The sequence below is a fragment of the Rhincodon typus genome, chromosome 16 (genome assembly GCF_021869965.1).
Source record: "Rhincodon typus isolate 14 chromosome 16, sRhiTyp1.1, whole genome shotgun sequence".
Taxonomy (NCBI): Eukaryota; Metazoa; Chordata; class Chondrichthyes; order Orectolobiformes; family Rhincodontidae; genus Rhincodon; species Rhincodon typus.
Window position 1 is genome coordinate 3,263,287 of NC_063347.1, and position 66,508 is coordinate 3,329,794.

At 43.5% G+C, this 66,508-nt stretch overlaps 1 protein-coding gene across 3 annotated transcripts; it reads left to right on the forward strand.

The window, feature by feature from the left end:
• Nucleotides 1–14,167: 14,167 nt before the first annotated feature.
• LOC109919083 (GATA-binding factor 2-like) lies at nucleotides 14,168–44,527 on the forward strand. Of its 3 annotated transcripts, XM_048606351.1 has the most exons (8): nucleotides 14,168–14,186; nucleotides 19,574–19,803; nucleotides 24,409–24,479; nucleotides 24,628–25,053; nucleotides 25,659–26,279; nucleotides 29,145–29,290; nucleotides 31,525–31,650; nucleotides 41,026–44,527. In XM_048606351.1, exons 4-8 carry the CDS (start codon nucleotides 24,819–24,821, stop codon nucleotides 41,314–41,316), a joined length of 1,419 nt encoding a protein of 472 aa, XP_048462308.1. In that variant the 5' UTR covers nucleotides 14,168–14,186; nucleotides 19,574–19,803; nucleotides 24,409–24,479; nucleotides 24,628–24,818; the 3' UTR covers nucleotides 41,317–44,527. The 3 variants fall into 3 exon arrangements, with proteins under 3 accessions (XP_048462308.1, XP_020374634.2, XP_048462309.1); XM_020519045.2 differs by lacking the exons at nucleotides 14,168–14,186; nucleotides 24,409–24,479 and having other exon boundaries at nucleotides 19,368–19,803; XM_048606352.1 differs by lacking the exons at nucleotides 14,168–14,186; nucleotides 19,574–19,803 and having other exon boundaries at nucleotides 23,588–24,479; nucleotides 25,659–26,027.
• The last annotated feature ends 21,981 nt before the right edge of the window (nucleotides 44,528–66,508 follow it).

The window sequence follows — 66,508 nt, forward strand, 5'->3', positions numbered from 1 at the left end:
GGCACTTCCTCAGTACTGACCCTCTGACAGTGCGACACTCCCTCAGCACTGACCCTCTGACAGTGCGGCACTCCCTCAGTACTGACCCTCTGACAGTGCGGCACTCCCTCAGCACTGACCCTCTGAGTGTGCGGCACTCCCTCAGCACTGACCCTCCGACAGTGCGGCTCTCCCTCAGCACTGACCCTCCGACAGTGTGGCACTCCCTCAGCACTGACCCTCCGACAGTGCGGCACTCCCTCAGTACTGACCCTCCGACAGTGCGGCACTCCCGCAGCACTGATCCTCCGACAGTGCGGCTCTCCTTCAGCACTGACCCTCCGACAGTGCGGCTCTCCCTCAGCACTGACCCTCTGACAGTGAGGCACTCCCTCAGCACTGACCCTCCGACAGTGAGTCACTCCCTCAGTACTGACCCTCCGAGTGTGTGGCACTCCCTCAGCACTGACCCTCCGACAGTGCGGCATTCCCTCAGCACTGACCCTCCAACAGTGCGGCACTCCCTCAGCACTGACCCTCCAACAGTGCGGCACTCCCTCAGTACTGACCCTCCGACAGTGTGACACTCCCTCAGCACTGACCCTCCGACAGTGCGGCGGTCCCTGTGAATTATGCTTTTCCGGGATATTTATTGGAGTCTCTGGGGGGCATCTCAGTCCCAGTGCTTGGTGAGAGTGTGAACTATATTTGTGAAGCTCTGGCGCATTAAAATGTTTGACTGAAGACATGTGAACAGCCTAGGAATTGAGCAGGATCTCTTCCTGATTCCCTGTCTCTATTTATGTTACATATTTCTGTTTGGTCTCGATTGCATTTGAAGGAGATGAAAGGGATGGCGGAACACAGGGGCTTCCTGTTGTTTGGAATCCATTCATTCCTCTGGCTCTGGGTGACAGGAATATCCCAGATTCCAGGTGATTACACAGTCTCTATCTCTCCTGCCATTGTTTTTCTGTGATTCAACCATTGAATACAGAAATCTTTGATATTATCAATTTTGTACAGCTGGCTTGCTGGCTCAGTATTACCTTGACCTATTAAATGAACAAGAAACCTTGAAATGTCAGTTGGTAAACTTTCTGGTCAGAGACAGCAGAAAGAAACTGGAAACTAAATGTGTTGAACATGCTGCTGACTGGATGTTGCCAGTTTTTCCATCAATTCATTAGACCTTTATGGTCATTTGTCCACCTCCTTATTTTTCCGTACTTTTTCCCAATGCATTTCTCCTCCTGTAAGTGTCCAGCCTTGAGACCATAAGACTTGGGACAATCGATTAGATCATGGCAGATCAGATAATTTGCACCTCCACCTTCCTGCCTGTTCCCTGTGCCCCCTCTACTTAGTCCATGAATGGAGTTGGCAGAGGGTGGCAGTTCACCATGTGTGAGTGAGCTGTCAGTCGTTTGACTGTGGGGGCATCATGCTTGAGGTGCCAGAAGGTGGTGCCACTGGTGGAGCCCTCTGTCCATCTCAGCAAATGTGAAGGGAGATAATAAGAGTTAGGGTCTCTCTGTCCCTGGCCACAACCAGATGGTGTCTGACGCTGTGGGAGCTGGGGGTGGTAGGCTAATCCCACCCTAGCCAGCTGTAAACCCTATGGTCTATGCTCCTTGGTCATTTCTTTGTCTGTTTGGTGGGATCTTGCTGGGCACAGTGGACACTGCATTTCCTACAGTGCAACAACAGAGTCAAGTTCGTTGGCTGCAACCAATTCCTACAAATAGCAGCAATGACCCAGTTTCTCACCTGGTTTATTTCTGTGGGGCTGAGCGAGGGGTAAGTTTTGACCAGAACATCAGCGAGAGCTCACCTTCGTAACAACTGGAGAGGCAACTGGATCTTTTACAGCCCCGGAGAGGGCTAGCATCCTGCCTGAACATCAGTACCTCAGACAGTGCGGCACTCCCTCGGTGCTGCACTGGGACTGTCAACCTCAATGTTAGCCTCAGCTGTCTGGCATGGGGAACATGAATTCACAGCCTTCAGACTCAAAGTAACATAATCACTGTTGATTGTTGTTAAAAACCCATCTGGCTCACTCCTGTCCTTCAGGAAGGGAGACCTGCCATCTTTACCTGGTCTGGCCTACATGTGAGTCCAGACCCACAGCGATGTGGTCATCTCTTAACTGTCCCCTGGTCAACTAGGGACGGGCAATACAAGCAGCCTTAGCCAGAGGTGTCTGTATCTCATGAATGAATAAAGATCTGGAGAGAGAGTGAGACACTCACTGAGGCACAACTGAACCATGAGGAATCAGGATCCTCACAGGAACACAAAAAAAAGCTTTGAAAGGTTTTCTTCACAGGTGAAGCCCTTTTAGCCCAGATAGTGCTGTTTTCAGTCTGTGGAAAGGTCAGTGTGCAGGCTTGAAATAAAAACACTCAGCCTTCGAAGGATCAGCCAGGAAACTCGGATCTGTCCCTCTCCTGACCAAACATGCTGCAAGTTGTACACCTTCTCCTCCTTTTACTGAGTCTCATTGCTTCCTGCTTTTCCAGCCAGGCTTCCGGGGCCATTTCCTACTGTTAAACAGCATGGATCAAAAAGAAATGGGATTTATTCAGTGCCTCCTGTTTAACTCAAAATCCAGTCCCCCTCCCCCTCCAACCCCTCCCACCCCATTTAAAGTCAATTGTACATTGTAAAGTCTGGCACAGGCCAAAGATATGAGATTAACAAAATGAGCTGCACTAGTCAGGAGCTGGTTACCAAAGGACACAGTATCTTAAAACACAGAAAGTGGCTCTTTGAATAATTCTGCTCTCCATTTTTTTCGCTACTCTAAAATTGTTCCCTTTCAGATATATACATGTGTATATACAGTTCCCCTTTGAAAGTTACAATTGAATTTATTTTCAGGCAGTTCCACTTCAGATCATAACAAACTGCTGCCTAGAAACAGTTCATCCCATAAACAGATACAAATAAGGAGCAATATTAGGCCATTCAGGCCCTTAAGCCCACTCTGCTATTCAATAGATCAGAACTGATCTGATTGTAAACTCAAATCCACATTCCTGCCTACCTCTGATTAACTGATGACCAGTGTACAACAGAGTTCAATGCTTAGACCCCAGCTATTCACAAAAAATATAAATGACCTAAGTGAGGGAACTAAATGCAATATTTCCAAGTTTATTGATAACACAAAACAGGGCAGGATTGTGAGGAGATAGTAAGAACTGCCGAAGCTGGAGTCAGAGATTACACAGTGTGGAGCTGGAGGAACACAGCAGACCAGGCATTTCTGAAGAAGGGTCCCGACCTGAAACGTCAGCTTTCCTGCTGCTCTGATGCTGCCTGGCCTGCTGTGTTCCTCTAGCTTCAACCTATTTAGGATTGTGAGGAGGATGCCAGAAAACTTCAGGATGATCTAGACAAGTTGAGTGAGTGGGCAAACACATGGCAGATGCAGTACAACGTTGCTAAATATGAAGTAATACACTTCAGTGTTAAAAACAGAAAGGAAGAGTATTATTTCAATGGTGATATATTGGGAAGTGTGGATGTACAAAGGGATCTGGGTGCCCATGTACACCATAAAGTAGATAGGCTAGTGCAGCAAGCAATAAGAAGGCAAATGGTATTTTAGCCTTCATTGCAAGAGGATTGAATTCAGAAATTGGATGTCTTACTGCAGTTATATAGGACTTTGGTGAGACCATATTGGAGTAATGTGTGCAATTTTGTCTCTCTATCTAAGAAAGGATATACTCACCCAAAAGGGATTGCAGCAGAGGTTCACTGAAATGATACCAGGGATGGCAGGACTGTCCTATGAGGATGGATTGGTTCGACTGGGCCTGTATTCACTAGAGTTTAGAAGGATGAGAGGGATCTGATAGAAATGTGTACAATTCTAACAGGGCTGGACAGACTAGATGCAGAGGGGAGGTTTCCCCTGGATGGGGTAATCTAGGACCCAGGGACACAGTCTCAGGATATGGGGTCGGCCATTGAGGACTGAGATTAGGAAGAAATTATTCACTCAGAGGAGGGTGAACGTGTGGAATTCTCCACTGCAGGAGGCTGCGGACATCTGGTCATGGAATAGATTCAAAAAACATAGAATTTTTTTAGATCTGAAATGAATCAAGGGGTAGGAAGAGAAAGTGGGAATATGGGATTGAGATAAAGGACCAGGCATGATCATATTGAATGGTGTAGCAGAGTTGAAGGGTCAAATGGCACTCTACTGCTTCCAGATTCTATATTAATATCCTTTCATCTCTGCTTTCAAAATATTCAAAGACTCCACTTCAACCACGTTTTTTTTTCAGGAAGCAAGTTCCAAAGACTGAGACCCTCGGGGAAAGATATTCTCCTCATTTCTGTTTTAAATATGATGGGAGATGCCGTGTGATTTCAAATAAACCTGTTGGACCACAACGTCGTGTCATGTGACTTCTGTTTTAAATAGCCAGCCCCTGATTTTTAAACAGAGACCCCTAGTTCTATTGGACTACAAAACCTCCTCTGAACTGCCTCTAATACATATACATCCTTTCTTAAGTACAGTGATCAATACTGCACACAGCACTCCAGATGTGGTCTCACCAAGTGCCCTGTATAACTGAAGCATGACCTTCCTAGATCTATATTCAATTTCCCATGTGCCAAATGATAACATTCTATTAACTTTCCATTACTTGCTGTACCTGCATATCAACTTTTTTTGCAGTTCAGGCACAAGAGACATTCAGATTTGTCTGTATCTTGCTTCTCTGGGTGTTTTGTCAAATGCCTTAAATCTATGTCCTATCATTACTGAACTTTTTAAACTCAAAGCAATTTCTCCTTATTTGTTCTCTCAAAACCCACATAATTTAGAATCTCTCTATCAAATCTCCCCTGGAACGTCATTTTCTCCTGGCTGCAGATTCCAGAAGCACACATGCAGTCTCAGACTGAGATGAGGAGGCATTTCTTCACTCAGAGAGTGGGGAATCTTAGAAAATCTTTTTCCCTGAGGATTGTCGGTGCTCCCTCATGGACTATACTCAAGGTGATGTAGAGTTGTTTTTTGTTCATTTGGGGAATCAAGAGATACAGAGAGCAAGCAGGAACATGAAGCTGGGATAGTTGGTTAGCTATGACTGTGTTGACTGGAGATGTTTTATATTCAACACCCTGCTGTCTGCCTAAGATATCTGATTTATCCAGAGTAATGCAGAAATTGTAACAGTTCTATGACAAGTTTATACACAAGTACTTTAAGGTATCTCAGAACTCACTGGATTTCAATAGATATAATGAGAAGAATAAAGGGGCTCTAACATCATGGATGTTAGAAGGTAGCCTAGATCCTAACTTTTTCTTATTTTAAAGGTAGTTGTGAAGTGCTATGTTCCAGATGCAACGTGACTGGTCAAACTACTCGATGTTAGGAAAAACACAATTTATTTAAACACTATAGTTAAAATACAAATGAAATAAAGAGGAATTTGGAATAACTTAACTATTGGAAAACTTAACCGAATAATAGATACAGTGCCTTTTACTAATTAACTGTTCCAATGTATTAATATCCCATAAACGCAAAAAAGCAAATTCAAACACAGATTCTCACATGCAGTTCTCCAATCCAGGAGGGAAAAAAAACATCAATACAAAATTCAGAGAGTGTAGGAGCCAAAAGACATTCACTGAAGCTTCCAACTCTTTTGAAACCCCAAAGGCTTCTGCTTAAAACTAAAGCTTAGAACTAAAAAAAAACTAGAAAGCCTGGTCAGGCTACACCCAGGCTGCTTCCATGTTTACTTTCTTAAGGACAACACCTCTGCCTTATAACCTCTCTTAAAAACAAAACCAGGGCAAAATAATCTCTTAAAGTGACAGCTTTGTCACAGCCAATTTAAGACTGAGACGAGGAGGATTTTTTTCTCTCAGAGTGTTCTGAGTCTTTGGAACTCTTTGCACAGAGAGCTGTGGGGCAGAGATCTTGTGTATATTTAAGGCTGAAGTAGAGAGATTCTTGTTCAGTCAGGGAATCAAGGGTTACAGGGAAAGGGCAGGAAAGGGCAGGACATGAGGAATATCGGATCAGCCACGATCTTATTGAATGGAGGAGCTGGCTGGAGGGGCAGAATGGCCTACTTCTGTTCCTATTTCTTATGGTCTTATTGATGGAAGATGGCACTAAGTCATGATTGTAATTTGGATAGCTGGTGCAGAAATGACTGGCAAGTGATCTTCTAACAATTCTCTGCACATCTTAGCTCAGAGTTTAAAATCTTTCTGGAATCTGTTGAGTTTCAAATAAAGATCAATCAAACCATTGAACAGAGCAGTCTTGAGGGGCAATCAGATCCATTGGATCTCCTATTTATTAAGTAATTAACCTTCCCTACATGATAACAGTTCTATGTTATTCTTGGGGGGACTTTTTTGTATTGAAGTCAAAATCAGCATTCCCTCTTTTTATTTGGGGACAATAAGGACTGCAGATGCTGGAAGCCAGAGGCTGTAGGTGTGAGGTGGGAAAAGCACAGCAGGTCAGACAGCATCCGAGGAGCAGGAGAGTCAACATTTCGGGCCAAAACTTAGACTTTCTTGCTCCTGGCATACCATCTAATGGATATTAGTTGGGGGACGAATCCTGATCAGTAATCCAGTGTGGGGGGGTGGGGGCTCTGGTTTCTTAAACGGGACTCGGATCCGCAACTTGGTGCTTTAGAGAAGAGAGAACTCACGAGTCGTTCACAATATTTCGCTGTAGTACCCAGTTGCGCTGATATTTCACACCGTTAATAGACACTGTCCCGTCACAAGCTGGAGCCCAGCTCTGGTTGTGGGGCAGGAGCATGGAACGCGCCCTCTGGTGGCGTCTTAAAAAGAAACATTTACCCCCCTAATTTCTCCAGAGCGAGAATTTACTGCTGAAAATCCCCGTTCCCTCAGCCCCAAATCCCCCTCGTAAGCAGCAGAAATACAGACGGCGATTGCAGGGACAAATAAATGCAATCAAATCCGTGGATGACAATAATTGCGGTAGAGATTCAGACTTTTCCTTTAGATATAAATGAATTTGTCATGATCCATAAATGTTGCTGTCGCTTTGCGAAACATTTTGCAGTTTTACATAACGATTTACTTCGATGTGAGTCGTACATTGAATACTCAAGGGCGTTTATTGGTTAAACTGTAAACTCTAAATCTCAGCCGTTAGTTACAAAAATCCAACTTAGTGTGTTTTAAACCGATGTTTTTTTCTGACCTTGTCCACCCCATTCCAACACCGGCACCTCCACATATCTCTGTCAATGTATCTTTAACTATCCATCCACTTATTGATTAAACTAATTTCTGTTACAATTTGTTCTGTCTCAGAATGTTGTGTCCAAATCTCTGGCAGTTTGATGTCAATATGAGCAGATCAGAGGGTCGCAAACATTTAATCTGGTCCATTATTATCCCTGCTCTCCATTAAAAAATAAATGAACAGGTTTTGTTTCCAAACAATGTAAAGTCTAATTGCAGAAATAAAACAGATTTTCCCCGAGTTTGTCTTCACAAATCATTTGATACAGCTGCCCACAGCATTGATTTAAGATTATAAATGTCACTTTGTAAATCGCACCTATAATCTAAGTCACCCTGTCTCTCTCCCCTGCTGGTTAAATGCCAGAGTTAGATATAACAAGGGTTCTGGTGCACATTGATGCTAGGTTGGCGGAGCAGAGTCGATGGGTTGAATGGCCTCTCTGGCCTCTCTGTCTCTGTAGAGGTGCTGCCTGGTCTCCTGGGTAAACCAGCAGCTGCTGGTTTTGCAGACGTGGGCTCCTGTTCGGAAACAAAATCGTTAAAACAGCGGCCAGTGTAAGTGCTGTCTGACCCTGTTGTACCAGGCCCCAGCTCTGAGTGGAAATTCAAATTGGATAAATGTTTGGACGTTGACGTGAGAATCGAAAATTTCAACGTAAAAGTAGTTACGACTGGAACGAATGTAGACCCAGTAATCTATCTATCTATCTATCTATTTATCTCTGTCAAGGTCAGAAGTCACACGACACCAGGTTATAGTCCAACTGGTTATCTATTTATTGATGTAACTAATTTCTGTTAAAATTTGCGAACGTATATCTCTAATTTATTGATCGTTATAAATTAAATTGTGAATTCCCGGTTGAGTGATTTCAGATTACAGATACATGCCGATCTACCTAACTAGTCATTCATTCATTCAGGCATGGAGTAAGTTGGATTTTGTTCCGGAGATCTGCCCAGGTTTTTGCTGGGTAGTTGTGAATTTCAGCTCCTGGGAATTTCAGGTCTGAAACGGGTCTGAGCCGAAATCCCGCACACAAACATGGAATTCATTACCAACCCGGACGTGCGCCACTCCGTTAATGACTGCTGTATAGAATGTCATAACTGTAATAAAAATGTAACTTGAATAATATTCCTCCTCCCCACTTGTCTTAAGTAGAGGCAGTTGTGGGTTGTAAATGGGAGGGTTTATATGTCACTTGGCTTTTGTAGTGTTCAGGGAGAGAAGGAAATGTCCCAGCCAATTCTGAGCAGATCCCTGGGTGGCCTCTATTGACAGATTTCGCCATAAATACAGCATGAATTATAGATGTATTTTTAGAGAATAACAAATATTGTTGCTTTGTTCTACGACACACAGCCCGCCTGTTATCTGTCAGTACTTGAATCCAGTTGGCGCCACCTCCAGTCTCAGAGACTCTTTCCATCATTGAACAACAATGAGATAAACTAAACGATTTCTCTACGCACGGTTTGAACACACAACAGGGCCTGAAATGAACTAATTACCATCCGCGATCAAAAATCCTCCCCCTCCAGCGATCTGGAAAATGAAGGCTCCCTACGGTAACCCCGCTAGATGGCGCCCTGTGTCCGCAAATGATACCCAGCCGTATCCACGCTAAGGAAGAACTGAAATCAAGCCTAGCCGTGCGGAAAAGACCAGATAAGATTATTTCTCGTTTGCGACTAATTTACACGAGTACACAATACCTTAGATATAACCTAAACCAATGAATTCTGTTGTCGTTTCCCCTTTTACCGGGATGTGGAGGTGACAGTGTTGGACTGGGGTGGACAAGGTCAAAAATTACACGACTCCAGGTCGTGGTCCAACAGGTTTATTTGAAAACACAACCTTGCGGAGTCTTGCTCCTTTTTTTCAGTGACATCTCAAATAAACCTGTTGGACTGTAACCCAGTGTCGTGTGATTCCACCTCGCCGCCCCACCAACTTTTTACCAGGCCACTAATTGTCAGATACACACATTGCAACAAAAACAGAAATTGCTGGCGAAACTCAGCAGGTCTGTTAGCATCAGTGGGAAGAAAGCAGAATTAACGTTTCGGGTCCAAAGACCCTTCATCAGAACATTGCAATGTCTTCATGCATTTATCTTAGAGATCACCTCCTGTTTGTGTGACTTCCAACCCCCTCCCGCTTCCATTATCAAGTAAATTTTGCCTGGATTTAAGCCAGAACCCGCCAACTTGTTCTGAGGAAGGGCCACCGGACCCCAAACGTTAACTCTGTTTTTGCCTTCACAGGTGCTGCCAGACCTTCTGAGCTTTTCCAGCAACTTCTGTTTTTGTTCCCGCCAACTTGTTGCTGGAGTTGCATCCTCCTGCCTGTAGCGCCTTCGGTGACCAGAGGGTGTATGACAGCGTGACATGTTTACATGTGAATGTCGACCGTTCATAAAAGATCATTAAACGACCAGAAACAGTCTCACCTTTCAGGCCACCACATGTACGCCCACAGTCCATGTACAAGGCGGGGCTGGGGTTGATGTGGAGGTGAGGATGGGAAATGGGCCTACAATTTTTTTTGAAGTTTGACAGGATAAGGAGCAAAGCCTCTATCACATTGGATAGAAACAGAGTGCGTGATCTTCCTTGATCATGAGACATGATACTGATCTTTAAAACGAGCCGTATGAATTGTCCCGGATAATGGACTTTAACATGGTTTTGGGGGTGGGGGTGGGTATAGGCAATTGCATGTTTCCTTACTGTCTCGGTTACCAACGCTACAATCTGAATTACAAGCCTGAGCTTATTTAAATGTGTGTTTGTGTGTGTGTGTGTGTTGCTGAGGGAGTGGAGGGAACCTTTATTTGTGTGTGTGTGTGTGTGTGTGAGATCACGCTTTTGGGTTTTAATCACCTAAACATTTTCCTTTTTGAAAAGAATCTCCTCCAAACACCAAGCGCAAGGTGTAAAGTCTCTGTGCGTTTAAGGATTTAACTCCATTGCGCGCCAGGCTTCAAACACACAGCAACAAAGAGCTGTCTTGTGTCCAATATCCTTCTTTCTTCCGAGTTCGTTAAGAGCGGGTGAAACTCGTGATAATTTTGGAGCATATATGTCTGTGTGGAATCCGTCTTTCCCTGCCTTGGGCGCCGGGTGAGGCGGCCTCGAATATTCCTGGGAATGAATGGACAATGTAAATGTAATTCGCGTTAAATCTCCCTCCGAGTGTCAAAACTTGGTCCCACAGGTATCTGAAGGCTCCGTAAAGGTCCTTGTCCTGCACTTGTACCTTACCTGGGCTCGCTCTAAGTCATTAACCAGGCAGGCTGGTCCCTGTGCGCTTGTGATGGTGAGTAGCTCTACCTTTCCACCTCGCCAGTGAAATCAATAAAACTACTTCTATTATCGCTGATCTCACAGCCCGTTACAGCGAGTCGTGGAGAGCGAAGGATGGGGAGAACGGGACTTGAAAGAATTGTGTGTGTGTGTGTGTGTGTGTGTGGGTGGGGAGGAGGTGATAGGGAGAGATTGGGAAGAGTCAAATTGAATTAACAAACTTTATTTGTGAAAAGCTCCGCTCTGGTTAAGGAAGGTCGGGCCAGTTGCAAAAACACAACATGGAAAATCTAATGAAATGTTAAATATTTGTCGAGAAAGATTGTTAAGATGGAACAAAACCCCGGGAATATGTGGACATCTCCTGTTTCTTTACTCGTTCAGTTCAGAGTCACCACTTTAAACGTTCCTTCCGACAAAGAACCGAAACCAGCTGCAAGCATTGGTTGTTGTGGGGGTGGGGGAGTGGTGGTGGTGGATGTGTGGCATGAGCATCGTTTAGCCCTCGGGAGCTTCACTCAATTTCACATCTTGATGCCTCGCTGGAGACAAAAAAAAACACACGTGAATCAATTCACTCGCTTATTGAAAATCACCTTGGAATGTCAGATACATATTGGCCATTGTAATGTGTGCGGCTGGGTTTTAATGAGAAGTTCAGTACCGGGTCCCGGTTTATTTTCTACCAGGGTTTAATATCAAGACCTCCGGGGGAACAATTGTTAGATTTACCTGTCCGCAATTGAACTGTGCATACTGCCCCCGTTTAGTTGGTGACTGAGATAATGAGATAATAGGGGGGAGAGAAGGAAAAGCGCAGCAGGCAAATTGAAAGGTTGATAATCTGTGAGAGGGAGATAAGGGCACATTTATCTCGCATAAGATTGGAGGCAATCTAACTCTGTCTTCCCCGAATGATCAGCGTTGGCAGACCAACGCTGTGAGCCTCCGAGATAAGGGTTTGCCTGTTTATTATGGTCTGTCCCCTTTTATTGGGGTGGGGAAGATAATAAAAGATTAGTTTTCTAGGAATAAAAAATTACTTTGCATTAATGATAGCGGATCTCACGTGGAAATGTATTAAATATATATCTCTGTCTTGATAACGTGTGGACTTGAGTGTTTTATTAAAGTGAGTACCCTCTGGATGCAAGCATTGCAATTAGCAATGTGAATTTGTATGTTGTTCTGATTTGTTTTTTTAGAAACCACCTAATTTATTTTCCCCCGTCTCCCGCCCTGTGACTACCCCGGGCAGAGGGATATAGAGATGTAACAGGAATTATATTGTCTTGTGTCACTCCATGGAATCAAACTGGAGACAGGCTGCAGTTGGGGGAAGGGAATTTTGCTACTTTCTGTTTCGATCAAAATCCGGTCGATTAGAACAAAAAAAAGACTGAGATCTGGCTTTTTAGTAATCTATTCGATCAGATTAAATCACTGGCACGGGACAATATTTCGTTCAAAGATGCTTGTGATATTTGCCACATTTGTTTATTTTTGATGTATTTATTGTTTGTGATGTTTGCTGCAATATTTTTGTTTGTAATATTTGGTGTGCTTTTTGTGTTTGCAACGTTTGGAGGAAAAGAAAAGATTTTAATTGAGAATCTTTCAACATTAAATATCTGCAATAATTTGAACTGCTTCCTTCCTTTCACTGAAACCAGAAAGAAACGACTATCAAAGTAAATTCTCCTTTAAAGTACGCAGCGAAAAATTAGATCATAAACAGCAAAATATTAATTTATTCAAAATAGTACATTTTCAAATATATTCATTTGATTCCGCCCTGAATGAGTATTAATATCACCGCTTTCATATAAAGATATCACTTGACAATCCGATATCAGGTCTGTGATGTGAGGCTTAAAACATTTAATTCAGTTAAACTGTTACCCATCAAGTTTGTAAATTATAACCATGTGAGATTTAAACTCTAGAATTACTGGAATCGCAATCCATGATGGTTCATTTCATTTCTTGTGAAAATTGCTACCGTCCTATATTAATCATGTGGAATTATCTGATGTTACTTTCGCCTCAGATTTGAGATTAATTAAAGTCCTGATGTACGGACTGTGGGGATGTGACTGCAAATTACTGATAACACCTTATCGTTCCAACATCAAGGAGCCTTCTCCAGAGCCGTGATCTAAAGACAGGCAGGAATTATAGCATTACAAAGATGAGTTTTATTGGCAATTTCGCTCCCTGATCTGTGATTAATACTTATTTTCTGATTCTGGCTCATTCAGATGTTAATGCCGTTAATATTTTTTTAAATCGCATTTTGCACCGTAGCTTCCTTTTACCCCCACCCCCCACCCACACACACATACACACACCTCCCTGCAGTTTGGGGCCCGCCCCTCCCATCTGAAATGTTTAATTTCGATTTATTTGAGCGAAATTCTGAAGGAGATCTATTTAAACTTAACTTCGATATCGGTAGATTAATGATATGTGCAGGGCGGGCGGTGTGGTTCATCCAGGTCTACTGTCAGTATTACCTCGCTTCATTTTGTCAGCTGTAAATACGACTCTCGGAGCCGATTGCGTCCTTACAACATGTGGGTTCTTATTTTAATATTTATTTAAACTGAGCCACATCTTGGCCGCATGAGCTTCAGTTAACACAGCATAATGTATAGGATATGATTTACAAAGAAGGTGAGTATATGTTTAATATACGGTATATTTATGCATTTCACTTGTTACCTTCCGTGCTCTGTAGAGACTGTGTCGCAAGTCCAGCACGTGGAATTGTGTTTGATGGCGATGTTTACAAAGCTTTTCATTATTCCGTACGTATTGTACAGATTTATATACCGAGCAATCGGTATATGATTTGGAATAATGTATAAATATTGAAAACTTGTACCAGTCTGTGTGTAGAGAACTCTGTGGGTTAATATACAGCGCTGTGTACCAAACCAACGATATAATCGGAGCTATATCCTGCTATTGTGTGTTTATGTATCTCTAACATATAGTTCCGATTATTTTGATTTGATTTATTGGGGGAGGCAATGACCTAGTGGTGTTATCACTGGACAGTTAATTCAGAGACCCAGATAATGTTCTGGGAACGTGAGTTCGAATCCCGCCACGACAGATGGTGGATTTTGAATTCAATAAAAAAAAATTGGAATTAAGTCTAATGGTGACCATGAGTCGATTGTCAGGAAAAACCCAACAGTCCTTTAGGGAAGGAAACTGCCATCCTTACCTGGTCTGGCCTACATGTGACTCCAGACCACATGCGATGTGGTTGACTTTTAACTGCCCACTGGCCAATTAGGGATGGACAATAAATGCTGCCTAGCCAGCGACACCCTCATCCCGTCAATGATATCTTTAAAAAAGCATCAATAAAGAAATGGTTTTTTACACGGTTTTGTGTCCATGCTGTATATATTAAATTGTGTATACCAGCAGGTTAGAAGTCACACGACACCAGGTTACAGTCCAACAGGTTTATTTGAAATCACAAGCTTTCGCAGCGCTGCTCCTTCGTCAGGTGAAGTCTCTTCTGTCTTTGTCCATCCCAGTCCAACACCGGCATCGCCACATCATGGCTCCCAGAACGCTTGAAGGTGAGTGTATGTTTAATATACGGTGTATTTATACATTTCTGATTCACTTGTTACCTGACGAAGGGTTTACGCTCCGAAAGCTTGAGATTTCAAGTAAACCCGTTGGACTATAACCTGGTGTCGTGTGACTTCTGACTTTTGCCGGCAGGTTGATTGCTATGTGCATGTTTGTACAGGGCTTGTTTGTACAGAACTGTGTCCGGGGCTATATACCAGGCTGTGTGCATTAGGCTGTGTGTACCAGGCTGCATACTGGACCGTGCACCAGGCTGTGTAATGGACTGTGTCCCTTACCCTGTGTATCTGACCCTGTGTACCTGACCCTGTGTGTACCTGGTTTTGTACAAAGTTGTACAATGCCCTGGCTGCGTACAGTTTCTGTTCATTCGCTGTTTAGTTTACAATACAACTGAACCGAAAGCTTTCCTGGGTGAGTCGGCGGATGGTTCGGCCGCTACTTTTTCTGTTTCCCGTCGCGTTTAAGTTCACCCGAAATTTGAAAAAAAAAGTCAAATGACTCAGAGAGTGGCAAGGGACGAACAAAAGCTGCAAGCGGAGAGAGAGGATGAGCAGGGGGGCTTGTCCCCATTGTCATGGTGCAGTGTCAATGACAGTAGGTTCAAACTCGCTCGGTTTCTGTGTCTGTCTGCCTTTGAAAACAAAATCAGATCTTTGCATTAGGAGCTGAGAGACGAGGGGAGGTGGATGGGGGCGGGGTGGAGGGGTGGTGGTGGGGGGACGCACGAATCTGGAATTGTTGCCAGGTTTTTCCCCTGACGCCTTGGCAACTCCCCGAGTCTGTGTGTGTTCAGGCGGCCCGTCCTTTCAATGCTAACACTTCCTTCGTGGCCGGAGTTAATGGTGAAGGTTCGCTTTGGACAGGACAGCTGCAAATGGACTGGCCAAAGAACAAGGCCAGAGCTCTGCAATAGAAGGAGGAGGCAGGAGGGGACAGGGTTCTCAGAAACCATCCGGGGATGATAATTACTGGCAATAAGTGGGTGGGATTGCAAAACGAACGCCAGTTGCCGAACCCCGCGGAGGGCGATTAAATTGATATTAAACAGAATGAACATTACACTGTTGTATAGAACGACTAGCATCTCCAGAAAACAAATACAACATAATCAGACGCACTGCAATGAAGCTGGACAATAATCCTATACTTATTTACATTTTGACATAACTGTAACAAAACTCAGATTGGGAGTAATAAATTAGCGATAAACACAGCCAATTAGAGGCCAGAAACGGAAAGTACATAAATGGTGACACATTACCTTAGAGAGACAGACCCAACCCCAATTCAAGCGAGTTCATTTATACAGTTGTAGTTTAAAAGGGGGAAATTAAGCTGAATACGTGTTTTTGTATGTTGGTGAATATTCAGTTTCTACCACTTTGGCTATAATTAAGAGGAAAGAATGCTGATTATTTGGAGAGATAGAACGATCGATAAATAGGGAAATGGGCAGATACTCGTTTGACATCAGCAGTGTTCAATAATTTTATATCCACTTTGTGTAGGGTCTTACGTTATTTTAATCGACCAGAGTTGAAGAACTTTCAAACAAACACATAAATTGCTGAAGAAACTCAGCAGGTCTGGCAGCATTTGCGGAGATAGAAACAGAGTTAACGCTTGTAGTGCAGTGACTCTTCAGAATTATCAGCACTGTCCATTAACTGTCCCTCATTTTATGGTTAAATGAGGCGGCGATATGCGAAGTTGTTTGGTCTGTCATAATTCCTAATGCGTTGGTATCTGGACGCGTTACTACAACTGTTATATGTGTTTTTTTTGAAAAAAAAAACCAAATCTCAAGATCTGACCTACGGAGAGAATTGAGAGTTCAACCTAAAATCGTCCCATTGAATGATAAATTAAAATGTAAATTCACAACAGCAAAATGCTTGACCGAAATGGTATATTTTTTAAAAGGGCCAAAAAAAGAGACTCTATCCGTATCAACCACTTCCTCTGGTGCAACGAGTAAAGAATAAATTTCTGTATTTATATCTAAAAACGGCAATAGGGAACTACATGAAAATGCATTTTCTTCTCTTCCTGGCTCTGGGATTGTAGCGTTCTGCACCTGCTCTGTAGCTGCATCCCGCCGCCCAGTCCCGTGCCTCAGCTTTACACAGCTTTGCATTTTCAATAAACATTTTTTTTTTTTTCTTTCAAGCGGCTGAAAATGAGGAATCTTTTGTTGCAATCTGACTCCGGGTTTTTTTTTTAAACAATTGTAGTAGAATGTCAGCTCACTGGCGACTGGCAAACCCTAAAACAAAAGGGACACACAGGCAAGAATAGAAAAAAGCAGGTTCCGTTTATTTTAAGTAATGAGATGTCGCTTGCTGCCCGGTGTCAGAATATGGATATCTTTGTAATAGCAACCAGTCCCTGATCCTTTTTATTCAAGCGAAGGCGAGAGATTTAAACAGCTTAAAGGGACAGGGGGGAGAGAGCGACCCGGGGTCTGAACCACCCCGCAGCCAAAATAATCGCTTCAACCGCCAATGCATCTCAAACTACAAACCTAACTCTAATTCCGGGCTTTGTAATATTTAATGTCGCTCTCAAACCATAAATGTAACATTTAACCGGAGCGCTGTGTGACTGGGAAGCGTCTGGATGGGGAGAGAGACGGAACAATATTCATTCACCTCCCTCTCCCTCCTCTGTTAGCATCTCCAGACCCCACACTCCCCAAATGCACCCACCTCCCCATCCAACATACACACAGAGGTAAATTTAAGGAAATATATCAGAGCCGTCTTTAGAAAAAAAGCAGGTTAGATTTGGGTGAATTATTTAGGAGCTAGAGCGGCGGGAAATGAGATAACTCCATTCTGGATGATTTGGAAGAATTTCTATTGAATTCATCGAGATGAGGTTACTTTTCATCAAAACAAGGATCGAATCATCCTCAGAGGGAAAATCCCTTCCTCCATCACACTACCACCTCCCTCAGCCATCTCACCGCCACCCCCACCTGCCGTCCTTTCTAACTCTCCTGTGTTATTTCAACGAGGAAGTGAAATCTAACCTTGCCGTTATAAAATTACAAATTCTCCTTAGTCCCGTGGGGGTGGGTTTCACTGTAAAACGGGTGTAAAGTCGACATTAGTGATACGTCGAGGGGACAGAATACGAGAAAGAACGTTGAGAAAACGGTTTAAAATTGCAGCTAATAAATTGCAGTGTGGCATCAATTAAAAGGTGTTTATAATCCAGTGAATACATTGCACTTCAGTCCGAGTCGAGGGGGAGAGAGAGACAGGTGTAGTATAAACATTCACAAGGACTGCAGTTTGTTTTAAAATGTGTAGTTATTTCATACACCACAAAACGTCACTGGAAACAATAGTTTTTGAGGGTTTTTTTGTTGAAATATTCGATTGGGAGAGCTTCTCTCTAACTCTCTCTCTCTCTCTGCCTGAGTTTTCATCGGCCAGCGGTAAAGCCTTGATCCCATCTCCTCCCCTCCGCCCAAATTAGACGGTATTGTGGTTTGTTTTTACCTAATTAATGGTAGGTCCATGGGGTGATAAAGGAATCATCAATCGGCTCATATTCGAAACTAGTTAGAGCCGACAGTATGACCTGCAATGTACCTTTGTGTGAGAGATTTACAAATTCACTGAAGGAAGCGGGGAGTGAGCGCGGTGTGTGTGTGTGTGTGGGGAGGGGAGAGGGGAAGTGTAGGTGGGAGAATTGTTAAGTTGTGAGATTCACTTATCCCGGGCCTTACAAAAACATGCTATTATAATAACCACAATTAGTATTTTTTCATACAAATAGCTAATCTATCTCTGCCTATCTGCGTCTTTTCATACCTATGAGATTTGTATTGCCCCAAAGTGTTACAATAATGTAGATGTGTTTGATGGTATACATGTGTGACTAGGTGTGAATTCATGTGCATATGTGATTGTATGGGGCCATGTGTAACTGTCTCATCTTGTGAGTGTGTGGGATTGTGTACAGCTGCCTGCTTGGTTGTGTATGACTCTATAACTGTGTTATTCTGTCTGTGACTGTGTGAAATTACTTCCGTGTAACCCTGTAAATAAAGCTTAGCTTTACAGTTTGTTGAAAAGGAGACGAAAGTTAATTTGTTGTCTCCCATCAGCAATATACATTCGGTGTGTGATGTACCACTGGATGTACACATCTGTGTATCTCTGTGACTGCGTGTCATTGTGTGTAACTGCGTATTTGTGTAACTGTGTTTAACTCTATAACAGGGTTAATATGGGCGCCACTGTGTGTTCGTTTGTGTGAGATTGTGTTAGGTTATAGCTGTATGTGTGACTCTATGACTGTGTGTCTGTATGATTGTGGCTGTGTAGATACTAGAAACATGAAGACTGAAAGTTTCCAGGGACATTAAAATAACTTACTCGACAAAAGTATTTTGTATGGGAGATAGTAGGAACTGCAGATGCTGGAGAATCCGAGACAACAAGGTGCAAGGCTGGATGAACACAGCAGGCCAAGCAGCATCATAGGAGCAGAGAGGCTGACGTTTCGGGCCTAGACCCTTCATCAGAAAAGTATTTTGTATGGACCTGATATTCGAGCTTTCTTGTAGAATCGCGTCTGGGATACCCACTGCGTGTATGTCAGGCATCCCACACTGTATTGCATGTACTGTGTGTGCTGAAAGCTTTGTACTGTAAACACACCGTGTGTGTGTCTGTGTGCGTGTGTGTGTCTGTGAGGAGGTGTCTGTGTGTGTATGAGTGTGTGTCTGTGTGAAAGTGTGTGTGACAGAGAGGCTGAGTCTGTATGTATGTGAATGTGTGTGTGTTTGTGTGTGTCTGTGTGTGTGAATGTGTGTGTCTGTGAGTGTTTGTAACTGAGTGTGTATGTCTATCTGTGTAAGTGAGTGTGTGCGTGTCTCTTTGTGTGTGTGTCTGTGTGTGTAAGTGAATGTGTGTATATGTGTGAATGTGTGTATATCTGTGTGTGTGTGTAAGTGAATGTGTGTGCAAGTGAGTGTGTGTAAGTGAGTGTGTGTGAGTATGTGTGTGACTGTGTGTGTAAGTGAGTGTGTGTCTGAGTGTGCGTGACTGTGTGTAAGTGAATGTGTGTCTATGTGAGTGTGTGTCTGAGTGTAAGTGAGTATGTGTGTGTGTAAGTGAATGTGTGTGTGTCTGTGTGTAAGTGAGTGTGTGTGTGAATGTATGAGTGTGTGTGTGAGTGTAAGTGAGTGAGTGTGTGTATGTGCAGTAAGTTTGTTGCTGAGCATGAAGCCTTCACACAGCAGGGGCAGCCTGCGTCATATTAAGGAACTGGGACACTGTGTAAATACTGAGCCTGTTAGACTCTGTTACAGGAGCTGCATGCGGGCTTCACCTGAATGTTTGTGTTCCAGTGTAACCCGGAAGAGCTGGTGCTGAGCAGAGCGGTACGTGTCTGAATTTTTGGTTCACCTGAATCCTCCGCTCATTGGCCAGCGCTGGGGCCGGGATCATTAAACCCTCAAAGACCAACAGCCAGCGCCCGGGAGGAGCGCTGCATTCAGTGCAGTTCGCCTGGGAGAGAGAGTGAGAGCGAGGCATCGCCTGTATCAGTCCCCGCGCCTCACCGCCTCCAACAAGAAAGGTCAGTCACTCATTTTATCTCTCACGCTCGAGAAGGCTCACAAGTTAAAATGCTGCTGCTCCGGCGGGGAGACTGGCGAGATTTAAATTCACCTTTGCAGCTATCACCCAGGTTCCGGCTCGATGTTGCACCGAAGGTTAACATTTTACGGCGATAATAACGCTCGGGGTTAACTATCGCACGATTTACACCTTCGCTCGGAACCTGACTGACCAGAGAACATTGTAGGGGTTCCAGATTTTCCCAATTAAATAGGCTTTAGTTTCTTAAGTACCCCCCGGCCAGTAACAGAACCAATCCAGCTGTTCTGAGGCTTTTAGAATCAAAATCTGGACGCACTGTGCATAAAACATCGATTTAAAACAACATAAATTGCACCAAACAAGTGCTAACCTTTTCTGTTTTCAAAGACAGGGAAGTAATATGGTCCAGATTGATAATGTCTTCAACAATTTAAATCACCGCCTTCGGTATTAATACAAACCGCCATTATTAATAAAATATATGGAAATTATTAATTAGGATGGTGTGAGTGTTTATGGACGAGTGTGGAGTTTGGAATATCAGGCTGAAATCTATTTCGAGTTTTTTTAAGAAAAGTTATTACAAATATTGTTTCAAAGTATCGTACAGACTGGACCCTTGCCTGTTATTCAGGCGATTTTTGTTTTCTGTGTCTCTCTCTCCCTTTGCGAAAGAATTCCGTCGATTTTCCGCATTCTTTAAAGCGGTGGACAACCGAAAAAGTAACAGCGATATTAATCCGAGTTGATTTGTTCAATATTCCCTGTTACCCGCCAGATTAAAGTTGCGCGGCAAATTACCTGCAGCATGTTTTTTTCCTGCAAATGTTTGCAGCGTGAAATCGCAATTGCCATGAATTTTGCGAGCGGCGAAGGGAAAGCTGGACCGTGTAAAAGGATGGAACCTGGCTAATCCGGTTTAACGGTCCGTTCACACCCGGGATGAGGGGACTGAAACATTCCGGTTACGGGTTAACCCGGGCGGGAGATCGGCGCTAAGGAATAGTTAGACAGATGTCCGAGTGGGTTAACTGGAGCACCGTTCTGGGAGAGAAATGTGTGTGTGTCTATCTGGAGAGGGTTGTGAACAGAGGACAAAAGAGACCCTCTCTCTCTCTCTCTCTCACACACACACACAGACAAATCCTGAAGGTGAGAGCGGGGTCATTAAGTATCACTCAATCCATCGTTGACCCACTTTTCTAACCCATTTCCAATTTATCCCAGTCCCTTCTCAAACAGCATCTTCAATTCTGTTCTCTCATTTCTTTAAAAAAAATTACATTCAGTCTGTACACAATCGTCTTTGTGAACAGATTCTGAGCAATTCTAGCATTTTTTTAAATTTAATTTTGGGTAAATTGAAATAGTTTGTTTTAGTAAAACGGTATAAATTCACTTCGGGACAATTGACAGGCTTTAGGTTGGGAATGTAGGGTTGTAGGACCAGGGAAGGTAACACGGTTACAAAAGCCGAGATTTAAATGAATTTGTCACAGTCTTGCTGCTATGTTAGCGGTGAGTGTATTTTGTCTTCCGTCTTTAGTTGTATTTTAATTTTTTAAGAAGAGACAGCGGGTTCCTTTAGACTTCAATGATCAGGATGCGCGGAATTCCCGTTCAGTGAGACTCTCAGCTATTCCGAAATGATCGATGCTCTCTCTTCAGCATCTCACTGCACCCAGGGGCGTTCTCAGAAATCTCTCAAAATTCACACCAAACATAAGCAAATAAACACTGTATTTGTCTTTAGTCAGATCAATGTAGATATAGGGAATAACAACGCACAGAGGGAGCCGGGAGAGTTGGTTGAATTGTTAGTTTAATTTAAATGTTTTACGGCACTGTCTGATACCCCAATTCACCCTGTTTCCCCTCCACGCGGAGATCCAGAATTTGCCTCCTGGATGGAGAGCGCTCGGGGACACTTGCAAAAGATTCCGTCTCTTGTCAGCTCTTAAGTTTGGATTGTATCAGCCTTTCGGTTTTTGCTTCTAGTCTTGTTTTTAGTATTGAGTGAAAAAGAGCGGACCGGGAGGTGCTGATGGAATGAAATATGGTAGAGCAGAGCAAAAGGCCAGCTGGCCCATCGAATCAGTGCTGGCCCTTTGACAGTTCAATCCTAGTCTTTGCTTGTCACTGCGCAGCCTTCTTCCCTGTCAATAATGGATCAAATTGTTTAATATTATTTTGGACATTCTTGTTCAGAGTGCCCTGGATCCCTGCAGGTCACTGCTGTAGTTGTTTTAGTTTTAATCAATCTTCATGTTCCATCTGTTTCTTTTGCCGATCACCTTAAACCAGCCTCTCTTCCCGGACACTGTCCCTCCGTTCTATGGGAACATTTCCTCTTTCATCTTCCCTTCCTCCTACCTTCAAACACTCATCTGGGCCCACTGAGGTTTAGAGAAGGGGTTGGGGATGAAATCAGTTACCTCGTTGATAAGCTGACTCCTTCCTACAGGATCCCATGGTCAGTTGAACCGAAAAGGCCAGAGCATGATTTTACACATATTTTACTGGAGTCCCTCGTTTAGCGGATGGACGGGGCACTACATTACTAATTACAGATAGATATAAAATGCCTATCTCTCCCCCAAATAAACACGAAATGATTACGCATCTGATCAGGGTTCCAGCTAGTTTAGTGTTGGCGAAGGGAATTTCTGCATCAGAGAGAAATCGTTGATGTTTCACACAGTCCAGCAGACAGCAAACTGTCCGGATTTGGGCTAAACAAGGCTGGAACCCTGTTGAACATGATACTCGGCTCACATCAGGGAATAAGATGCAACTAGATGTGGGGGAACTAAAGAACAAAAACAGAAATTGTTGAAAGAAACTTAGCATCCGCGGAGAGGGAGAAACAGAAAGTTTCGCGTCCTGTGACCCTTCCCCAGAAATTTCTGTTTATGTTTCAGATTTCCAGCATCCGCGGTTCTTTAGATATTTTTTTCCGGGGGTGGGAAATTAATTTGCCATTTGAAAAGGATAGCGGGTTTCTCACTCTCACCCCACCCCTCGCTCCGATGGCTATCATCCTCCTCTCCGTTTCCCCACTTTCAAACCCTTCAGAAACCAAGTTGTGACCCTGATGTTCAGATTCGATAGACAGCGCAACGGTTACAATCGACTTGAACGGTTGGCTTTTCGTGACTAAAGTCCGCAAAACTGGGTGTTGGAAACATCAGCTCGCTACCTCCAGAATTCCAATTCTGCCCCACAATTGTATATGTACCGTTTTCAACACGCCAGACGCGTGTGGAAATTATTTAACAATGCAGGAGGGGCAACGTAGCAGGAAAAGGGGTTTTTTTTGAGCAAGGAGAATGAAAGCATGTTCACAAGAAAGCCTTTCTGAAGTCTTTTATGCCACTGGTTATGCAGAACTGTTCTGTCGTTTCAAAAGGAAACTGTGCCCGAAACACAAACATTCACACAAGAATAGGCTGGAGACCCTGTTCCCGGCTCCCTGCACAAACTCCCTCCGTCGCTAAATAAACCCTGACTCCAGGCAGGTTTGGGACGAAAATAAAAGGCGAGATTTAGATGCTGGTCTTTGTAATTCCCGGCTCGTTTTACTCGATCCTATCCCCAGAGACTACCTTCCCAAAAAATGACTTTCTGTTTGAAGGGGAGGGGGAGAGATTGAAGTTGGGGTTGTGTGTGTGGGGGGGGGGGCTAAAGAGAGAAAATTTTCATTTCCTGGTTAAATTTTTGCAAGATAGGTGACGTCAGACCCGCGGCGTCAGAGTGGCGGGGTATGTGATCTGTAGCTTGTATCAAACGGAGTTCCTCCCATTACCCAATTACACACCGCCTTAACCCCCCAACCCCTGGCAAACCTAATGCATAAAGACTAACAGGGCGAGAGAGGGAGACCAAAACCCTGGGGGCACTGGTGTCCCGACTCCGTCTCAAAGTGCGCACTTTATGTGGCTTGTTGACAAAGCTAATTCAATCGAACCTGTTAAAAAGAATTTCAATGACACCCACCCCCTGCCCCCTTCGTGTCTAAATCTGCCAAAGACATATTTACAGTGAAAGGGACCCTGTACTCGAATAAAGTTACAAACAATTGCAGGTTATTGTATTAAACAAAACCCTTTTTAGTTCATTCTTCAAATCCGTCTCTTTTTAAGACGTGGATAAATCGAACGATTCAGTTACCTGGTTTGTCAAAACCATGCGGTTGGGTTTGTAGTTTGATATTTTTTCATGGCAGCGGTAGAAGATTTGTTTAATTTTAAAGTTGTAAACATACAGATTATTTTATATATTTGCGTGTGTGCGTTTGTCCCTCTCTCTCGCTCTTTCTCTCTGCGAGCCAATGAGGTTTTGAGTTAGCGGCCCGTCAGTTCGCCCTCTGTCATTGGCTGCCTGTCGTTATTATTGACGGGTGGTTCACACTATGTTTACGGACCAGACTGGGCTGCTTGGCGCCAGTGTGAGGAGTGGAATGGTTTCAGGAACACAAAAACCACTGATGCTTTGCATTTTACCAGCCTTTCGTCCAGTGCCCCTTAATACATTCTGTCTCTCTCTGTCTCCCTCCCTCTCTCTCTCCCCACACCGACTGCAGCAACACAAGAATATACAGCGGGTTTGCTGTTTCGTTAGCATTCCGGACTTGTTAAACTTTCCAAAACTTGTGTGAGTATTTATCAATGCATTTTGTTCAAATTATGCAATAGTGCATTTGTTTATCCGCCTGGCTCTCTGTCTCTCTCTCTCTGTTATAGTTTAGCTGTTTTTGAACTAACCGATCTCTCTCTGTCTCTCTCTCGGTTTTGTTTTGCAGGTGTGAGCTGTTCCGTGTTCATTCGTGAGGCACCGAATCCACTCGGCCTGGCCAAGGCGAGACTTTCAGTTTTGCTTTAACTCTTTTTTTAAAAAAAAGTCCCCTCCCCTCCTCTCTCCCTCCTCCCCCCGCTTCAAAAAAGGAATAAGGACAAACAGAGAGAGAGAGAGTGACCCAGTTTGGAAAAGGCTATGGAAGTGACTGCGGAACAGCCTCGCTGGATGAGCCATCACGCCGTCCTCAACACTCAGCACCCGGAAACTCACCCGAACATTTCTCACAATTACATGGAGCCCAGTCAACTGCTGCCCCCGGATGAGGTCGATGTGTTTTTTAACCATCTCGATGGTCAGGGCAGCCCGGTCTCTCCTTATTACAGCAACTCTCCGCACGCTCGTGCCACCGTCTCCTACCGACAGGCCCACGGTGAGGGACATTATATTCAACAGCTCCCTAACTAACAGTCCCCTTTTACACACACACACACAAAAATGCAACACTCTAACACCCCCCCTCCCAAAAAAACCCGGGATTTCTGCCTTTGATTTCGATTCGAGGGGACTTAATTCCTTGTTAAGTTTCACTGTTCTGAACTGGTCATTGATAAAAGCAGAAGGAGGGGACGAGTTTCTGGGGGTTTTTTTGTTGTAAATCCTCCCCGGGTTTCGCAAAATTGTTAAAAAGGTGGGCGGGGGGGGGGGGGCGGGGGAGGTAGGAGAGAGAGAGAGAGAGAGCGGGCGAACAAAACCGTCTACTTCCCGGATATGAAATCAAAAAAAAAGAGATATCATTAGATTTTCTCAGGTTGTGAAAAATAATCTTTCGGTTTGAAGGTGAGAGAGGAGTGTGGGGGGTGGCTCTAGATTAGCTCCTGCCCCCTCTCTCTTTCTCTGCGGAGTTTAGGAGGTTGTTTAGAAGTTTTTGGGGTCACTTTTTTGACGTGCTTGGAATGTGAGAATGTTGCCTGCGTGAGTTTGCTGAGCAAAAGAAAACAAATTAACGACGGGGAATGTCTCACAAATTGTTTGCAGCTCGCCTGACGGGCGGCCAGGTCTGCCGACCCCACCTCCTGCACAGTCCCGGGTTATCGTGGCTGGACAGCGGTAAAGCGCTGGTGGCGGCTCATCATCATCATCACAACAGCACGGCGTGGACCGTCAGCCCGTTCAGCAAGGGAGCATTGCACCCAGGCGCCCCGAGTAGCATCACCGTGTACCCGGGCAGCGGTTCCGCACCGTCCCTGTCCCAGGCGGCGGCGGCGGCAGCGGCGGCGGCGGCAGCGGCTCACTCCAGCCCCCATCACCTCTTCAGCTTCCCACCCACCCCACCCAAGGACGTGTCCCCGGATCTGGGCGCTCACAGCTCGGTGTCCCCCTCCAGCTCAGCGGCGGCGGCAGCAGGTCGGCAAGATGATAAGGGATCCATTAAGTATCATGTGTCTATGGCTGAGGGTATGAAACTGGAATGTTCTAGAACTTCTATGCCATCGCTTGGAGCGAGTACTGCATCCACTCACCATCCTCTCCCCACCTACCCTGCCTATGTGCACGGTACCCACGATTACAGCAGTAGCCTCTTCCACTCCAGCGGTCTCCTAGCCGGCGCCTCTAATTTCACACCTAAATCCAGGAGCAAAACACGGTTATGTGCCGGTAAGCAAGTACCTTTTTAAAATGGACAGCGAACATTAAAATAATAATAATAATAAAATAAACTTCGTTTAAATATCTTTGACCCACTGTCACGGTTTAATCTTCATGATACATACATATATATTTAAAATAAAACATTTTGAATTTAATAGATAAAATTAGACTATTTCAGCTTAAATTTTCCACTCGATTTGTCTTCCTCGCGGATAGTTTATAATTAACTTACACTATCAGAAAGTTAACACAACTGGAATAGATTTTAAAAAAAAAACAGGTCCGCATTAAATATTATTTTCGCTGTTTTATTTTTAAAAATAATATTAACATACAAACGAATCTTAAAAGAAAACAAAAGTGAATCGGAACATTTTAATTGAAGTTTTACGTCTCGTTTTCAGTGTGAGGGGCTATTCTTTCGATTCCAAAATTAAACCTTTAAAAATTTGCTCAGTGAATATTAATTAAGTCGTTGTTTTTGTCCGAACAAGGACAGGCCTTGATTGTTAAACAAATCGCCGTTTAGCTCGATTAAAAGTTTCACGAGGTGGGGGTGATTATTCAGAGCAGAGTGTTCGGATACGCCACCCCGTCCTTCCACACACCTTCCAGAGCAGCACCCCCCCGCCCCCCCCCCCCCAACCCCACCGCCGCCTCCGTTAAATCAGACTCGGTTTCTGTTCAGTTCGGTGCTTACTGTCTGAGCCACTGACCCGTGTGAGCCCAGATGTGTTTCTTTCTGGCTCACTGTATCCCGGAGAAACCTAAAATATCAGTCACTGCAAGAGAACGATCGGGCCCGATTCCCCCCTGACCCGAACACCCTAAAACAACATCCCCCCCCCACCCCACCTTCTCTCTACAACACAAACTGTCCTGAAACTTAAAAGGCCGCACATCCCTCAGACACAAAATTGTTTCCAGTGTGCACTCTCTGAGCCATCACATTTCCAACTCGTACAATTCTCTTTCAAAATGTGAAACTGCATTTGCTTTTCTGTTGGTGTGAAATTATATTAATTAGATACATTTCTTAACATACAGGAGGGTGATGGGTCAGATGTGGGAGATATATTTTTCTATGCATCGGGCAGGATTGTTAAAGAAAATACAAGTTCAGTAGCAAAGAAAAAGACTCAGTTTACGAAAGGAATAATTTTTCTCCAGCAGATTTTATTTTTAATGGCGGGGTCTCTGAATTCTGGTCTGGGTTTACACTCTGACCTGCCTCAATCACGTCGCTCCGCGCATTTCAATCAGATTTTTAACGAGCCGCTATGTTGATTGGAACTTTTTCTTAGCCTTTCTGAGGTATACAAAGTAAATCGTCCAAAAAACAAACACACTGCTCCGAGCAACATTGCTGATGGAAACAAGATATGAGACAATGGGAGTTCCAGAACTTGAGATTTTTAACGCAAATATAAACCGAAGAACTGCGGCTGTTGACAATCTGAAACAAGGACAGAAATTGCTGGAGAGGTTGAGTAGGTCTGGCAGCGTCTGTGGAGAGAGAGAGAGAGACAGTTTGAGTCCAGTCTTCTTCAAAACTCCGGAGCTTGAGTTTATTTGTGAAATTGTACAGAAAGCATTGGGCCTCAGTAAAAAGAAAAGATGCCCTGTTCCTGGCGAATTGAGCTTAAAAATTGTTTTAAGAAAATAAAACTTTCTTCGATCTGGAAGTCGAGAGTGTGTTTATGCTGCCAATAATTTAAAGTGTGGGGTCGGTGATTTTTGGGAGGGCGATCGAATGCAAGGATCAGCTCAGGCTACAGTTAATCTTTCACAGCAGGGGAGGGGGTGTATTATGGGGGTGGTCCCAGACAATTGGAACCTACTGAAATATTCAGATCTCTGGCAGAGGCTCCATTCTATAGGGCTCGTTCTGGGCCGGTGTGTGTGTCTCTCTCCACTGTCACGTTTACTGTCATCACATCGGCTAAATCTGTTATGTAAATAAAGCGTAATATTTCCAGGATATAACCTGTCCATTAGCGCCTCTCGTTCTCTGCCTTAAATACTGTATCAAATTGCTTTTGCGTAAACACATCTTGCCAATTGTTTGTTTCCCCCTAAAGCGAGGAGGCTACATTGTGTGTTCTTTACAGTTCTGTTTTTGGGGGATATGGAGGGAAATTTTAAAAAACAAGCTAGTCATCCAATGATTGAGTAAACATAAGGATGTAGCTAGGATGACAAATGCGAGCGATAGATATAGCGAATGAACTTTTTTTTGTAAATACTCCAGCCAATCGCCTTGACAAAATCAATGCATCGTTGGCCTGGTTTTATTCTGGCTCTCGGTAACAAATATCGATTTCGCGGTTTAATCAGCCGGGCCCAGAGGCCTGTTGGTGGAAATCGGTTTAATCCCCTTCCCCACTCCTACCTTATCCAACCTGCTCCTGATTGAATCTTCCATAATTAAGATGTTTTCTGAAGTAAAGGTTACAATTTCATTTGGGTGTTTCAGCCAGACCTCCCGCCCCCCCAACCCAAAACAAAAACAAACAGAATCATGACATTTTTGTTTAGAAATCTCAATTGGAAACAAACGAAACAGGAGCGTTCGCAGAAGGATACCTTCTCCAATTTGGAAACAGCTAAAATTGGGACACGAAAGATTTCTACTCTCCAGTTTAATTTGACAGTATCTGCGCCATGTTGCTTTGTTACATAGAAACCCGGGCTTCCTGTCCATTGGTTTGGACAGAAGCAAATTCTGAAATAAATGGGCAAGATGTGATTGGGCGTGAGCTGGCGGGTTTAATTCGACTGGTGTTACACGGGCAGAGACATTGATTCCTGCATTTGATTCCTGGCTGGCCAGTGATGATTATTTTTCCTCCCATTTCTCCCTGATTTCAGAGGGACGAGAGTGTGTAAATTGTGGAGCGACTTCCACGCCGCTGTGGAGGAGAGATGGAACGGGACATTACCTATGCAATGCTTGTGGCCTTTACCATAAGATGAACGGACAGAACAGGCCCCTCATTAAACCGAAAAGGAGATTGGTAGGTTTTGCAAGTGTGTAACGTTGTGATGATAACCTTGACCTTGCTTCTGAATCACTTTCAGCTTGATCCCTGGGCAAGGCGTATGAGAATGGCCACTGGGATTCTTAGGGATAGAGGGACTGTGTGTGTGTGTGTGTGTGTGTGTGTGTGTGTGTAGTGCGTCGGTGTGACGATAATTAAAACAAAACTCTTACCAGCGACGAGGACAATGACCAAAACAGATTGCTAATGATTCTAACACGCAACTGAGCAGGCGCTATTCCCGTACAATACTTCTAACAAGTCCCAAAATCAGACCCGCAAAAACCAGACAGTGTAGTCCAAAATAACATTCATCCTGACGGTTCTAAGACCCTAGGGCAGATTACCTGCCTGCGCTACAATTCTGTAGTGTCACTTTAACCGGTCCAGAAATATTGCAAAATAATTTGCTCTCTGCCCAGCAAATTTATGAAACAGTCGGTACTAATTAATTTTAAAATTGAAAGGAGAGGTGGGGCCTGGGAAGGTGAAGATGGGTAATTGTTGGGTCCCAGAGGAAATAAAACGGACTGGTGCGATCTCTATTTTTCTTTCTGGTTGTCAAACCGGAATAAAACGATGAGATCAAAACCAGGAGATGAAAAATAACAATGACATTAATATTTTTCTGTATTCAATATTTTTCTTTCCAATAGCAGCCCCGTAAATGAGACCGTATCTGTACGTATTCATATTGTTTGTTCCCTGTGCGTGTGTGTGTGTGTTTGAATATATTTATTCTTTTTAAACAACAGTTTTCTTTGTGGTAATGGTCAATAATTTGCACTTTCGTTTGGGTGGTTTTAAATAGCCTTTATAAATACTGACAGCAAGTTCCGAACCGGATGTCTGTTTGTTAAAGATAAGGAACTAAGCTGGTTGTGTTCCGTGACCAGCGAGAGAGAGCGAGAGATCTTCAAGTTTGTCCCGACCAGACTTGTAATAAATTCTGCCACTCTGATTAGAAAGGGGCGGGGGGGAAGAGAGAGAGAGAGAGAAAAATAAAATCAGACCCGTTTTAAAAAAAATCTCGCCATCGCCAATCAGTTCATTGCAAGTGAAAGGAGTTGAAGTTCTGCAAAAGAATGTTATCTATAATAAAAGCCAACTTTGGGCGTTTGGTTTCTCAATTGTTTTATATTGTAACGGGCCCGAAACCTCCGGCGAACATTTCACACCGGCTCTCTCTAACAGCCCAGCGTAGGGAATTCAGCGAAAAATAACAAAACCCTCCCGCGAGGCCCGCTTCTCTTTCGCGGTCAGTGCACCTTAATGTCTTTCGGCCAAGAGGTGCTGAGGGAGAGAGGGACTGGAATTATTTTTAATTCCGTTCAGTAACGTCCCCGCCTGGAATTTTTGAATAAGCATTTCACAATCCAGGTTTTCCAACGTTCCTCACGTACACGCGGGTTATATATATATATTATATATATATTATCCGGGGACATTACGAATTGGGGGGAAATTGCTGAGATGTTACACATTGTGGCTAAAATAACGAATATATTTTGACGGGCATGGGCTGCAGAATAAAGAGGTTGTTATTTAATTTGGGTAGGGAAGTTTGACAGCCACAGACTGGGGTTTCTCCTCCTCCCCTGTTACACACACACAGACACACACACACACAGACACACACATACACTCTCACACACACACACAGACACGCGCACACACGCACACACACAGACACACACAGACACACAGACACACAGACACACACACAGGCAGACACACACAGACACACGGACATACACACACACAGACACACACACACTCAGCACTGTCTGTCCCAGGGGTTGTAGTTAAGACAAAGTGTTCTGTACAAGGTGCTGGCGTTTATTAGCAACGCAAATGGAGAAAGTTATCTGGATTTTTTTTTCGCAGTTATTATATAAACCACTTTCCTTCCCTCTCTTCATTCTCCCCCTTCTCCCTCTTTATTCTCGCCCTTCTCCCTCTTCATTTACCCCTTTCCCCTCTTCATTTACCCCTTATCCCTCTTCATTTACCCCTTCTCCCTCTTCATTTACCCCTTTCCCCTCTTCATTTACCCCTTCTCCCTCTTCATTTACCCCTTCTCCCTCTTCATTCTCCTCCTTCTCCCTCTTCATTCTTCCCCTTGCCCCTCTTCATTCTCACATACCCACCGCCCCCTTCAGAACGCGCAGGTTCGAATGAAATCTCCCCCTTGTTTTATGTCCCTGCAGTCGGCCGCCCGGAGAGCAGGGACATCGTGCGCTAACTGTCAGACCAGTACCACGACCCTGTGGCGGCGGAACGCTAACGGGGACCCGGTGTGCAACGCGTGCGGCCTCTACTTCAAGCTCCACAATGTGAGTGACCAGGTTATAAAGACATTCTCCATTCCTCTGTGACTGTGTGTTTGTGTGTTGGGGTGGGGACTGGTGGAATTTGTGTTAGAATGAGTCCGCGCAGAGGTGGGATTTTACAGGGAATCACAAGTGCTGTGGAAGGGTCATTGCACCCGAAACATTAACTCTGTTTTCTCCCCACAGATGCTGCCAAATCTGTTGAGTTTTTCCAGCAATTTCTGTACTTGTTTCAGATTTCCAGAGTCTGCAGTTTTTTTTGTAATATTTTGGGAATTATAGGGTTCTGATTGTGGGCGCCCTTTTTCTCTTGATGGAGAGGGAACAACTCTGCTTCGATAAATATTGTATCATACTTTGGAAAGTATTTCTCCTCCCTGTGCTCTAATTGTCTTGGCCTCCTTCCTACGTTTTGAAAATGTATTTAAATTAAGCAGCAGTCTGATTTTAAGACCGTTTCTTTAACGATGAGTGAGCGCTCCTTAATAAATCATATGTTTATGCAGCTCAACTAATTCCAACCTTTGCGCGCCCCACGTTATTTGGAAAGATGAAATTTTGGGTGGTTGCCTTTTGATTTAACACAGTTACCCTTCAATCAAACGAATGGATATTACATTGATTGAATTAACTCAAAACTAAGAAACTGACCCGTGAAATTGATCAGCAGGAGTCAAAGGACCGAAAATAAAAATAAAATTAACCTTTCTTTAGAAATATAATAAATTTTCACTGTATGAGAAACCTCCCGACTCTTTTCCTACTGTTCTCTGCCCAGCAACAGCCACGTTTTGGTCTAACTTATCAATAATTGGTTACCACAGACTGGGACAAATTTTATTTCTCTTCCCTCTTACAAATGTCAAGTTGAAAAGCTTTTGTGTTGATTCCTCTTAGTGTTTAAGATAACTGCTCAGATAAAAGAAACAATGGCAGTTATCTGATAGCTGACAGCAGGAGACTCAAGTAAATTGTTACGCTTTTCCATCCAAAACAATTACTTTTCCCAATTTGTAAACTGGGCTGGAAAGGTAATTTTCTTTCCATTCTGCAACCCTTGCGGTTTTTCCTCCCACCTGTCCACCTATTTATTTATTTTTACTCGAAAAAACAACAAATCCTCCCGATTGGCCTTCTTTAAAAGTCATAGTTGCTTTCTTTGTTTTATTATTTAGAGTGCCCTCCTGCCTTAACTATTCTCAGTGAATCTGGGCCCCAGGCAGTCCTGCACAAGTGCCATTGTTGAGGTGACTGTTGGGTGATTAAAGGAACAGAAGCAGGCCCCTTTGCCTTATACATGATCATGGCTAATCAAACACATTTCTCCACACTACCACATAACCCTTTGTATTAAATCCTACTTCAAATATACTCCAATACTGAGCCTCTATAGCACTCCCAAAGATTCACTACCCTTCAAATAAAATAAATTCTCATCACCTTTGTCCTAATTGGCATGTCCCTAATTTTAAAATTGTGCCACCCTAGACACCTAAACCATATGAAACATCTGACTTGCATCTACCTTGTGTATCTCTTTTAATAGTTCAAGGCATGCAATGAGATCACCTCTCATTCTTTGAAACCCAAGAGAATACAGACCCAGTTTGTCCAATCTCGCTTTGTAGGACAGTCCCATCATTCCGGGTACAAGTCTGGTGAATCTTTGCTGCGTGCCCTCTGTGTCAATAATATCTCTCCTGAGATAAGGAGACCAAAACACACCTAGTGCAGTGCGGTGTAACCAAGCTCCTGTACAATTGAGGCAAAACATCATTAATGCCAGGAGCCATAATATAATGGGTGCTGCTGTCTGAGGAAGAGAGGACTGGGCACCTGGTCCATGAAAGTAATAGTCAAACTGCTGCTTTCCACTTGTCCATGAGTTTGAGCTGTAACCCGGGGTGCTCACTGTGGGAGGTTGATGGGCACATACCTTTCCCTCATTGTAAATGCTCATTGGCAAACCCAAAGGAGTGGTTGGACATTGTAGGGTTAACGTTCTTGCTGATTCGAGTCCTGGTGTTAACAATGCAGCTGCCATGTTATGCTTCGACCCTTAACATGGAATTGGGAGGAGGGAGATTTGGGGAGATGAGAATTGGAGAAGGGAGGGGTGATGGATTATAATTCAACAAATTGACATATCCCAGTATAGTTGAAAGTTAGATTTACAATACAACTATCGGTGAATTTAGGTCTAAAGGATTTGCTTAACAGCAACAGAAAACACTTTGTCTGTTTTCATGTCCTCAGTCAGTGGGCTTCCAGCTTCCCCCGTGATAATAATGGTATAATATGGAGGATAAATCCTAAAACCCTGACTGCCTTCTACCAACAGCTTAGTTACTCTACATACAACTGACTTCATCCCAACAGATGGAAATAGGCTTCATTTTCTGGAATTCTGTGGCTCAGAACTTACCTCTTTAACAAAGTAACAAAAACAGAAAATGTGGAAAGGCTCAGCAGATCTGGCAACTTCTCATGGAGAGAGAAACAGTTAATATTTCAGGAGCCTTCATCATTTATGATCTTTTATCAAAACTGAAAGAAGATGGAAACAAGAGTTTTGAAACCAGTGGAAGGGAGGAGGAGGATATTTGGTGACTTGTTCAGATATCTTGTTTATTTCAGTGTCAATTTTTATCTGATTTTTATCCAAAATTTTTGGATTAATTAATTGTTTTAAAGGTATGCGCTGTTTTTGTTAATGTACTGCATTTATATTTGACATTTGTTAATGAAAAGAATGATGTTGAAAGCTCAGTGGATTAGTGCTCTTTCTTTGACTTGGATAGTTTTGGGTTTAAGTCCCAATTGAGACAATTTAACACAAAATCCCAGATCCAACAGTGCAATACTGAGGGTGAACCGTACTGTTGGAGGGTCAGTACTGAGGGAGTGCTTTGTTGTCAGAGGGTCAGTACTGAGGGAGTGCAACAACGTTAGTGGATCAGTACTACTGGAGCGCTTCACTGTCAGCGGGTCAGTACTGAGGGAGTGCTGCACTGTCAGAGTGTCAGTGTTGAGGGAGTGCTGCACTGTCAGAGTGTCAGTGTTGAGGGAGTACCATGCTGTCAGAGGGTCAGATTTCTTCGTGTGTTCATGGAATGTGAGCATTGCAGGTTAGCCCCGCATTTATTACCTTTCTAAAATTGCCATGGAAGAAGTCTTGGTGAGTCAACCTCTTGAACTGCTACAATCCTTGGGATACCTTCTCTGCTGTTAGGGAGAGAATTCCAGGACTTTGACCCAGTGACACTGACGGTATGGCAGGATATTTCCAAGTCAGGATGGTGAGTGCTTGGAGGGGTATTTGCAGGTTGTGGTGTTCCCATGTATCTGCTGCCCTTGTCCTTCTAGATGGAAGTGGTCGTGGGTTTGGAAGGTGCTGTCTAAGGAGCCTTGGTGAATTTCTGCAGTGCGTCTTGTAGATAGTACACACTGCTGCTATTGAGCGTCGGTGGTGGAGGGAATGGATGCTTGTGGATGTGATGCCAATCAAGCGGCTGCTTTGTCTTGGATGATGTCAAGCTTCTTGAGTGTTGTTGGAGCTGCACACATTCAGGCAAGTGGGAAGTATTCCATCATACTCCTGACATGTGCTTTGTAGATTGAAGACAGGCTTTGGAGAATCAGTGGATGAGAGTTGCTGCAGATTTCCTTGTTTCTGACCCGCTGTTGTCGCTATGTAATTGATATAGCTGACTGAGTTCAGTTTCTGGTCAATAATAACCCTTAGGATGTTGATAATGGGGTATTCAGCTATGGTGATGCCATTGAATGTCAAGGGGTGATGGTTAGAATCTTCTTTGTTGAGGTTGGTCATTGCCTGGCAATTTGTTGCACAAATAGTATTTAGCACTGATAACTCTAAAGCTGAATATTGTGCAGATCTGTCTGTACATGAACTAGGACTGCTAGGGAGTGCTGCAGTGTTGCAGGGTGAGTAATGAGGGGGTGTCGCACTTTCAGAGGGTCAGTGTTGAGGGAGTGCCGCACTGTCGGAGGGTCAGTGCTGAGGGAGTGCCGGACTGTCGGAGGGTCAGTGCTGAGGGAGCGCTGCACTGTCGGAGGGTCAGTGCTGAGGGAGCGCCGCACTGTCGGAGGGTCAGTGCTGAGGGAGCGCCGCACTGTCAGAGGGTCAGTGCTGAGGGAGTGCCGCACTGTCAGAGGGTCAGTGCTGAGGGAGTATCGTACTGTCGGAGGGTCAGTGCTGAGGGAGTGCTGCACTGTCAGAGGGTCAGTACTGAGGGAGTGTGGCACTGTCAGGGAGTGTTGCATGTTTGGACGGTCAGTACTGAGGGAGTGCCGCACTGTCGGAGGGTCAGTGATGAGGCAGTGCCGCACTGTCGGAGGGTCAGTGCTGAGGGAGTGCCGCACTGCCAGAGGGTCAGTACTGAGGGAGTGCCGCACTGTCGGAGGGTCAGTGCTGAGGGAGTGCCACACTGTCAGAGGGTCAGTGCTGAGGGAGTGTAGCACTGACAGAGTGTTAGTACTGAGGGAGTGACAGTCTTTTGGTGCTGCTGTCCTTTAGTTGACATTTTTAAGTTAAGGCTCTGTTTCATGTCGGTGTGAAACTTGCTGGGCTTTGTGTGGAGAACAGTGCATTTTTTTTCAGTGGCCTGACTACTGCTGCATCAGTAACATAGCACTTATTTCACTGGCTTTGTAATCGAGAATCTTGAACTAATGTTTTGGAGTTGAGTTGAGATCCCACCCAACAACTGGGGAATTTAACTTGCCATGAAATCTGAAATTAAAATACTTGTGTCAGTATTTGAGACACAAGTCCAGAGACTGTTGTGAAAACCTGGCTGTTTCGCTGATGTCCTTTAGGGAAGGAAATTTGCTGTCCTTACCTGGTTTGGTCTACATGAAACTCCAGACTCACAGCAATGTGGTTTGCTGTCAACTGCTCCATGTAATGGTCTACCAAAGCAGTATAACATGTTCAATGAGTTAGCTGACTACCACCTTCAGAAGGACAATTAGGTGATGGGCAGCAAATTCTGGTCTTGCCAATGACCCCTAAACCCTGTGAATGAGGAAATAAAAAGCAGGCTGGTGCACCCACTGAAATAAACACAGAAAATGCCAGGGAAACTCAGGTCTGGCAGCATCTGTGGAGAGAGAAACAGCGTTAATGTTTCGAGTTCAACAGAACTTAACCATGACTGTCCTGTGGGTGACCTAATCCTGCTGCACCTGCTTACCCAGTCTTGCACAGCTCATCAATGCACAATGTACAGTGCGGTGTTGCTGGGTCAAATACCTGTTGCTTTTCCAAAGTGCTTTGTGGGTCCAGATTGAGGAGTTTGTCTCACGCCCCTCTGAAATGTGACTGGAACAGGGCTGTGCTCTCCAAAGGTGAGAGTCACAGGGATTTGTGTAAAGAGGTGCACTCTATTAACACATGTAAAAAGAGCTAAATGGGCTGAATGGCCTCCATGTGCAGGGCTGCTTCCCTTTCTGTTTATTCTTCAATGGGATATGGATGTCACTGTTAAGGATTTGTTTTCCATCCTCAATTGCTCTTGAACTGAGTGGCTGCTACACATTTCAGTGGGCAGTTAAGAGTCTTACTTTGGGCCTGGAGTCATGTGTAGGTAATGTGCAGCCTGGGTAAAGACAGTAGATTTCCTTCCCTGAAGGACATTAGTTAACCAGATGAGTTTTTTAAAACAATAATTGATGACTGTTTTAATAGTAGCATTCTGAGCTTTCAATTCTAGATCACTTTATGATCAATTCATCTTTTGCCTGCTCCCACGATGGAATTTGACCCAATGCACCCTGAAGATTTGCTTGGATGTTTGATTACTAACCTGTGTTGGAAATATATTGCCGTTTCTTCAGTGTCACTCGGTCAAAATCTTAGAATTCCCTCCCTAATGGCATTGTGAGTCTACTTATAGCGTGTGACTGCAGCGGTTCTAGAAGGCAGCTCACCACCACCTTCTCAAGGGGAACGAGGGACAGGTAATAAATGCTGGCTCGGCCAGTGACGCCCATGTCCCACAAGTGAATAAAACAAACCCAGTGACAACGCTAGTCAGCACCCCACCCCTTCCCTGCAGCTGTCAGTGCAGCTATTGCCAATCATCCTCTGGAGGATATCTGCATCATTAAACAGCAAGGCAGGGGGGCCCAACTGCTCCTTTTGACAGATAAATGACACAACAGAGCACCTTCACAATCTTGGGATTATGTACTTTTGACTTTAAGGATACAGTGTGGCACGGTGGCTCAGTGGTTAGCACTGCTGCCTCACAGCACCAGGTTCGATTCCACCCTTAGACAACTGTCTGTGTGGAGTTTGCACATTCTCTCTGTGTCTGCGTGGGTTTCCTCCGCGTGCTCTGGTTTCCTGCCACAGTCCAAAGATATGCAGGTTAGGGTGGATTGGCCATGCTAAATTGTGGTAGTGTCCAGGGATGTGGAGTGGCATGGGAAATGCACGGATAGGGTGGGATGCTCTTCAGAGGGTCAGTATGGGCTGAATAGCCTGCTTCCACACTGTAGAGATTCTATGATAGGAAAATGGGAGAAGGGAATGATTAATTGCAAGTGTTGTTGTTTTTGAGGCAAGTGCAGAGGAGTGATTTTTTGAGGTTGATTACAGATCCATTCATGGCTTAGAACAAATGGTGATTCTGGAGATGACTGGAGACGAACAGGTTAACACCTAATGTATTCCTGAATCTACCATCTCACTGCAGTGCCTTTGGTTTAATTTAAATAGGTTACCAATTCCACTAACATAACAAATTGGATTTTTCTAGCACCTTTAGCATAATTAAACATCCTGAAGGGCTTCACTGAAGCAAGAATATGGACAAGAGAGCAGTGGTGCCAATGCGTATGGAGTTGGTTCATTGTCACATTGTTACCTGCTGGTCACAGGGACCTTTGGTCACAGTGACCTTTGGTCACAGTGGTCAAACTGCATCAGTCAGAGTCAATGATTCTGGGTGAAGGAGTGGAACCAATCAGCCAGGATTCCCACTGAACTGTCGATTGATAGTCAGTTGTCATTTGGGCAATGGGTGAATGTGAGCGTCTGTGATATGCAGAAGAGGAATTGTGTAAACACATGAGGGAGAAGGGGTCAAAAGGAAACATTGACAGGGTGTGTTCAGAAGAATGAGAAGTGACCTTACTGAAATATCCAAGATTCTTAGGGGATTTGACCAGGGAACGCAATCTCCTTGTGGGCGAGTCTGGAACCACGGCAAATTCGCAGAATAAGGGGTCACACAGTTAAGACAGAGATGAGGAGGAATTTCTTCTCTCAGAGGGTCATGAGTCTGTGGCATTCTTTACCACAGAGGGCTGTTGAGGCTAGATGGTTAAGTATATTCAAGACTGAGGTAGACAGACTTTTAATCAGTAAGGGAATTGAGGGTTATGGGGAAAAGGGAGGAACGTGGCATTGAGGATTGTCAAATCAGCCATGACCTCATTGAATGGTGGAGCAGATCAGATGGGCTGAATGGGCTACTTCCCCAACTCCTTGAAACATCTAATACTATGGGGCATGCATTTAAGGTAAGAGGGGGAAAGTTCAAAGGAGATGTGAGGGACAGGTTTTTTACACAGAGAGTGGTAGGTGCCTGAAACATACTGCCAAGGGTAATGGTGGATAGGGGCATATAAGGGGCTTTCAGAGAAGCACATGAATATGCAAGGAATGGAGGGATATGGACCATGGGAAGGAGAGGGATTTGTTAAATTTGGCATCATGTTTGGCACAGCATGGTGGGCTGAAGGGCCTGTTCCTGTACTGTACTGTTCTATGTGCTACATTTTATGGAGTTGGAGGTGGGGGCCGAGGAGAGGAGGCTTGTTGTAGAGCTTTGGGCTTAATAGTTTGTTACTCTGCTGTAAATTTGACATCATTCTATATCATTGCTTTTAATGGCATCAGAGGCTGTTGATACTCATTGTCTTAAGTCCACTTGTGTTGCGTTTTACACTGGTGACAGTGTAATCTTTCCATAGGGTGAATCAGTGCCCTGGGGAGGGATCAGAGAAATGTGGCGATCTAAAAGGAAACCTAAGGAAAATGTGGAGGCCATTGACTCCCTTGAGCCTGTTCTGTCATTCAATGAGATCATGGTTGATCTGTGGCCTAACTCCACATACCTGTCTTTGGCCATATTCTTCAATACCTTGGCTTAACAAAAGAAAATCTATCTCAGGTTTAAAATTAACAACTGTTCTAATATCAACTGCCGTTTGTGGAAGAGAGTTCCAAACCTCTCCCACCCTTTATGTGTAGAAGTGCTTCCTAATATCTCTCCTGAACAGCCTGGCCCTAATTCTCAGACTATGCCCCCTAGTTCTAGAATCTCCAACCAGTGGAAATAGTTTATCCTCATTTGTCCTGTCTTTTACTGTTAATATTTTGAAGACTTTGACCAGATCACCCTTCACCTTCTAAATTCTAGAGAAAATGAACCTAATTTGTATAATCTCTCCTAATAATTTAAGCCGCTGAAGTCCAGGTAACATCTCGCAAACCCATTGCTTAAACCCAATTAGCCAGCAGCTGATAGCCTTGCTATGAAAATTTGACAGTGACTCATAGAAATAGATTGAACTTTTGAGTTGATCTGTATGTTCACTCTTTTTACCTTGGTGCTGTCATCTAACAAATTTAATTTTTAACTGACTCTCTAGCCTCTTCTGGGGGGAAGAGAGGTCCTGATATCCAAACCCCTTTGGGTAAAGAAGTGTTTCCTGACACCCTTACCCGAATGGCCTGGCTCAAATTTTAAGGATTCTTGAGGGGAGATGATGCCCAGTGATATCATCACTCAACTACTAATCCAGTGACCCCAAGTAATGTACTGGGAATCCTGGTTCAAGTCCTGCAATGACACTTGTTGGAATTTGAATTAAGAGTGTAATGATGACCCCAAAACAAATTATAGGCAAAAAAAAAAACAACCCATCTGGCTCACGAGTGTCCTTTAAGGCAGGAAATCTACCATCCTCACCTGCTGCAGCCTACATGTGACTCCAGACCCACAGCAATGTGGCTGACTCTTAACTGCTCTCTGGGCAATTAGGGATGGGCAATAAATGCTGCCTGGTCAGTGACGCCCTCATCCTGTGCACGAATTAGAAAAGGCATCATTTGGTGAATTTGAACATAGATCATAGAACAGTACAGCAGAGTACAGGCCCTTTGGCCCACGATGTTGTGCCGACCTATTATCCTACTACGATCAATCTACCCTGCATTCACTACATTTTACTATCCTCCATGTGCCTATCCAAGAGTTGCTTAAAAGTCTCTAAAGTATCTGACAAAGTCTCTAAAGTATCTGATTTGTTTGATATGATTTTTTTTTTGTTTGGTTTTAGGTGAACCGGCCCCTGACGATGAAGAAGGAAGGCATTCAGACCCGGAACAGGAAGATGTCAAGCAAGTCGAAGAAAAGCAAGAGGATGTCGGATGGTTTCGAGGAGCTGTCCAAGTGCATGCAAGACAAGACCTCGTCGTTCAGCTTGGCGGGGCACATGCAGCACATGGGGCACCTGCCCCCTTTCAGCCACGCGGGTCATGTGTTGCCCACGCCTACCCCCATTCATCCATCATCCAGCCTCTCGTTCGCACACCCTCACCCTTCCAGCATGGTGACCGCCATGGGCTAGGAAGAATGGCCACTCCCTCAGAGAAGGACAACACGGAGAGTGAGAAAGACAGGAGAGAAGCGAGAAAAACAAACAGTACACAAGGTTTTTGCCTTTTATCTTTTTTTTTCCTTTCAAAAAAAAAGGAAGCGAAGAGAAATCACGGACGATGTGTTGTTTGGAAACATTGCAGGGGTTTGGGGAGGTGCAGGAGAATGGGTCCCCCAGTAATTGCCTGGTCAAGTTTGCAAGACTTTTGAGTAGGAGTCAAATAAAAAAAAATTACTGTGCCCTTCTTCAGACATATACCAGGAAACTGTACAGGATTGCCATTGCCTCTTCAGGATAATTTGAGAGACACAGAGAGGGAGGATTGCATCAGTAAAGTATCAAGGACTTTCATCCTTGTTATCGATGTGAATATTGTAAATCAGAGAATTCAGGATAAATTAACTGATAAAACCTAATAACTGATGCTGGATTCTTTTCATTTTAAAAACACAAAAAAAAACACTCTCAAAAAATAAGCAAAGCCACTTAACTTTGAAATATATTTCTTTCTGTTTGTCTTGCTTTAATTGTTTCATGTTGTGCAGATATTTTTGTTGTTCTGAGGGGAAGGTTAGTGCTGATTCTATGATGAAACACATCCTTAGAGTGAGCTTCCTGGGACAGGGTCATGAGGTCAAATACACTGTCTGGGCGTAGATCCTGGGGTGTTGGTCCATGTTGACGCCTAACCTCAGTCATTTTGCTGTGTTGAGTTAACTGGTGAAAGGTGGGTCACATCAGTGAAGACCCCTTCAGGGAGGATGGGCATACTGATGGTGTCATGATGTGGTGAATCTGGGTGAGGTGAAGATAGGATAGAGCCCATTGTGATAGCGAGCTGTTATTCACTTGTGGAATTGGGTGAAGAATGTCTGTTTGAAGAGAGGTGGGGAAACATTGCCGGGGGATAGTGTTGGGGAAGGTTTTTGGGAAGCCACTGGGGATCATCTGAGCAAGACATGAGGATGGATGAGGTGTGTGGGAAGTGGGGTAGATAGCGAGAGCCTGCATCCATTAACAAATGAGTCTGTATCTTCCAAGTCAATTCTCAGTGTCAGCCACACACCAACTCTATGAGTGAAAAAGACCTTTCTGTGTAGATAATTAATTGTGTACATTATTATTAATACTTAATGAGCTGGCAGATAAATACACATGAGATCTCCAGGATGTTTGCCGTCTTCATCTTAATTTAAGGTGACAGATTGCTGCCCCCACTTAAGACCTAAAAGTGACATTGTGCTTTAACAATAATTAGGCCCAATATTAGAGAACACATTGGGTGCATGCAAACTCATCGTAACACTAGTTACTTTAAGCCGGAGCATTTTAAGCATATTGCCAAACTGGCCTCAGAACGTGTCAACAAATTATTAAACAACAAAGAAATGCATTTATATGGCACCTTTAATGTTGCAAAACACCTTTAAATATGTCAAATGAGGCAAAATTTGACATGGGGCTGGATATTAGGAAATTTTTGGGGAGGTGTAGGTTTTAAAAAGAGTCCCAAAGGAGGAAGGAATTTGAGAAGGAGCAGTTTGAGAATATCGCACAAGCATTTTACAGTGGGGCCAAGGTAGGAGATTTTGTTAAAGGTTGCTTTGAAAAACACTGTTTTTTATGACGGTCATTTAGATTTGAGTTATGCAGTATCAACTTCAAAATCAGTGTGCCATTTAAACAAAGCTGGTTCCTTCCAACACTGTAACCTCGGAGCTGAAATATAGCAATGATGATACAGTAGAGTTCTTACCATTATTTTATAACTCTCTCAAAATTAAAGTTCCCTTCCTTCTCCTTCTTGTACAGTACTCCAAACATGCTCACTTAGAAAGTTTGACACGTGATGAAGGAAATTCTCACTGTGCAGTGTTGAACTAGATACAGGGTGAAGAAAAAAGAAGTGTCCTATTCAATATATTTTCCTGTGCTCTGAGCTCTGTGTCTGTGCTGTGTAAATTTATACTTTTGTAGAAGAGGGATGGATAAATATGGCCGTGCACTTGAGATCTGATGACTATATAATGTAATTGTGTTATATAATGCTGAATAAGACAGGAAGGGTATTGAGGAATTGGATCACATCAGCGCAGTTCACTCAGTAGAAATTCACAATACCAGCATCTATGAGCCCTTTCTCCTCCTGCACCCTGAAATATTTTCTGCTCTGCATATGCCATCAAAATAACATTGGAAATAAAATATCCATTACCACATAACGACAGTGACTGTACAGTAATTCTTTGGTTGTGAGGTTTTACCTTGACAGTTTGCAAAGACATGTTATAAATGCAAGTTGCTTCTTTTATTCCATTCCACTCCTGAACATAAAATGCGCATCAGTGGCTTTTTAAAACAAAGAGCACAGCCAGTAAGACACGTCCACATATTGGCTATACCTTAGTTTAGCATTCTTTCAAAGTGGGGCAAAGGGAGACAAGCAGATTGTACCTTCAACTGGTAGTCACATCATTTTCCTTTTCAACTTCATAAGTATCAGGTCAATAAAAATATTTCATGAATATTTCTCAAGGACCGAACAGCCATATTAAAAATCAGCTTTAAATGTTTATACGATGGATTGCTAGTGGCACTCGGCATATATAGCTGCACTTTGTATAGGTTATATATAATATCGGAGAGGGTGGGAGAGAAGGAGGGCAATTACTGTCATGTGTGAGATACAACTTAAAAAAAATCCTTTTTCTCTTTTGTTGAATAAATTGACACCCGGTGTGTGTGTTTTATTTTCAAATATGGTACAGCGAATAATAATTTGAAAGGAAGCTGATTTTTTTTTCATCTGGGAATGTCAAGGGGAGAGTTACTGACAAAAATATTTTTTAAAAACAAAAAGCAAAAAAAAATCAGAATAAGAGGACAAGGTGCAATATATTGTCACTCACTGCAGTATAGCCTTTTCCGCAGTGAAGATTTTTAAATTATTTTGTATCTATCACTATAAACATATGTTGTTTTCTCGCAGTATTTACATTTTTTTTCCTTGTTTTATTTTTTGTTGGTAGATTAAGTTATTGGTTAAATATGTACAACATGTTTATATAATTATCTGTATAAATGTGTATCTTATCATCATTATTCCCCATGAACATTGCTAAAGGTAATAATAAAAAAAATTAAAAACCAGTTGTTTTTGCAAACAACTTTGTTTTTAGCTGACAGTTTTAAACTTCTATCTGGTGTACTTACAAACATTGAAATGTATGAATTGTGAGCAGGTGTTGACCATTCAGTCCATTGTAATCTCAAATCCATATTCCAGCCTACCCCTGATAACCTTTCACCCTTTGGTTTCAATAATCTATTCACCTCTGCCTTAAAAATATTCAAGGACTCTACTTCCTTTATCTTTTGAGCACGAGAGAGCCAAAGACTCATGACCCCTTATAATATAAGTTATCTCATCTCGGTTTTAAGTGGGCAACCTCTGATTTTTAAGCAGTAGCCTAGTTCTAGATTCCCCTATGACAGGAAATATCTTCTCCACATCCATACTGTCAAGACCCTTAGGATCTTACATAGTTCAATCAATTCACTGCTTACTCCAGCACATAGAAGCCTTTGTCTGTCCAACCTTTCCTCATTAGGTAACACTGTGTCCCTATTCCAGGTAATAATCTGGTAGACATGCTCTGAACTGCTTCCAATGCAATTACCTCTTTGCTTAAATAAGGTCACCAATATAATACACAGTACTCCGGGTGTGGTCTTACCAATGCTTTGTATAATCAAACATAACCTCCCTACTTTTGTATTCAGTTCTTGTTGTGATAAATGATAACATGCTGTTAGCTTCCATAATTACCTGCTGCACATGCATACTAACTTTTGTGATTCACTGTACGTGGATAGGGACATACAAGATTAGATACAGAGTAGAGCTACCTCTATTGAACTGAAAGTAAAGTATCCTTGACTGATTTAAATTGGAAGTAAATGGAAAGTAAAGCTTCCTTGACTCTTTTAAACTGAAAGGAAAGCTTTTTCTACACTGTCCCCATCAATCACTCACAGGACAGGGACAGGATGGGGTTAGATACAGAATAAAACTACTTCTATGCTGTCCCCTGTCAAACAATCCCAGGACAGGGACAGCATGGGGTTAGATACAGAATAAAACAAAGGCACATGCCTTCACTTGACCATGCAATTTGCCTCTCAGTATAAGTCAGGAAACAGCAACATTTCAGCCTATTATTTGGCATCCCAGATGGATTGTGGGAGTGCAGATTATTGAAATGGGTTAATTGCAGGTGCTAGGAGTGAAACCAGCAGCAATGTTTCCTGGTGTCAAGTAGCAGCCAAGTAGAGGCAGTTTCGCACTCTCAGAATAAACAGTTGGCATTTGGAACTGAATGGTTAAAAATTTCTTTCCCCAGAGTCTGGTCACTATTTAGAATTCTCTATTTCAGAGCACTTTGCATGCTGGATTACTGAGTATAGTGAAGACTGACTGATTGATTGATTGATTTATTGTAGTCACATGTACCGAGATACAGTGAATAGTGTTGTTTTGCATGCTATACAGGCAGATTGTACCATACAAAGTGCAGAATATTGTGTTATAGCTGTAGAGAAAGAGAGAGATCAGAGTTAATATTTGAGAGGTCTGTTCAGAAGTTTGATAACAGCAGGAAAGAAGCTGTTCTTTAAAATTGATAGAATTTTGGACAATACAGGATTGAAGGGATGTAGCAAAATTGCAGGAAGGCAGAGTCGATGTCATTGCTCAGCCATGTCTTACCGAGTGGCAACACTGTACAACACTGTAACAAAATACATGTGACAATAAGTAAATAATAAATAATGAGTGGCCAAATGACCTCCTCCCGGTCCTAATTCCTACACCTTGTATATTGTTTGGTAATATGTGTGGGCCAAGATGGCCTAGGTGTATTTCAATAGGAGCCCCTAGGAGGGTATATAAATTATTCTTTCTTTTCAAACTGAGGTGGGTTTTACAAAGAATAATTTTTCCAAGTAAAATCTAAATATAAAGGAATGTTAGAGAGGACAGTTTAGGGTCTTTATGTTTTTAGGGTTCGGAGTTGATGAGGGTTGATTTATTGTGTAGATGAGATATGGATTAGGATGTCTTTAAATCTTCCTTCGTTGCAATATTTTGAGCTCTGACAGTGGTTGCTGTTGTTAAATCTGTCACTGGGAACAAGTAGTGAAGTTTAGAGTTCAGCAATTTTGTGAAAGAATGGCAGAGTCGATTATGTTTTGTTTTTGAGTGACTCCAGGCTGCAATTGTGAAGATCATCCCAGTAACTGTGGGAATCGGGGCCAAGAATGACTCTACAGGTCTTTTTCTGAACACTTCCACGAGCATTATGTTGCTGCTTTGTGACTATTCCACTCGAAACACAAAGGAGGCGCTGGTGAAGCCCAGAAATGTCAGAGAGATGGAAACGGGGGCCCTCTGCAATCATTGTGATGTGTGATCAGAAGTTAAACTTGGTTAAGCCCCTGTGAAACCCCTTGGATGTTTTACACCTGAGGCGTTAAGTAGATGTAGAATTTCACTAAAAATTGAACAATTTTCCATTTTGGGTTTCAACATCAACCATTTCTTCTTGGGTTCAGCATGAAATGAAGGTGATTCTTCTTCCACTGCTTCAACCTCATGATCAATGATGTCACCACACTGCACAGGTAGAATAGTTAACATTGTTAACATTAACACTGTCACACTGCTCTTTGCAAATTGGCCACAGAATGCTAGCAGGTGACTAACCAATTTCTTCAAATACTGGACTGGGAGCACACCAAACCCATTTGATATTATACCAACAGAGTGACCAACAGAAAGAGACCCTCCCTCCACAACCTCCCCAAATAAATCAGTCCTAACTACAGGTAAATGAGTGCAAATTGACAATACGAAACTCTACGAGTTACAACTCTAACCCCTTATAAAACTCCTTTACGCACACATACTGACAGACATAAAAAAAATTGGTGTTAACGGTACTGGGAAATTCTGGGAAGTCTGTTTAATGGCCCCTGTCCACCCACTTCACTGAAATGATGTTTTTACTTTGTCACATCTTGCTATTTGTCGATCTCTCTCTCTCATTTCCAAGTGCTTTTCACTTCCTTGCAGCATGCACTGGTTTGTAAATTATAAAATCTTTTAGTTACTGGTTAAAAGCTGTAGTTTACAGCAACTGGGTTAGGGGCTTTCTTCAGGCTTTTGGTGTTTTTTTACTGCAAAGAGAGAAAGACCACCTTCTCACCCTGGAAGTCTAAAGGCTTCTGGCCATACTGTTCAGACCCACAAGCTGCTCAGCTACCTAGGAGCCAATCATGTGGTTGTTGTCAGGTAGAAGGCTTTTCTCGTCAAAAGTGGACACCAACCAGCTAATTGTTGCTGGAAGCATTACATAATGCTGATGCCAGCTCGTCTGCAACACTGCTTGAAGAAACAGCAGTGTAAACACCATTTCCAATACCTGCTTTCAGAAAGTATAACAATCCCTTCCACAATACTTGCTTTTTACAACTGTCCTTTTCCTATTTCAGTCCATTATCAAAAATACAGAAAAAAAAAATCCAGAGTTTACATCAGGCTTTTACTCCATGGAGTGTGGAAGATTGAGGGTGAGCTGATTGAGGTGTTTACATTGCTACAAGGGCTTCTGTAGGGTACATATGACTTCCTCTGATGGGAATACCAAGCAGGAGAGTTCATAATTTAGTCAGGAAATCAGGAAGCATTTCTTCACACAAAGCGGAGTGGAAGTCTCTACTTCAAAAGGCCACGGGAGCAAATGGAAATGTTATGAACGAGACGTTCAGACTTTTGTGGGGTAAAGGAATTAAGGGATTTGGAGCAAAGGTAGGCTAAAAAAGCTGCGGTGCAAAATGATAGAACAGGTGTGAAGGGCTGAATGGCCTCCACCTTCTGGTTGATGAGTCACGTGACTAGCTCTTTGCCAGTCTCTCTGGGCTTATGGAGGTGTAAGGGGGTCACTCACTAAAGGTCCCGTCCAGGGCTCACTCTGTGAAGAGCTAATGATCCTAGGCGGAGAGAACGAAGAAAGAAAAAGATTTAAAAACAGTGAGTGCAGGTGAGGAAGGGCTACAGCTTGCAAGGGAGAGATCAGTATGCCAATGATTCACAATGTGGTTGTTTATTTGCTCACCGAGCCAGTTGTATAGTGGTGTGCAGAAGTTTTGTTACCATTCTAGGGAACATCATCGGTATGACATCTAATCGAAGTGCTGGTGTTCTGCTCCATCCTGAATCTCTGTGATGCTCTGGTGTGGTGGGTCTTGTCACTTTGAGTTCTGTTTTTCAGCAGTGGTCTCTATACAGGGACAAGGAAGCAACAGGCATGCGAAGGAATTTCGGGAGGCCTGGTTCTCATCACGGGACTCCGTTAACAATCACATAGAAATAGACCCTGTATACAGACCGCTGCTGACAAATAGAACCGGGAGTGACAAGACCCATCACACCACAGCATCATGTAGATTAGGAATGGAGCAGAACACCAACACTTCAAATAGAGGTCGCACTGATGATGGTGCCTAGAAGGGTAATGAAAAGTCTGCACACCACAGAACACTGGCTTGGCCAACAAAAAAACAACTGCATCCACAACCCGAGCTACAAATTTTCGCTAAGATGATTCAGAATGTAAGAAAATCCGTGAACTTATACTCGAAGGGATGGTCTGGGGACTTTCCAAATCCAGAACAGATCTAAGCCCTACCTGATGAAGCCTCACTAATTCACCGTCTCCCTCTCGTCACAACTCAAATATTATTGAGATGTGCTGCTTCTGTGATTTCTGCGGTGTTTTACACATTTATTTTGAAAGGTCAAGCATAAATTGGACACGTTGATAAATCAGTTAGATTTGTGACCTGCCAAACGTCAAATTTGGTGACCAATTATTTTTTTCCTTTTTCTGCTTGTGAGCTGAGATGAGGAACACGAATGTGATTTTTTTTCACATTTTGGTTCTTTCTCACTGGTCTGGGTTAATTTGAAAAGTTTAAATGCTTTTAATGAAAGAGGAACTGCCTGTGCTATTGACAGAGAATTACAAAGACATTCCAGGAAAAGTTACTCAAATATTTCAAATCATGAAATAGATCTATTTGTGCTTTCATTGCTATAGTGCCTTTTTGAGACATCAGGAGAGGTTTCAGTACAATTTACAGATGGCGAAGGTTGTTTGAAGTGTGAAGGTAAAGTCACCGTGGTCCTACCAGACCATAGGGCTGCTCTCTCATTAGAGAGAGATGATGGTGAGGGTTTAACATAAGAACATAAGCAATAGGAGCAGGAGTAGGCCATCTGGCCCCTAGAGCCCGTTCTGCCATTCAATAAGATCATGGCTGATATTTTCATGGACTCAGCTCCACTTATCCGACCGCTCACCCTAACCCTTAATTCCTTTACTGATCAAAAATCTATCTTTGCCTTAAAAACATTCAATAAGGAAGCCTCAACTGCTTCACTGGGCAGGGAATTCCACTGCCACAACCCTTTAGGTGAAGAAGTTCCTCCTCAACTCAGTCCTAAATCTGCTCCCCCTTATTTTGAGGCTATGTCCCCCTAGTTCTGGTTTCACCCTTACCAGTGGAAACAACCTCCCTGCTTCTATCTTATCTATTCCCTTCATAATTTTATATGTTTCTATAAGATCGTCCCTCATTCTTCTCAATTCCAATGAATATAGTCCCAGTCTACATAATCTTTCCTCATAAGCCAACCCTCTCAACTCTGGAATTAACCTCGTGAACCTCTTCGGCACCCGCTCCAGTGCCAGCACATCCTTTCTCAAGTAAGGAGACCTGAGGGTCACCATGCCTCTGGCACAGGGTGATGTTGAGAAGGAGAGTCCTTCATGGTAACCTCAGCTGTTGTGGAAATTTAACCCACACTAGCAGCATCAACATGCATTGCAAACTGCTCATCCAGCCAACTGAACTAACTGAGCCCCTGTTAGAAAAACGATCATTGTTGTAATGCAGGGAACAGATAGTCCTGGTCTTTACTGCCTCTAATGTACTCTTTCAGTGTGAGGGCCTCCCAGGTGTGTGTGCAGCAATGCTTTCCAAAACCGTACGTCAGTGCGTCATTAGGTCAACCACACTGATCGACATGCACTAAAGCTGTGGGCAACTGTGTAGCCGGGCAGCTTGGAGGGTGCATGAGTCCTAAGAAATGGCAGTGGTACTTCTCTGCCCACCTCATTCTGAGGGGAGCCTTACATTGTCGGAGGTGCCACCTTTCGAATGAGATGTTGAACTGAGGCTTCTCTATCTACCAACTCAAGTAGGCATCACTCAATTGACAGCCAGAGACTTTTTCCTAGGGTGGAGGTAGCTATTACGAGGGGGCATAGTTTTAAAGTGAGTGGGGGTACATATAGGGGAGACATAAGAGGTAGGTTCTTTACTCAGAGAGTGGTAGGGGCGTGGAATGCATTGCCGGAGAGGGTAGTGGAGTCGGCCTCATTAGGGGCATTTAAGCGGCTATTAGATAGGCATATGGATGATAGTATAAGGTAGGGGTGGAGGTTAGATAGACATTAGGTTTAGGGTAAAAGTTCGGCACAACATCGTGGGCTGAAGGGCCTGTACTGTGCTGTACTGTTCTATGTTCCAAACAGGGCAAGGGGTTCCCCTCGGTGTCCATGACCGATGCGTATCCTCCAGCCAATGTTACTAAAAACAATTTTATCCTGTCGTTCATGACATTGCGGTTTGTGGAATCCTGCTGTGCACTTGCATTTCCTTACACCCCAGCAGTGGCTGCGTTCCAAAAGTATTTCTCTGGCTGCATAATGTTCTGGGCTATCGTGAAGTCATGAAGGTTGCTGCAAAAATGCATGCCCTCTCTTTGCTTTCTGTGCCCCCAACCCCTCCCAAACAAATCACATTTTAAAACATTTCCCTGGTCCCAGAAGTCATGCCTCTGGCCTTGACAGTCTCTGTTGTGGTCTCCCCCTCCTACAGATTGTAAAGACCGTTACAGAATTGAAATGAAGTTCCCCTTTGCTGTTTAGCCAGCCACATGTTCACAAACGAACCCCTGACTGGCTGTGATTTCATGGTGTAGCAAGTGGAAATGAGTGGCTATTAGCAGGAAATACTGAAGGTATTGACCTGACCCCCACCCAGCCCCCGAGGAAGATGACATAATGGCTCCTTCAGAGCTGAATTCATTGCAGTTAGAATGCAATGAGTCACAAAACTCTTTTAACTGTCCCCATCTCGCATCGAAAGTTTGATTATGTCGATAGATGTGAAGTGTGTGTGGTTTGCAGTGTGGTAATGTGGATGATGAAAGAGTGGCAGTTATCTGGTCTGAATTCATAGCTCATGCAAACTAATCAAGCTGAAAGACTCTATGAACACATTGCAGCATGATTGTTTCCTATGTAAGTGTTATAAATAGCAACGGATCACAAGCACAAATAATATTTCCTGAATATGGCCAGCAATGGTTTTACAATAAGCACAATTGATGCTCACAGATAAAGTTGTATTTCCTCTGCTTGAGTCATTTTGTATGGCCACTTTGTTATGCATTTAGCAGACGGAGCGGAGTGTGATTTCTTTCCGAACTGAATTACAATCATGTGGGCATGAGAGGAGGCCATTTTGTCCATCGTGCTAGCATCCATCCAGCTGTCCAACCAATCTTGTATCTCCTTTCTCTTTCTCAATAAGCCTGCAAATTGTCTACTTCCAAATATTTATTCAATTGCCTTTAGAAAGCTATGATTGAATATGTTTCCACCATCTTTTTAGGCAATGCGCCCCAGATCACAACTCGCTGCATAATATAACTGTTTCACCTCTGGTTCCTTTATCAAGTGCCCTAAATCTGTGCCCTCTGGGTCTTTGGCCCTTCTGCTATGCCAAAATTCTTCTGGATTTACTTCTCGAAAATATTCATGACTTTGAATATCTTTGTCGAGTCTTCCAGAAACCTTTATAATGTACCCTACCCCGACTTCTCTGTGCTGTCCTGTTAAGTGGAATCCCTCTTCCCCGTACCATTCTAGGAAATTTGAGGGTGGCACGGTGGCTCACTGGTTAGCACTGATACCTCACAGCACCAGGGGTCTGGATTCAATTCCATCCTCTGACAACTGTCTGTTTGGAGTTTGCACGTTCTCCCCATGTCTGCGTGGGCTTCCTCCGGATGCTCCAGTTTTCTCCTACAGTCCAAAGATGTGCAGGCTAGGTGGATTGGCCATGCTAAATTACCCGTAGTGTCCAGGGGTGTGTAAATTAGGTGGATTAAACATGGGAAATGCAGGGTTACAGGAAAAAGTGTAGGGGGATGGGTCTGACTGGGATGCCTTCGGAGGGGTTGGACTTGTTGGCCTGTTTCCACACTGTAGGGATTCTATGATTCTATGAAACCTAACATAGATGGATGCTTGAGGACCAGCATAGACATGATGGGCCAAAGGACCTCTTTGCATTGCTATAAGGAGCTCTGTGACTGTTCTGCACCATTCTCAAGACCTTGACATGCTTGCTAAAGCACAGCCACTAATAGAGGAACCTTTTGGAGGTGTCGGTGCCCCATCTGTGGGGGGAGGGGGAGAACGTACATGCGACCTCTTCTGGTGAGACCCCATTGAGCCATGTATCATTTGGGCACTGACTAGGCCACTGGCGGGGTTTCCCTAAATCACAATCTCTGGAGGGCACAGCTGTCACCAAATCAGAGGCTTCTCACACTTCTAATGGTTCTCTACTTCCTGACCATCAGTCTCAAACACTCCCAGGACAGGGACAGCATGGAGTTAGATAGAGAACAAACCTCCACCTCTCCCATCAAACTGCTGATTCGATGGATTCGTACCATTTCCTGTTTCTTTTTCTGTGTTCTGATTCTTTTCTGTCTTGTGTTTGAAACAGTTGCCAACTCAGGGAATAAATTGACTCATTGTGTTAAAAAATAGCATCCCTCCTCTTTGTTCCTTTACACACTCAGTGACAATGGGCCTTGTTTCATTGTGTGATGCTATATAGCCTCTTAACGGCAATAATGTGACTGAAGACAAAATGTATGTTTGCAGGTCTGAGTTAAGTGAGCCTCTCATTATCCCAGATCAGTATGTCAGTGACAAATTAAAATTGGTGAGCTGTCATTCAGAGGGCCTGTAATTCTAGAGTTCTTTACCTGCTAATGTCAGCCAAAGCAATATCTTGTCACAGCCCAATTAAATGGGAGAGCAGCCAGCTCAAGATGTCAATCCACCCACCAGCCCCTTATCTCCCAGTCAGGAACCTAATGCCAAATTATTGGAATAAAGAAGATGAAGCTTTCATCAAACACATGTCCCTGACTCCCAATAAAATTACCCCATGTACCTGCAGGATCAGTGATCCTTTGTGGATTTGTTCTGCTCTTTCTAATGGGCTAGATTGTCAGTAACACACTGGATTGTTGTGATCTGTTCACCTCTGGCACCCAAAGAGGTGACTGGTTGGTTCTTGTGGGTGGGCTGAAGGTGCAACTTTTGTTTTGTTTTGTGTGTGTGTGTGTGTGTGTGCACGCGTATGTGTGTGTGCGCGTGTGTGTGCATGCGTGTGTGTGTGTGCACGTGCATGTGTGCGTGTGTGTGCGCACATGTGTGTGCGTGCGTGTGTGTGCATGCGCGTATGTGTATGCACAAGCGTGTGTGCGCGCATGTGTGTGTGCGTGCGCGTGTGCGCTCGTGTGTGTGTGTGCGTGTGTGCACCGCATGTGCGTGTGCATATGTGTGTGTGTGTGTGTGTGTGTGTGTGTGTGTGTGTGTCTGTGTGTGTGTGTGTATCAAAAACAGAAGTTGGTGGAAAAACTGAGCAGGTCTGGCAGCATCTGTGAAGAGAAATCAGCGTTAATGTTTCAGGTTGAGTGACCATTCCTCAGAAATGATGGTAACTATGAAAATGTTGGTTTATATGCAGAAGATAGGGTGGAGGGCTGGTGGGAAGGAGTAAACAGTGGATGGGGATAGAGCCCAAAGAGAAGAAGAGCAGTTGGACAGACAAAGGAGTGGATAGCAATCTGGCCAGGAGGGTGAATAGCTATTAATGGGACTGTTAGTGGCTAACAATAGGTAATAGCGGACTATGTGATAACAAGGCCTGGTTGTGGGAGTTGGGGCAAGGACGTAGAAGAGCTCAAGCCCTAAAGTTATTGAACTCAATATTGAGTCCAGATGGCTGCAGGGTTCCCAAGTAGAAAATGATGTGCTGTGTCTGTGTGTGTGAATGTGTTTGTGTGTTAGAGAGAGCGAGAGAGAGAGAGAGGGAGAGAGAGTATATGGGTACAAAAATGACGTGTATGATTGAGGGTGTGTGAGAGAGGAGACAGTCTAAGAAAGAGGATGGAGTGTACAATTTAACGTGTGAGAAAGGAAGAGTGTGTAATGAAGAGGGTGTTCAAGAAACAAATTGGAAATAAAAATTGTCATTGCAATTTGAAATATCTTAGTAGTCCTAATAAGGAAGTGATCATATCTTTGCTATTTTGATGGTTTCAATGACAAATACAAAGTTTTATTTGACAACAAAAGAAGTTCTTTTGATCTTATTCACTAAAATATGGAAAATTGGATAAGGAAAAAGAGCACAAATTTGCTTGTGTGGTGTACAGATTGACGTGAAAATACCTCAGACACAGGAACATCATGGTAACCATCTTTGATACAATCAAAAAAAAATTGAGTCTCATTGGGCGAAGCCATTTTGAGAAAATTCTACACAGTGATCCTTTGTAAATCTTTTGGAAAAGGAATATCTTCCTTCATCTCTCTGAAGATGCCACATTTGAAAACCAAGTTTTACTTTGACAACAGTTTTTAGAACAGCAAAAACATTAACAGCTTTCAGTTTTTGTCTTACTACAGCATTATTTATAGCAACAAAGACTAAATAACAACTTCAATAAACTAAGAATGCCACAAGTTAACAAAATGAGCAGACGAGGCAATCAACATCCTAACAACATTTTTCCAAATCAAGAAACTAATCAATAACTTCAAGCTCCTGCAGGTTACATTTTACAACTTCCTAATGGCTTTTGATCAATATTTTAGATCAAGAACAAAAGGGGACACTGCTGAGATCATGCTTCAATAGCTAACACCGACTTCCAGGAAAGTTTGTAGATAGTGTCATTAATGACCTGTACATACTGTCTGAACTAAGCAGTTATGGAAAATCACAATTCAATTCATTTGTGACAAAGTTGCTGTTTGTCTTTTGGACAAATCATTTGTTGAACATTTGTTTAAAAAGCATCATAGAACAAAGGTTCCATTCAATGCCAAGCATTCTACAGAGTGTGTTGATTACTTAAAGCACGATAAAGCATCCAACCAGAGAAGACAGAGCTCTCATCGGAACAGAATACCGTATGTCACCACATCAACATGAAATTCTAACCTGTCTAAGGCTACAGTATCGTGTCACAGGTGTGGTTCTAAAATGCCGACATCAGTGAAGACGAAACCATCCAGCCTTCTGCCAACAGCATAGCAAAGGAGGTCACTTCTTGAAGATGTGCAACAGTCTGAAGAAAATACCAGGCAACAAATCAAATTGTTCTCAGCCCAAAATGAATATTCAAACCTTAGAACACAACCTTTAAGAATGTGTTCACACTGGAAGGGAATAAACTTCTTCACATGAAGTACAGCAATGTCGGTACAGATGACTTCACTTCCTCCCGGGGAAATTAACAATAGCGTGGACACTAACTACAGAGCAGAAGACATGTAATCACTTCATAATTCTCAAAGCCTCCTGCAGTTACATCACCCTGTCTTTGCTCAGTCACATCGACTGAATCTCTGATCTACTAGAAGAAGCAGGAAACCGGCAAAATCACCAAATTTGCTTCAATGTTTCCATATCTAGACTTTCCTGATATGTCATAGAATCACTACACTGTGGAAGCAGGCTATTCGTCCCATCGAGTTCACACTGGCCCTTTGAAGAACATCTCACCTCCCCTCCCCCCACCCTATCCCTGTAACTCTGCATTTCCCATGGCTAATAGCCCACCAACCTGCACATCCCTGGACACCATGGGCAATTCAACCGAACCTGCACATCTTTGAACTGTGGGAGGAAACTGGAGTGCCCAGTGGAAACCCACACAGACAGTCGCCCAAGGGTGGAATTGAAGGCACGTCCCTGGCGCTGTGAAGCAGCAGTGCTAATCACTGAGCCACCGTGCCGCCCAATATATCTATCATAACAGATGAATCAAGTCAAAGATTTGATCAGTCAAAGGTTCATGATCAGTTGGTGAATCAAGGATTATGGGGAAAGGGCAGGAAAATGGATGTGAGGAATGTTGGATCAGCCATGATCCTATTGAATGGCAGAACAGGCTCAAGGGGCTGAATGGCCTACTCCTGTTCCTTTTTCTTATGGCCTGATGGTCTCAAGATGATGAGACTGTAAGAAATAGGAACAGGAGTCGGCCATTCGGCCCCTCAAGCCAGTTCCACCATTCAGTAGGAACACTGATGATCAAACATTCCTCACATCCACTTTCCTGCCCTTTCCCCATAACCCTTGATTCCCTTTCTGATTAAAAATCTGTCTATCTCAGCCTTGAATATACTTAATGACCCAGCCTCGACAGCCCTCTGTCGTAAGGAATTGCACTGATTCACTCCCCTCAGAGAAGAAATTCCTCCTCATCTCTGTCTTAAATGTGTCACCCCTCATTCTGAAATGATGCCCTCTTATCCTAGACTCTATCGCAAGCGGAAACAACCTTTCTGCATTTGCCCCATCAGGCTCTGTATGTTTCAATAAGGTAAAAAAAAATCACTTAGTTAACATCTGAAAGACACTTTCGCAGCCAATGAATTGCTTTACTGGAGTACTGTGATGCAGGAAATATGGCAGCTGCCAGGTCAGAGAAACAGCAATGTGACAGTGAACAGATAATCAGTTTTCTTTTATGTTGTTGGCCGAGGGACAAATGTCAGTGAGTTTTATCCTGGACAACATGTTCCCTCTAAGAGAACCCCTGAGATGAACAGTCACACAATTGAATTGCAGCCTTGTCGCTCTCAGCCAACCCTCTCTCATCTTTTGTAATGCAGTACCACACACTGCAAAAAGCATATCCCGGGTCTTGCGGGATAGCACGTGTTTATTGAATCGAATCAAAGACCTTTTGTAATAAGATACAGAGTATTTCACATGAACACCTCCTTCAAAATGTCTTGGCTACTGTGTGAATGTTGAACAGCGTTGCTATTCAATACAGTCAGCTCCTACAATTTAATTAATAAAGCAATTAACAAACTGCATTGAGAACATTTTCATCCCTTTTTCAGAGAATGAGAGAGGTTGGGGAATATTAGTTCCTTTGTAATTCAGGTTCAGTTCCTCTTCCCACCCCTTCCCCAAGCAAATCTTTTGCTAACACGTTGCCTAAATGTCTGTCCTTCTCTTGTAAGCCTGGAGTGTGATGGTCAACAGGCTTCTCCACTGCAAGAGGCATCGCAGCTAAGTCCCACCCTGTCCTCAGTTATCATGCGTAGCAGTGTACCTTTTGGTAGCAGGAATACGAGCCCTTGTTGGCTTTTGTGTCTTTCCCAGACCTCAAAATGTGCATGGGAATCAATAAAAACAGCCTACTTTTGTATAGCAGTTTTCAGAGACACCGAAGTCAATAGACCTCCTTGCTCTTGTCTGGACTAACCCACTATCTTCAGTTCCCTGACTCCACACAGTAATTCCTTGGTCTCAGCCACCCCTTCTCTATCTCTGGAAATGTCCATGAGCTCTTCAACTCTTCAAGATTGCTGTGCTCCTTAAAATTCTGGCTTCTTGAGCACCCCTGATTTTAATCTCTTCACCATTGGTGGCCACGCCTTCAGCTGCCTAAGCCCCAAGTTCTGGAATTCCCTCCCTAAAACTCTCCACCTCTTTTCCTTGCTTTCCTCCTCGAGACCCTACTTCTATAGCCACGTTTATGGCCACCAGTCCTAATGTATCATTTTAGGGACATAGACTGTAGGAAGCTCAAACGTGTTCCTCCCCTCAAAAAATTATGGTGAGACTGGTTGTGGTCTCAGCCCTACCTTCCTGACTGACCCTATAACCCTCGAGGTTCTTGTTAATCAAAATCCAGTGTTCTCAGCTTTGAATAAATTCAAAGACCCAGGCTCCACAGTTTTCTGGGAAGAGGATTTGGCTGTCTGACCATCCTGCTAGGGAAAAGGTTTCTCCTCATCTGTCTTACAAGGAAAACCTCTTATTCTTAAACTATACCCCCAGTTTAATCTCTCCCACAAGAGGAACAACATCCTGATAGCTACCCTGTTCGGGATGTTTCAATGAAATCATCTTCATCCATTCTGAGGAAGGGTCACTGGACCTGAAACATTAACTCTGTTTTTTCCTTCATAGATGCTACCAGATGTGCTGGGCTTTTCCAGCAACTTTGTTTTTGTTCCTGATTCACAGCATCCACAGTTTTTTTGATTTTTATTGAGATCATCTTCATGTTACAGAAGAACATAAGATCAGGAGTAGGCCATTCAGCCCTGGTTCTGCTATTCAATACAATCATGGCTGATCTCATCTTGGCTTTAACTCCACTTTCCTCGATGTTTTCCATGACCCATTACTGGTGAAGAATCTGTCTATTTCCTCCTTAAATTTACCTGATGTCCCAGCATCCACCACACATCTGACCCTTTGAGAGGTGTAATTCCTCCTCATCTCTGTTTTAAATCTGCTACCCCCTTATCCTGAAACTATAACCTCTCGTTCTAGATTGCCCCACGAGGAAACATCCTCTCTACGTTTACTTTGTTACCCACTTTAGCTTCTTATGGACCTCAATTGGATCCTCTCTCTCTCTTCTAAACCCCAGAGAGTATGGGCTGAAACTGCTTGGTCTCTGTTCATAAGAGAAACCTCTCAACTCTGGAATTGATCTTGTCAGCCATTCCTTGATTTTGGGGCTTTCTGTCAAATTTTGCCTGGTTCACATCACTTGCAACATCTCATCATGTCAAGGCCATTATGTAAATACCCAATTTTTGTGGTTTTACAAAGTTAGGGGCATGACATAAAAAGCAAGTTGCAGGTCAGTCCCGGGAAAAGCAGCTTGTTTGCCTGGTATTTCTTGCCCCTCGAACCTGCAGTGTCCTCACTGCCCGACCCATGCTCTCAGTGATCCTGATAAATTAAAGCAGGCAATGGGGCCGATACTCACACGCATCAGTGAGTCTCAGGAGGTTGACAGAGCGAGTCTGAATGTCCCCAATTAGGTTTCCATGTTGCACCAACTGACTAATGAGATTAGTGCATGTTCATAAACTGTGATCAAACAGGATGTAATGACTACAATGGGAGTGAATACATGGCATTAATCTAATTGAGCCAGTCAGATGATTTCAAAATGCACAAGAGGGAGAATCAAGAAAGTCACATCCATCATCTCGATTCTGACGTCTGATTAGTGCCTTGGAATGCATTTTTATTTCCTAATTCTCCCTGTGTGACAGAGTTGTTTCATGTCTTATATCTGTGTCACCTCTAATATGGCAGTTAGCATATTTTTGTCCTGTCTCTTCAAACGCAAATATTTTCTCTACATCTCTCTGGTCACTACTCGATCATCTGTTTTAGGATCTCCATCAGCTCAACGTGCAGTTATCGCTTCTGTAGCAAGAAACAGAATGAGCTCAAACCTGCGCAGACCTTTCTGATAATCCAAACCTCTCGCTTCTGGGATCATTCTTGTGAAATTCTGTCCTTGTATTTTTGACAGTGTCTGTATCCATTCTATGAAACAAAGACCAGAGCTGCTCGCAGTGCTCCAGATATGGTCTAATCAAGGAGAGATCTTCCAATCTGCCTGGTGTCCTTTCGAAATGGAATAGTCATCATGGCTCCCCCCATCGTTACTAAATTCTAAAACTAATTCATGTTTATTGTATGGAAGTACTGCGTGGAAACAGTCTGATTTTAAGAAACCAGTTGTACATTTTTTGCCTGGTCTCGGTCTTCCTCCACATGCTCTCTCCTCCTAGATAAGGCAGCCAGCCCCTTTGTACCTGTAGCAATCTCTCTCTGTTCTCAGTCCAGCCTTTCACGTTATCTCAAGGACACCTGTAAAGTCTTTAATAACAACCACCCCCTCCCCTGAGTGTCCGACTGTAATCACTTGAGAAGTTTAAAGTAGTTTCACTGGCTTTTGAAATCTATCCCTCTATAAAGAAAAAAGACCAGTATAGCACAGGAATAGGCCCTTCGACCCCCTTCACTGACACACGGTGCCTTTATAAACTAAAAACCTTTTGCTTCTACGTGGTCTGTATTCCTCTATTCCCCGCCAATTCATGTACCTGTCCAGATATCTCTTAAATGTTGATGCTGTATCTACTCCCACCACCTCCTCTGGCAGTGCATTCCAGGCACTTACCATCCTCTGTGTAAAAAAACCTGCCTCTCACATCTTGTTTAAACTTTCCCCTTCTTACCTTAAACCTATGTTCCCTAGTAATTGACATTCCTAGCCTGGGAAAAAGAGTCTGACTATCCATTCTATCCGTGCCTCCCATAATTTTGTAAACTTCCATTGGGTCGCTCCTCATCCTTCAACTTCAAGTGAAAACAAACAACTTTGTCCAATCTCTCCTCATAGCTAATACCCTCCAAACCAGGCAACATCCTGGTAACAAGGTGTGGAGCTGGATGAACACAGAAGCCAGGCAGGATCAGAGGAGCAGGAAAGCTGACGTTTCGGGTCTGGATCCTTCTTCAGAAAACAAAATCCTGGTTAGCTGTTTCTGTACCCTCTCCAAAGCCTCTACATCCTTCGGGTAGTTTGGTGACCAGAACTGTATGCAATATTCCAAATGTGGCCAAACTAAAGTTCTATACTTCTGCAACATGACATACCAATTTTCATACTGTATGCCCTGACCGATGAAAGCAGGCATGCTATATGCCTTCTTAACCACCTTATTTACTTGCGTTGCCACTTTCAGGGAAAGTGTACCCCTAGAAGCAATTTACTGTAGATGCTGGAATCTCTAATGAAAACAACGAATACTGGCGATCACAGTGGTTCAGACAGCATCCATAGAGAGAGAGAAAGCTAACGTTTCAAGTCTAAATGTCTCTTCATCAGAGCTGAAGACTCATCTAGACTTGAAACATTAAAGTGTATGCCTAGATCCCTCTGTATGTTAATGTTACAAAGGGTTCTGCCATTTACTGTACAATTCCCTCCAGCATTAGATTTTCCAAAGTGCATCCCTTCGCATTTGCCCAGATTAACCTCCATCTGCCATTTCTCCGCTCAAGTTTCCAGTGTATCTATATCCTGCTGTATCCTCTGGGAATCCTCCTCACTGTACACAACCATCCCATCTTGGTGTTATCCGCAAGCTTACTAAGCAGGCCACGAACATTCTCCTCCAAATCATTTTCATGCTCATTATATATATATATAAAATTCTCAAGATGGCAGCAACAAAGTAGCGCATTTGGGCCGTTGAGCCCAGGACTCATCCACTTCTGTCTGCTTTTCTTTTCTCTTTCTTATCTTTTTACTTTATTTTTCTGTTTTCTTTAAAGTCTTTCCTCTTACCTTTTTGTCTCAGTTGCATTGGCCAGAGTGGGGCCCTGGGCAGAATGGTGGACAAAGATGGCGGCATGGTCACCGGGCGCGACGGCAGCAATGCCAGGAGGAGGTGGACGTGGCTCCATTCTAGGCTGAGGCTTCCTGGCGAGCGAGAAGCAGAGGTTCCCGGGCCTAACACCCCCGGCCCAGCCTCGCAAGCTGAGACCGAGGCTCCACATCCGTGGCTGGGCCTGGGCGCCTGACGGTGGAGGTGGTGAGTTTAGCCCCAGTGCATGACCCTGTGGTACCGGCTGTATCAGCAACGTTGGCCTGGCGTGAACCCACGGTGGCGCCAGTGTTGGTGGAGGCGAGATGGTGCCGGAGAGCAGAGCTCTTTATTCCAGTGACGCAGCAAAGCGCGGTTAACAGCAGGAACATGGGGCATCGGGATGGAGGAGCCAGGATCCAGGCCTATGGCTGATCTAGAAGCGGGAGCCATTCCAAACAGCACCTGATTTATCGAAATAAGACTATAAGATGAACTTTATTGTTTTTGTTTCCTGGCTTTATATTCTACGTTTTGGTTTATTTTTCTGCGTTTTAAGATGTCATCGAAGAGTGGTGACACTAAACAACACTTTTCGCTGTATTTGTAATAAGTACACGTGACAATAAATAAATAAATCGCATTAATAATTTACAAACAACAGGAGGCCCAGCACTGATCCCTGCGCAACACCAGTGGTCACAGATTTCCAGTCAGGAGCCAAAGTAAAAGCTTTCTTTCCTATAATTTCTGCAGTTTTTGTTATCCTGTGCAAGACAATGTCCCTGAGACTTCTTTGAAATAGGGAACAGAAGAAATAGAAGCAAGCGTAAGCCATTCAGCCCTTCAAATCTGCCCAGCTATTGAGTCAGACCACGTCTAACCTGCTTCAGGTCTCAACTCTTCTCTCACGTTAGCTCCTCATAGGCCTCATCTCCATGACATTTCATAATCTATTTACCTCCGCCCTAAATACTTTCATTGCCCTAGCCTCCACAATTCTCTGTGGTACAGCAGCTCAGAGACTCACGGCCCTCTGGGAGAAGAAATCCCTTTGCATCTCAGTTTTAAACAAGTATCCCCTTTAGTTTGTAACAGTGTCCCCTTGTTCAGGATTCTCCTTGAAATGGTGCAATGTAATCTGCTGGTGAGAGCTGATGGAGACCCAGTTTAATTCCACACCCAACAGGAGCTATCTCAGACAGTACAGTTCTCCTTCAGTACATACCAACACTGGAAAGGATCAAGCAGGATTTTCAGCTTGAGTCTGCACTGGGACTTGAACTCACAACCCAGTGATTCAGAGGCGAGATTCATAGCCATTGAGTCATTGCTGACACCAAAATGTGTCATGTTCTTGAGCCAAAGAGTGATGGGAGTGCAACAAAGTAACGTTGGAAGTCTTTCTGATTTTGACTGTGGAGGGACCCTCTTTCTGTGCAGGTCTGAGAAGTGCAGATGCAGGCACGAGCTCTCTGTAGTCAGATGCTTTCTCCCTTTATTACTGACACACCCATGAAGAGTCCCCTGGGGAGCCCAGTTCAGCTCTCATTCTCTGAAACAATATACAAGTGGGATTTCATTAGAGACCAGGTGCCAGTAAGTCTGAACCCACTCAGTCAGAGTGACAATGCTTGTGTCAAAAAATGCAAATTTATACATTGGCGACAGTTATAAAAAAGCTCAAGGCCCCTGGTTCTCCAGTGGTATTTTTGCACAGTGACTTCTTGGTTTTTCTTGCTTGCTGAAACCTTGGATGTAAGTATGTAATTTGTACATTTTTAATCTCAAACCTTGACACTCTCTTGGCTGGTCTGTCACTCTCCACTCCACAATCTCTCTCTGGGCTCATCTCTCACTGTCCACCCTCCACTCTCCCTCTGGCCTGCTCCCTCATTGTCTACTCCCAATCTCTCTCTCTCTGGCCTGCTCTCTCACTGTCCACTCTCCGATCATGAGTTCACCCAAACCTTTTTTTTAGCAGCTCCTCACTTGCACCAAATCCTGTTCACCAAACTCCGCCAATGCTCACTGGCTGATAGTGGCTCCCAGTTCAGTGGTACCGGGTTTTATAATTCTCACTCATGTGCCCAATTTCTTCTGTGGCCTCACTCCTCCTGATCTCGCTAAATTCTTCACATTCAAGATCACAGTGTTCCTCTCTCCTCTTGGCCATCCCTCTCATTCCAACATTCAGGCCTTCAGCTGCCTGGACCCTGAGCTCAATTAAGCTCTTTTCCTTGAGGCCTCTATTCTATCCTACATTCCTCCTCTAAGTTGCTCCTTAAAAACTATCTCTTTCAACAATCTTTCAGTTGCTTGACAAATTCTTCTTCCTTTGGCTCCCTTTCAGTTTATTCATGAGTACAGTCGAGAGTGAACAGTGTTGAGGTGTTTTATAATCTTAATGAAAATTAAATGTACAAATGGCTGCAAATTGCAGATGGTTGTAGGGCTAGAGGAGTTTACAGAGATTGGGAGGAATGAAATCATAGAATCTTTACAGGATAAAAGGAGGCCATTTGACTCAAAGAGCTACCCAGCTATTCCCAGTCTCCAGCCCTATCTCCGTAGCTCTCTAAATTAATCACTTTCAAATATCTATCCAGCTCTCTTTTGAAACCTCCTATGGCTTCTGCCTCCACCTCTTTACCAGGCGGCACATTCCAAATCCTAACAATTCTCCGAGTAAAGAAGTTTATCCACATTTTACTCCTAGCTTTCATGCTGACGATCTTGAAATTGTGACTCCTAGTTACTGACATACCAATTAGTGGAAACAGAAAATCCTCCTTTACCCTGTCAACGTTATGCATAATTTTGAGCACCTCAATAAGGTCACTTCTTAATTTTCTCTGTTCTGAGGAGAATAAGCCCAATTTCTCCAATCTTTCCTTGTATCTAAAATCCCTTGTTCCTGGTAGAATTGTATTAAATCTCCTTTGCACTCTCTCCAGGGCTTTAACATCCTTCCTTAAATAAGGTGTCCAGAACTGAACACAATATTCCAAATGTGGCCTGACCAATGATTTGTAGAGGTGTAGCATCACTTCCTTGCTTTTATACTCTATGCCTCTATTTATAAACTCAAGGATCCTATAAACCTTCTTAACAACAGTTTCAATTTGCCTGGCCACCTTCAGAGAACATGCACATGAACCCTAAGTTCCTTCTGCTTCTGTGCTCCCCTCAGAGTTGTACCACTGAGCCTGTATTATCTCTCCATGTTTCTTCTACCAAACTATACTACCTCACATTTCTCTACAATGAAATTCATCTGCCAGGTCTCTGCCCATTTGGCCAACTTGTCAATGTCCCTCTGAAGTCACTCATTTATATAAATCAGCAAAAGCAAGGGTTCCAAAACTGATCCCTGGGGAACACCACTTTCAACTCATCTCCAATCTGAGAAAGGCCTATCTGTACCTACCCTGTGTTTCCAATCTTTTAGCCAAATTCCAATCCATGCTGCTAAGAACCCATCAATCCCAAACATTTCTAACTTGCTAACCAACCTGCCATCTGGCGCTGTATCAGATGCTTTCTGAAAGCTCAAATATACAACATCCACACCCCTACCCTCATCCACTGCCTGTGTCACCTTGTCAAAGAACTCAATTAAATTTGTCAGACATGACCTGCCTTTGGCAAAGCCATGTTGACTGTCTAGTATTAATTTATTTTTCTCTAAGTGTATATTTATCTTTTCCCGTGTTAGGGTCTCTAACACTTTTCCCACTATTGATGTCAAGCAGACAGGCCTGTAGTTTCCTGGGTTATCCTTTCCTCCTTTCTAAAACAACAGCGTCATATTTGCAATCCACCAGTTCCCCAGACTAATCTTGTATTTAGAGAGGCCAAGAAAATTTCTGTTACCCATTCTACAGTTTGCTGCCTTAGCTCTCTCAGCAATCTGGGATGCATTCCATATGGGCCTGGTGACATCATTCAGTTGCTCAATACCCACATTTTCAACTAGGCCACTGTCGCCATCTTCTAATACGGTAAAGACAGAAGCAAAGTACTCATTTAGTACCTCTGCCATACCCTTTGCTTCGGTGAGCAGTTTACCCTGCTTGTTCCTTATAGGCCCGACTCTTTCCTTCACTAACCTTTTACTATTAATATGTTTGAAGAACATTCTGATATTTGTTTTAGCGCAGCCTGCTATCCTTTCCTCATGCTCCCTCTTAGCCTTCCTTATTCCAGCCTTAGCCTCTTTCAGATTTCTATTGTGTTACTCCAGAATGCATTGTAAGCCTCCTTTTTCTCCCTTATTTTCTCATCAATATCCTTAGTCATCCAGACTACTGTAGCTTTGGATACACAGTATTTAATGGCTAAGTACCTAGCTTGCCCTCCTTTTCATCTCTGTTTTGAAAGTCTCCCATTTTTCATTCACTGTTTTATTCACCAAAATGTTATTGTAATTAACCTGCTCCAGTTCAAATTTTAGACCCTTAAAATCTGCCCTTTCCCAGTCTGGGATCTTAATCCTTGGCTGA

Excerpts from the sequence above, each read along its gene's own strand:
- LOC109919083 (XM_048606351.1), top strand. The coding sequence starts at position 24,819 with ATGGAAGTGACTGCGGAACAGCCTCGCTGGATGAGCCATCACGCCGTC. Across the intron at positions 25,054-25,658 it reads CTCCTACCGACAGGCCCACG|CTCGCCTGACGGGCGGCCAG; the intron begins GTGAGGGACATT and ends AATTGTTTGCAG. Across the intron at positions 29,291-31,524 it reads TTAAACCGAAAAGGAGATTG|TCGGCCGCCCGGAGAGCAGG; the intron begins GTAGGTTTTGCA and ends ATGTCCCTGCAG.